Here is a 51,113-nt window from a genome sequence, read left to right on the forward strand (position 1 = left end):
TGTTTCAGCCCTGCTCAGGACAAGTCATTTCTGTGTCTGTTAATTTTAATGAGCTGTCTGACTCCACCCCTGACCACACCCCTTTCAGGAAATTCATGTGGCACTCCTGATGTTACAATGTTACGGACACTTTTATCCAAAGTTAAGGGCCTGACTGGGATTTGAACCATGAATTTCTCAGATGATAGTCAGCAGGGTAACCCACGGAGCTATTAAGCATATCAGATGGCAGTTAAGACGAAGATCAGGAGATGAGGGTGGAACTTTCTTCCAAACGGGGAGGGCCAATCAAACACAGGGGGGCAGTGCTTACTCCCCTCATTAGGTCATGAGGGAAAAATCTGAGAACAGCTTGTTTCAGCACACATTTTCTGAAAGGTGGGGAAACAAAGGGAATAGATTTTTCTGGTACTTGAGGGGATTGTGGACAGGGTTAGGGCACATATTTTTGTTAGAAAAGCCAGAAAAAGGGATTTTTGCATTTGTTCCCCTTTAATGAAACCAAAATTAAGGCTATGCTGCCATCTTGTGATGATTAAAAATACTGCACCACAATTTGGGACAGGGCCAAATTGCACAGAGCAGACAACACATTACAAAGTTTATGTCTATGTTATGTCCATGAATACGAGATAGAATGACAAACTCAGAGGAAATATAAATGCAATAAAGGAAATGATGAAACAAACTTGGGCACATCTCTGTCTATGCATATTATACATTTTTATCTGTTTACATTACACATCTGTAAGCATGGCAAAGCATAATAAGTCATGAATAAGGAGGTTGCTTTTGAAATGCTTAAAAACACAGTTATTTTTGGCATGAATATTGGCAGACATGAGGTCAGCAGAGAAAGGAGTTCAATGCTGCTGCAGATTTGACTGAAATTTTGAAATAACATAACGCAACAATGAAACAGTCTTGATGCAGTTGAAGACAGAAACAAAGAACTGATGTGTATGGTATGGCATAACTCCACACAACATCTCCTCTGTTTCTCAGCTGTAGAAAGCAGGGATCCCAGGATAGGGTGTATAGAATAAACAGTGACTTGGTCACAGATTTAGGCAAAGAGAATAAATGGTTTGACTTAAAGTTTGACCCAAACGTAATCATTTATTATGGACATAACTGGACCAAAATGCTGTTTTCTGTTTAGTGACTAAAACTAGAGGGGAATTAAAAAAGGTTTGAAATGAGTAAACGGGACTAAAACTATTTTTATATAAACCAATCAGTATTAAACCCTTTAACACAAAGACTGTAATCAAAATTAGCTTTCAAAGTTAGCACTATTCTAAATGTTCAGTGGAAGAAATCATAGAAAAAAACTGCTTTTCAGAAAAAAACTGCTTAAGACAATATACTTAATATAAATAAATATGCATAGTTTCTTGGGTTATATTCCAGTTGAAATGTAATCACAATCTACTTGTGTTTTTCTATTTTAATGCTGCTATACTTATCCATTCTAACACTGATAACATGTAAAATTGTAACTTTTAATTTGTGCAGCTACAAATTCAAAGTCTTCCTGATTTAAATGATGTAAGGCACTTCATAGTGATTTCTACAATAGGGTTCAAGCATAAAATTAGTATAGCTGGTTCAGGCACCCCAAAAATCGATCCATTCTTTTAACATTTGACAAACCTGCAAAGCATGGGGGGAAACCCACGACCAAAGTAGAACATTTGTGTCACATGCACTTCTCGGATACATAAGGTAACATTAATTATTAAAGCAAATTAAATCAGATTCCCTCTTTGACAATGTCTTATACCACGAATACATGTTCACTGTGGTCTCAACCATTCGTAATATGAGGTACTCCCTGCATTATGCTCAGCCACTCAACATCCCATTTTCACTGTGTTCTCTCACTTAATGCTGTCGCTAAAAGACATGAGATGATGGCTGTTAGAAAGAAATCACTGCAGCTGGCCCCATTGACCATGCCACAACCTGACATGCGCAACACCTCAAAATGCCCGAAGGTGGGTTAGGGCACGTTCAGTGCTGCTTGCAGCCCTAGTTTACATTTTGAATTGCAAAAAAAAAAAAACCAATAACAATGCATGAAGAATGTTTCTGAAAATCATTGACATTTAACATACTCTGATAACCACAAAAACTATTGACTCGCACGCAGTATATTGAAAACTATTTTATTTTCACTTTTGTTCATCTAGAACACCAGGGTAACATAGAACCTGTTCAATAAAGGGTAAAAAAAAATGTCAAAATTAGTCATTTAAAATTTTATTATAAAAAGAGATGTTACTTGAAGAAAATAACTTTAAAAAAAAGAGCTATTGATCTATAATATTTTTATGGCCGTGTGTATGAATAAGCCATTTTGGCTTAATAGGGACTAATACAGTAGGGGATTTTTTTACATTTAGAATTGCATAAAAAAATAACGATGCATGAACACAAGTGATTCTGAAAATCATTGGCATATACCAGGCTCTGTTAACCAAAATTTTTGTTTTTACTTCGTATGTTGTATATTAAAAATAACCTGGCCAGTAAGGGGTTAAAATTTTCAAAACTTATGAATTTGTGATATTTAATTTTAGGGGGATGGATTGGTTGAAAATTTTTCAAAAAAAGTTTGAAAAAAACATTATTGTATAATATTTTTATAGCCTCATGTATGAAATGAGCCATATTGGTTAAAATGGGCACAAACGGGTGTAAAATTAATGAGATGCATAAAAATAAACAACCAGCTTCCTTTCAAAGGAAACGGAGGGTGTGGCTGTTATAGCCTGTTTCATGGCGATAAGCAGACTGGGGTATTTCCTGTAGGTAGGAGTTTTTACTTCCACTGTCCCCCCTTCATGACACAGCTCTGTTCTCTGCGTTAAACATTTGGTAAGAGACTATTTTCATTGAGTTAAAGGCTTTCAGTTTGATTTATTAAGGTGTAAAGCAGATGTGAGCTTAAAGTTAGCTACCAGGCTCATGAGACTTCCTCCACTCAATAAAGAGAGATCTGCTTGTTTAATATCTGCAGCTAACAGTGCTAATGCTAACAGGACGTATAGTAGAGGAGAGACTTTACCTTAAACATCAAACGTAAGCTTTAACCATTAAACTGACTTTTCAGAGTTAATGAAAAATCTCCAAAATATTAGAACAATAGAAGCAAGTCACACAGTTATCAGTTTAACTTCTTCCTGTAAGCAAATCAACAGATTTCTTTTTGTTAGCAATAACTCCTTAGCTTTGTTAGCACAAACATGTAATGTCTTCCTATTTCACTGCAGCAAAATCCTCCATGTTGTGTCGGTTCAGTAAATTTCCCAAGAGAGGGAAAAGCTGTTAATAATAGCTTCTGGTTTATGCTGTGAGCTATTCATGAATACATTCTGAGACTGTCTGAAGTGTGAACCAGGAGGGATACATTTTAAAGCTTTTCTCTTTTATGAGAAATTCATCCACAAAACCAAAATGTTATTTTACAGTTTAGTAACTACAACTTACGGAGACCAGTTTGAATGAACAAAAGCACTAAGTTTAAAAGATGAAGTAAATACTGGAGGTGAGTGTAGCCTATCAGTGCATCTAGTCACCACCATAGACTGTAGAAAGAATTGGACAAACCCTGTGTGACGTCAGCTGTCTGCTTACAATAGGCGGACTCAAACAGCTCTTGAAGCCAATCCTCAGAGACTTCCATATTGAAATAGCGATCTCAATCGAACAACCCACCCACTAAGCGTAACTTCCTGTCAGCCTGCTAGCTAGCATTCTGGTTGACAGAAAAGTAGCCTCTGCCTGTCAAGCTATCTGTCAATCAAATGAGATGTGCCAATCACCATGAAATGAGGTTTATCCTAATTAATCAAAATGATAGTGGTATTAAAAAATTCACCCCGTGTACAGTGGGAGCGCAATAAGACACTAGCTAATGAGACACGTTGGGGTTTTTTGAACCAGACTGTAAACCAGTTAATTTCTAGTGTAAAAACCAGCTGTTTAACAGGTTTCCAGATGGATCTTCTGGTGTTCCTCTTGCCAGCCTCAAGTGGACACGCGGTAGCTATTGCAATTTCTTGCACTTCCACATTGGCTTCATTTTTGTAGGACCGGAGGTTGCCGCTTGGTCACCACTTGACCTGGAAATGCAAGTGGGGCCACGATCTCATGGGAGGAGGCTGTCAGATTTGCAGAATTGTCAAATATTTAGGATGTATACACAGATTAAAAAAAAAAAAAAGAAACAATGCCCAACAACATCCAAAGGATTTATTCAAACAATCAAAAAGACAAATACAGGAGGTTACTTCAAATGTCCAAGTAAAAATCCACAGGGAAAACTTTATGACACAAGGAATGGCAAGACAGCAATGAACTGACAAAGTGGCAGTTGCACAGAGAATAATGACACTGATCCATCCATTTCTCTCCAAGTCAACCCAGACATCCCTTTCCCCAGCAAAATTTTTTCCAGCTCTTCCTGAGAGATTCCGAGGCCAGATGAGATATATAATCCTTCCAGAAAACTGTCTGCAATACTGCCAATGCTGCATCAATCCACCTGTCAATCTTGTGGTCCATTCTACCCTCATTTGTGAACCAGACTCTAAGATACTTGAACTCTTTCACTTGGGCCAGAGACACCCTCCCCACCTGGAGGGACCAATCCACTGTTTTCTAGCAGAGAGCCATGGCATGTGACTTGGAGGTGTTGACCCACATGCCGACCGCTTCACACTCAGCCACAAACCATTCCAGTGCCTGCTGGAAGTCCCTGGCTGAAGAAGCCTGCAGAACCTCTGTAAAAAGTAGAGACAGAATTCTGAGGTTACCCAACTGAAAACCCTTTTCCCTCTGCTGCACCTCGTTATCCTGTCCATGAAGATTTCAAACAGAAATTTGTTTGCAGCCATGGCGGAGGCCAACATACACTGGAAGAGGATGACTGACCAGAGAGGAAGCAACTTGCTTGAGAGTACTCTTTCAAGTGGGCATCGATGCATACATGGAGTATTTTGAATTTGAGTGTGACAGTGATTGGTTAATGAAGGTGAATCAGCAACATATTCTTTCTGTTTCCTCCACAGCTGAAGACACAAAATCTGTGACTGGACGTGACTTCAGTTGCTGCTGACCTCCATCAGTGCTGCTGTTGTTTTTTGCAGCAGGGGGTGCTCTGCTATGAAACGATGTGAAGACTCAGAGGAGGGTGCCCCTCCCTTTAAAATTTCTCGATGTGAAGAACATGAGGCTCTGGGGTGAGATGATGGTCTCTAACTGTTCATGACTCCTTTGCAGTGGTGGGTAGAGTACACAGTTACAGTACTGGAGTAAAAGTACTGTTACTTAACAATAATAATTTCTCAAAAGAAGTAAAAGTACTCAAAAATAAGTACTTGAGTAAGATTAAAAAAAACAGTACCTTATTAAAAGACAAGTCAAGTAGTGAGTAACTTCTTAAGTAACTTCATTTTGTGCAGTTTATTAAAACATATTGCATTACAACATATTATTCAGGGGTAGTAATGTGTACTGCACAGCCGGACACCAACACAAACACTTACAGGAATCATAGTGTCCATTTCTTTAAATTCCAGCTGTCAATGTAAGATTTTATCTATCTATCTATCTAGGACCGGAGGTTGCCACTTGGTCACCACTTGACCTGGAAATGCAAGTGGGGCCACGATCTCATGGGAGGAGGCTGTCAGATTTGCAGAATTGTCAAATATTTAGGATGCATACACAGGTAAAAAAAAAAAAAAAGAAACAATGCCCAACAACATCCAAAGGATTTATTCAAACAATCAAAAAGACAAATACAGGAGGTTACTTCAAATGTCCAAGCCAACAAAAGTCATTACACAAGAATAAAAAAGAAGCCACAAAGATTACAGAGAAATCCAAGTAAAAATCCACAGGGAAAACTTTATGACACAAGGAATGACAAGACAGCAATGAACTGATAAAGCGGCAGGTGCACAGAGAATAATGTGTTTGCTTTTTTGAACCAGCCTGTCAACCAGCTTATTTCTAGTGTAACAACCGGCTGTTTAACAGGTGTTCAGACAGGACCTCCGGTGTTCCTGCAGCCAGCCTCAAGTGGACACTTGTGGTATAGCAGTTTTTTGCACTTCCGCATTGGCTTAATTTTTCAGGATTCGGAGGTTGCCACTTGGTATTACATCTTCAGCCATTATCTCCAACCGTTGGTAGTTAAGGGGGAGGGGTCACTCCTCTGTTTACTCTGTGGTGTTGAGGATTTTACCTCACGCTGCTGTGAGAACTCAGCTGAGTGTAAAAAAAAAACATTATAGACAAGTAAAAGTAGCGACCAGTACATGTCCAATGTATCGGAGTAAAAGTATAGTTTTTTTTTAATCACAAATGTAACATAGTAGGAGTAAAAAGTACTCCACTCTAAAACTACTCTCAGAAGTAGGATTAAAAAAAAAAAAAAAATACTCAAGTATATGGAAAGGAGTAAATGTAATGCTTTACTACCCACCTCTGCTCCTTTGCATTTATCACATCTCAGCACTTGTACACTGTGACATTTACAGCTTTGCTGCTGAAAATCAGCCGACAGTAATGGTAGCAATTTTTTTTGTTTGTATCAGGAATAATGAGCAGAGATCAGACTCTCCTGGACCCAGCAGTGTCATCATGAACAGTGGCCAGTCTAAGGAACTCTCTGTTGACTTAAAAGATGAATATCCTGCTGATGGAAGGTGAGAATTGACTCATGTTTTGGCCCAGACCTTCACTGATAAATGGAATTGAGTTTGTATACCACTTTTCTAGTCGTCTGAGAACTCATAGTGCTTTCACACCACAGGTCACACTTACCCATTCACATGCTGATGGTGAAGGCTGCTTAGAGTGGCTATCAGTATTCATCTCCTGCACAGGATCACATGCCCTTGGGTGCTGGAGCCACTGTATACAAGTGGGACAAGTTTCATAAACCCATATTAAATTCACAGTATAGCATAAGCAACATTATGAGACACTATAACTGGGACATCTTACCATTAATGAAAAATATTAGCTCATTTTGAATTTTGAGGCAGCGATACATATCAAACAAGTAGAGACAGGGCCATGTTTACCATTGTGCAGCATACCCTCTTCTTTTAACAACAGTCTGTAAACGTCTTGGAAGTGAGTAGACCAGTTGCTAGAGTGTTGGGAGAAGAATGTTGTCCCATTCTTGTCTGATGTAGGATTCTAACTGGTAAACAGTCCTGGGTCTTCTCCGCAGAATTTTTCTTTTTCTGATGCTCCAAATCTTTTCTATTGGTGAAAGGTGTGGACTTCAGGCAGGCCAGTTCAGGACCCGCTCTCTTCTACTGTGAAGCCATGCTGTTGTGATGGATGTGGTTAAGCATCGTCTTGCTGAAATAGTCAAGTACTTCCCCATAGAGATGTTGTCTGGATGGGAGCACCTCTATCTACTTTTCAGCATTGATAGTTCCTTTCCAGATGTGTAAGCTGCCTAGCTATAGGCACTAATGCAACTCCATACCATCAGAGATGCAGGCTTTAGAACTGTGTACTGATAACAAGTTGGATGGTCCCTCTCCTCTTTAGTTCACAGGACACAGCATGGTTCCCAAAAAGAATTTAAAATTTGGATTAATCTGACCACAGAACAGTTTTCCATTTTACGTCTATAATGCTTGTAACCCTCACTTGGATGCTGCTATGCTTCTGAGTACTTTTTAGGATTCATCAGGGAACGCTCACTGAGCAGGGTCAGCACTCTATCACCAACTGAAAGAACTGTAATTAACTCTTATGCAAAACTACATAGCTTGAAATACTCTGCAATTTGCACATGATGTCCCCACTACAAAAAAAAAAAAACCTTGACTGGGGTACTGATGGCCTTGTGGTTATGTCTGCACACACCATGTATAGATGCTGTTGTCCTTGATGCAGGCAGACCCAGTTCAACTGGAGCCGCATGCCCATTCAAGCTACCCAAGATTTTTGAAGACATTAGTTTTTCACCCAAATCTTAGTATTATTTGTTTTTTTGTTTGTTTTGTTTTTTAAATAAATATGAAATATAACAAGTTTTGCATTGTTTTGCACACATTAAATACATTAATTATCCCCATTTTGCTTGGTTTAGCCCTCTGCCTAGCTAGTTGGTAACAGTTTCTTGTTTGATTAAGTGATTTCAGAGCTGAGTGAATCCTTTAGGCTGTCGAATGGCCACAGATAGTTTTCTCAACAATCAGAAAGAAAAGACATATGTGATATTTTCTGGTCAGGATCAGTGAAATATCTTCCTCTGAAAAAACATAAAGAAGCACTGGGTGTAAAGGATGAAAACACAGGAGGAAGGTTATTTTAGTAAGATAAATAAATACATCTTGCTCCCTAAAAACTCATGTTGTCTTACTTGATAAAATTATGGTTTAAATTCCTCTTTATTACTGTATGAGAGCATTTCCACTTGGAGCAAGCCTCAGACCAATCAGAGGTGGATGTGATGGTGACGTCAACAAGGAGGTAAAGGTACTGATCTGAGGAAGGCAGGTAAACATGTAGGCTTAATAAAAATGACAATGTGATGATGATTTTAACAGCAACATCTGTTGAATTAACTAGAACTTGTCAGGCCACTGTGTCAGGTGAAGTCAGTCTGACTTTGGCGTCAGGGGGAGTACAGGGAATTGATCTCAATAATCAAAGCTAGAAAAACCTTAACCATCCTTTCTTAAAACCTAAACCATCCTTAGAATGTCTGTGGAGACACAGAAATATCAGAGGGACATAGAAATAAAATTTCTTTAGAAAATAATACCCCTCATGCTGTTGAGTATATATGTTTCAAATTGCATAAAAAGAGCATAATTCCTTCCTTGTTTTCCAAGGCAGACCCTCTAGACCAGCATTCTAACTTAGTCCCCCAAAAACGTTGGCTTGCATAACACCCCTGCAGTTCAAGTCTGGTTTGTGGCTCCTTTCCCATGTGTCACGCCCCACTCTCTTTTCCCAGCTTCAGATATTATATGATGTCCTATCTCTCAAATAAATGCCCTCAAAATGAAAAAAAGAAAATCAGCTCAGTGCACGATATGCACTCCCACTTCCACATGCAAAAACACCATTAAAACATGCACACGAGTCAGGTGCTGGTTAAGCTCAGTGGGTAGATGCCAATGAAAATGCCACAGTCCTTGAGACACTGATTACAGGATCAAATCCAAGTCTTGGGGCTGTTTTTTTTTTTGCATGTCTTCCCCACTTTCCCACATCTCCTGTCTCCCTGTAGCATTCAAGCGTTTCTGTCCAACATACCTGATTACTAGGAGTGTGATGAGACGCTTATAGAAGAATATAGAAGAAGCTTATAGAAGATTTGGGCCCACAAGACACAAGATGAGACAAGATTTTACACTTTTGTTTTAATTTTTGAAAAAAATACATGGGTGGATAATATGTCCTTTAATGGCTGAAAGTCATAATCGCAAAGCATTCAGGTCTATTCAGGAATCTTTAAACTAAATTCTTTTGTACTTTCTTTTGTACTAAATAGGCTATCAATTGTGTGACTCAAACTTTATTTTTTATGCTCTCCACATTAAGCCTTTCATTTTACCAGTCAACCACATCACTATTTTACAACACTATGCACTCATTGCTACAATTACAATAATATTTAATTATATATATATATATATATATATAATAAAAGCATTTAGATTATTTTAAAAGTAGTCTACTTTAAAAACTGTCTACAACAGAGTGAAATCTAAAGAGCTGCATCAGTAAAATCATACAATTTCTCATCCTCTTTAAGGACATCCATATTTAAAACACTCAAAATAAATCTTTCTGTCAATAACACGTTTGCTGTAATTTAGATAAATAGATTATTTTATCTTTGTGTGGTCTTTTTTCTCATATGAGCTTTGACAGTGTTGGACACGACGCACAGATGAGCATGAATGTTAATGTGTGTGCATTGGTGAGCAAGTGTGTGTCTCTGCTCTGTCTGCTGTCAGACAACCAGAGGTGTCAAGTAACAAAGTACAAATACTTTGTTACCTTAAGTAGATATTTTGGGTGTCTTTACTTTACTGGTGTAATTATTTTTCAGCCGACTTTTTACTTCTGCTCCTTACATTTTAAAAATAGCCTTGTTACTCCTATTTCATTTCAGCTTGATTTCATTCTGGCTTGTCATCGTTCAAAAACCAAACACACACACACACATACACACACATACACAAAAACCTATCCAGATAAATCGCGCCATCTGGATAGAGTGAATCACTAACAAATCACTAACAAAAGTTCGGTTGGCACCATCAGCTGGGGACTGGTGATTTGTTATGGATTTGTTATGGTGCATTGCGGTCCTCCAAGTTTCTTACTTACATTTATGCATGTGTTGTGATAGTGTCTTAATAAAGTAATCAAAAATTTTGGCTAGCCTAGATTAGTTTGAAGCAATCTAGCCTTCGTGTTGAGTAAGACACTATTGGTCAACACCAGCTGTTCCGGGTCTTGAATGTGTGTGGGTGCTTGATGCTTGGACGTACATTTACATTCCAATAAAGGCAATTGATAACATGCCTCTGAAGTTTGCATATTTTTTTTACCATTACAATAGGCTACTTTGAGGCAACTCGTCATCATATCTTCTGCTCCATGAAACACATGTTAATGCTCAGTACTACACATATATGGTTCTTGAATGTATTTGCATTGTACTAAAATGCATTCATTTTTAATGGGCATAAATATGGCTGAAACAGGTGCATCCCAAATCTTTCAACATTAGCATTTTAATATAACATTATATTCATTATGGCCTTTAGAAAAATGTTTTTTTGGGGAGGTGGGGTAGTGCACTATAGGCCCCTGTGGCACGGCCTAAGCTTTTGTCCTTAATGGCATTTTTTCCCCCTTACATTACTTTTACTTTTATACTTTAAGTAGTTTTGAAACCAGTACTTTTGCGCTTTTACTTGAGTAAAAAGCTTGAGTTGATACTTCAATTTCTACAGAAGTCTTTTTAAACCCTAGTATCTATACTTCTACTTGAGTAATGAATGTGAATACTTTTGACACCTCTGCAGAAAACAAACAGGGATTGTTTAACTGGGGCTAGAACTTCGCTTTTTGGATCTAACAATGAACTCTATGGCATTCAGACCAAATTTGTTTCGCTAAGTTTACTGCTGAAGTATACAGCAACCTGTTGCACGTTACACATGTTGAGCTTCTGATTGATGATAGCACAGCTGATGGATGTGTGACTGACAGACTGTGAGATGAGAAGGAGACATGACGAAGCAGTGACTGAATCAAAGTTACAAAGTAACATACCGTCACTATGAGCGAGTCTGCGCACATTTCTGAGCAGCATTTCATTGTTTCGGACCGTTATGATGAACTTATGCATTGGGGGATCATGTGTGGCCCAGAGTAGCGCACGTGGAGGGGGGGGTGGGGGTTGGAGCGTTATCTTAATGGGTCATGGATCAGCTCTGTTTCTTCATTAGCTCTCCCACCAACAATTATAAAGTGTCCAAGGCATCTTTGTGATCTTTTATAGTTTCCAGTTTGGTATTGTTTTTAGTAAGGAGAGCTGCTGCTCCAAGTGTCTGCGCAATATTGATCTCGCGAGATGGATTTTTCTGCGATGAGAAATCTTGTGATGTTTTGACCCCTACAGATTACCTTTTAATTGCCTTCTTCCCTTTTTTTAATCCTTCATCCAGTGACATATGCAAATAGGAAGCCACCTGAAGTCGCACCTTGTCATTTTGCTATCTTGACAAACTAACTTTAGTAAGTTGCATCATAAATTATTGTAAAACTTGATGTTTTCTCCTTAGAGTTCAGCAGGAGGACTCAGAGGTACACATTGACCAGTCAGACAAACAGCGTCAAACAGACCTGGACTCCACATTTAAGGTGTGTAAAACTTTTAAAATCACCTTCCATTATGAATGATTTATCGGTTTGTCATTTTTTTGACTAATTGAGATCCAGACCATCACATGCATCACACAATGTGTTTTGCCAGTTTAAACTTGAATTTTAGTGTGTTACTCTGTTCCAGCCTCTGAAGGAGAACATTTTCACATTTGTGAGGAGCGAGCTGAAGAGACTCCAGAAGGTTCTGAGCCCAAATTACCCACTATTCCTAGAGAGCCACCATGAGAATAAAAAAGTTTTGGCTGGTGAGGATGAAAAGCAGAGGAGATGCAGTAGAGATGCTGTTCTGAAGATCACTCTGCACTTCCTGAGGAGAATGAAGAGGGAGGAGCTAGCTGACCGTCTGCAGAGCAGTAAGAGGAAGTTCATGGATTTAACATGATGATTTGAGGATAATGGGGTGTATATTTCTAATCTTTGTTGTTAATTCATTGCATAAATCTACAGAAGATCGGAAAATGCTTTTTTTCTTTTCTTCTTTTTTTTCTGATAGAAAGGGAAGGAAATATTCTAAAATGACGCTTTATTATGATTTGGTCTGGACTCCTCTTTAAATTGGAAATTGACAAGCAAAGAGTTGATGTAATATGATAGCTATGGCTGATTGAAAGGATAAGCACTCAGTGAACTAGTTAAACCCTCAATATTGGCCCCCAGGAGTCAACTGTGCAGACCAGTGGGACACAAGGAGCCAGCTCGGTGCTGGGTGATGACTGGTAACAGTGCAATAATGTAATAAGTGTGTTGCCTCTTGCACATTACTCTGTGTAATTTGCTGGAGGTAAACATCAGAAGTAGTAACCACAGTAAACCCCCAGACTAAATAACAGTGCCAGCACTATAGCCTGAGGTACTAATGGTTGGAGGAACAAAAGGTTCCAACAATGAAAATTTTTGCCTTCCCCTTCTGTAGAACTGTTCATATTTGCATCCCTTTAAACCTTTAGTGAAGAGAGAAAATGTTTAACCTGCAGTGCTTCCTAGCCAAATCTGATACATAAAAAGAAAAACATTCTGCATGATTCACATATAATGTTCATGTGTTTTTGTATACTCAGGAACTTTTGCTGCGTTGTGCCAACATAGACTGAAATCTAACCTGAAGAAGATGTACCAACGTGTTTTTGAGGGGACCACTAAAGCAGGAAATCAAAATCTTTTAAGTCAGATTTACACAGAGCTCTACATTACTGAGGCAGGGACTGGAGAAGTCAGTGATGGACACGAGGTCAGACGGATCGAAACAACATCCAGGAAACTACACAGACCAGATAAGACAATCAGTTGTGAAGACATCTTTAAAACCTTACCTGGAAGAGATGAACCAATCAGAACAGTGATGACAAAGGGTGAGGCTGGCATTGGGAAAACAGTCTTAACACAGAAGTTCACTCTGGACTGGGCTGAAGATGAAGCCAACCAGGACATCCAGTTCACATTTCCATTCATGTTCAGAGAGCTCAATGTGTTGAAAGAGAATAAGTTTAGCTTGGTGGAACTTGTTCATCGCTTCTTCACTGAAACCAAAGAATCAGGAATCTGCAGGTTTGAAGAGTTCCAGGTTTTGTTCATCTTTGATGGTCTGGATGAGTGTCGACTCCCTCTGGACTTCCACAACAACGAGATCCTGACTGATGTTACCCAGTCAGTACCAGTGGATGTGCTGCTGACAAACCTCATCAGGGGGAAACTGCTTCCATCTGCTCGTCTCTGGATAACCACAAGACCTGCAGCAGCCAATCAGATCCCTCCTGAGTGTGTTGACATGGTGACAGAGGTCAGAGGGTTCACTGACCCACATAAGGTGGAGTACTTCAGGAAGAAATTCACTGATGAGGATCAGGCCGACAGAATCATCTCCCACATCAAAACATCCAGAAGCCTCCTCATCATGTGCCACATCCCGGTCTTCTGCTGGATCACTGCTACAGTTCTGGAGGATGAGTTGAAGACCAGAGAGGGAGGAGAGGTGCCTAGGACCCTGACTGAGATGTACGTCCACTTCCTGATGGTTCAGTCCAAACTGAAGAGCATCAAGTATGATGGAGGGGCTGAGATTGATCCACACTGGAATCCAGAGACCAGGAAGATGATCGAGTCTCTGGGTAAGCTGGCTTTTGAGCAGCTGCAGAAAGGGAACCTGATCTTCTATGAACCAGACCTGATGGAGTGTGGCATTGATATCAGAGCAGCCTCAGTGTACTCAGGAGTGTTCACACAGATCTTTATAGAAGACAGAGGAGTCTACCCAAACAAGGTGTTCAGCTTCATCCATCTGAGTGTTCAGGAGTTTCTGGCTGCTCTTCATGTCCACCTGACCTTCATCAATACTGGAGTCAATCTGATGGCAGAAGAACAAACAACCTCACTGATGTCAAGAAACTCTAGACCTGCAGAGACAAGTCTCTACCAAAACGCTGTGGACAAGGCCTTACAGAGTCCAAACGGACACCTGGACCTGTTCCTCCGCTTCCTCCTTGGTCTTTCACTAGAGACCAGTCAGAATCTCCTACGAGGTCTGCTTTATGATACAGGAAGTTCAGTGCCATCAGAATCAGGAAGCAGCTCACAGACCAAAACAGAAACCGTCCAGTACATCAAGACAAAACTCAGTGAGAATCTGTCTGTAGAGAAAAGCATCAATCTGTTCCACTGTCTGAATGAACTGAAAGATTACTCCATAGTGGAGGACATCCAGTGGTCATTGAGATATGGAAGTATCTCCTCTGATAAACTGTCTCCTGCTCAGTGGTCAGCTCTGGTCTTCATCTTACTGTCATCAGAAAATGACCTGGATGTGTTTGACCTGAAGAAATACTCTGCTTCAGAGGAGGCTCTTCTGAAGCTACTGCCAGTGATCAAAGCTTCCAAGAAAGCTGTGTATGTACACACAAAGCTATCAAGTTTTAAACTTCTCTTCTGTACCCAGAACAAGCAGCTACTATTCATTATTGCTGTTGTCTTTGTACTTCTGTTAATTTTCCAGGCTGAATCATTGTATCCTCACAGAGAAAAGCTGTGAAGCTCTGTCCACAGTCCTCAGCTCTGAGTCCTGTTTTCTGAGGGAACTGGATCTGAGCAACAATGACCTGCAGGATTCAGGAGTGAAATTGCTGTCTATTGGGCTGAAGAGTCAGCACTGCAGACTGGAAACTCTCAGGTTAGTGAGCAGCTGGTTGGAAATATTGACCGTAGATGCATTGCACTGGGGGACTTCTCTCTAAATAAATGAGACATATCCCAATCTTTATATGTCCTTTCCATCTTCCTTTTTTCAATTAATGTTAGTAAGGGGTAACAGACATTTCAGTTTTTTTATGTTCATGGGTAATAGTTATATTTTTGGGTGTTCAAAAGGGTTTGCCACTCTTTGAAGAGTTCTTTCATATTATGTAAAACTTTAAGAATGGTGCTACTGACATGGAATTATTACTATTTCTGCATTGCTCCACTTTTGTCCTCATTAATCACTTTCTGATTGATGTGAAAAACACTTGCATCCAGCTCAACCAGGCCTCATTAAGATATTGGATGAGGTCAGGAACAGGTGGGCTCTTAAGAAAGACTGTTATGGACACTGCCTACTTTCTGATATAAACTGATATTTTTTTAAGCAAACACATACATTTTACACCCACACAAATATTATACACATCCTTGTTGTAAAACAATCCTTGTAGTGGCTATCGTTACATTTTTTGCTTACTCTTATGTTTCTAAAACTTAGCTACTTCTTTCATAACCACTCATGAATGATGACATTGCAATGATTTATGAGTTGCATCAGCAGATGGCTACCCATGGCCACAGTAAAACAACCGTGTAGCTCCGCTGTCACTCGTTTATGGACTTTGACAGCATTTCACCATAAAACACATCACTTCCTGTGGACAGCACATGATTATGGAAGTCTTAAAGCATGACAACAAAGCTTCAAAATAAGATACAGAAATAAACTACAGTAAATATTCAACAATATTCCTCTCATCTCACTGACATGATATTATTTGTGTTCTTTTAGAAAACTGTAATAATGAAGCATTATTTACACAGTTATTACTGGAAAATGGTGCTTCCATTCTGGCCCCTAATTGTTACTGCTAAAGCATAACAATTACATCTCAACATTTTAAGTTGACAATTGACTTCAAACTAGAAAATACATGACTGTCTTGTGAAACACAGCTAATAGTAACCTGTTAATATAAATTAAATGTTTTAAATCCACTTTTGGTAAACCCAAAAATCGTGCATCAGAAACAAATGTTAACCTGTGCATCTAAAGCATATACTTGGTACCTTAAATGCAAACCACACTTACTCATCTATTTCAATCAACAGACACAACTAATCAATTGGTCTTTCTTAAACATTGGTCTTTTTTTTAATAAATGCACATCTGCCAATTCTGGATCAGAAACAATCTTTTCAACTCTTCCCATAAAGCAGGGACCTCTTGGTGTACTCTCATCGACAATAAGAACAACATCTCCTGCTTTCTTGTAGAACCGGCAAATACTCCCTAGACCATCTCTTTCAAATAAAATGTCTGGTATTGTACCTGCTTCCACCTTCCTCTTGCATACTTATCTTCCCTTTAAAACATTCCTCCTGGAAAAACTGGTTGTCTCAAGAGTCAACCAGTTCTTCCAGGAGGAATGGTTGTCTCTTGAGAAGAAGCATATGGTTAGGTGTAAGTGCCTCTAAATCATATGGATCAGAAAAGACTTTTGTTATCAGTCGGCTGTTTAAAATTGCCTCAACTTCACACAATAATGTGTGGAGATGCTCGTCGTCATCAAGGGGTTGCTAATTCTGGATATGGTTTAAGAATCTTCCTCACAGAATGAATCTGCCTCTCCCAGACTCCACAAAAATGCAAACCAGCTGGGGGGTTGAATATTCAGGAAATGCGTTTCTGTATGAGTGTGTCTGAGGTTTTCGAATGATTCCAACTTTTAATTTCTTCATGCATTTCCTTTTCTGCTCCAACCAGGTTAGTACCACTATCTGACCTCAGATACTTGACCTCTCCAAGCTTCTTCAATGTGAATGGCTCTAACAGTAAGGCATTTAAACAAAACACCCTATCTTTTGACTTTACTCCTCCCACATTTAACCTCAAAAGGTCCTAAATGGTCTATACCTACATTTGTGAATGGAGGCATGTCAGGTGTCAGTCAATCTGGAGGCAAACTCGCCATTCTTTGTTTACCAGGTTTTGCTGAGGTTTTTCCACATGTTACACATCTTGACAATAATTTTCTTACTGCAGAGTTTGCTTGTGAAATCCTAAGCCTTTCTCTGAGTTCTGATAGTGCAAGTTAATCCACTGTGTCCTGTTTCTTTGGGAAAATGTGAGGATCATTGTAGAAACAATGATCTTTCAGAGGATTGCTGGATGCTTAACATCTGCTGGCAGTGAAGACTGATGCGACCTTCCTCCAACTCTTAATATCCCATTCTCCAAAAAGGAATCAAGTTTCATGATGTGACTTTTCCTTTTAAGCTTGTCACCTTTCTTAAGAGTCACAAGCTCAACACAGAAGCTCTGACTATGACAAAGTTTGATGATCTCCATTTCTCCATCTGCAACATCTTTAGCAGTGAGGAAAAATCCTTTGACAGCCGATCTGAATTTCTGCTTTGTCGATCAACCATTGTCTTTTCAAGACACAGTTTATCACTTACTTGAGAAGAAGAAACTTGCAATTCATGCTCAGCTTAAGAAGCAACCGCTTGAACTTTATAGCCCAAGATACTGCCTTTTTGAGTCCATGCCAGTCTGAATAATGGCATACGAATTTGTTAAGCAGATTCTCATGCACATCTGTGACATTCACACTTGCTGCTGCTTTGATTTCTGTGTCATCTTTCTGTATTTCTCTCATGTTTGGTGCTACTGGCCTGTAACTTTTGTCTCTTGACAAAAACCCTGGTCCACAAATCCAGTTTTGACACTCTGTGAACTTGTTTGCATTGATGCAAACAAGCATTGATGAGTGACACTGTTTACTACAAACATGAATCTTACATTCTCACTGACAATGTATCTCAACACAGTAGCGCTGTCAGACCAAAATACAGAGTCTTCAAGCTGCATGTGCAGCTCCTTTCTCATGAGCTAGATTTACAGTTTGACAGCGACTGCGGCTGCTGTTAACTCCAGCCTTGGGGTCATTGTTTTTCATGAGCGATAACACTTTTGACTTGCTGATGATGAACGAACAGTGATTGTCTTCCTTCTTGTTTGTTATATGAAGGTAGGTATCAACTCCAAAAGCTTTCCCGCTTGAATCAGCAAAATGATGCAACTGTGCTGATGTAATCACTCCAAACCCAGTCGGTTTCAAACATCGCTCCACTGTGAAGCCATGAAGCCTTGTAAGCTCTGAAATCCACATTTGTGCTCTTTTAGCCAGTTCAAAAGGAATGTCTTCATCCCGGGAAACCACAAAGCTCCTGCAGGATCATTTTAGCTGGAATAATAACAGGTGACAAAAACCCAAAGGGTGATATATGGCACTCACATTGTAAAGACCACTTAGGTCCCTACAGAGCCCAGGGTCACTCAGCAGGGGTGAAACTTATCTGTTGCCATTTTTTTGTGTGTAAACATGGTCCATGTTGTTCTGATATATATTGTTGTTCAATGGACTTATAAACTGTTTTGCGCCATCTCCATTGGTATGGGTATTTAATGGGGATAGGATGCGCAGGGTGCGCGGAGCAGTAGTGACGTCACACGCTGACTTGGACCCATGCCAGTGCTGTCTTTGGGATTATAATGCCTTTTCCATGCGTTTGTGGATTTATACCCTCCGTGGAAGCTACTGGGTACGGGGATCATCTCCAGGCGGACTGAGGTGGTGAATGCGCGGTGTCGTGAGTACAAGCTGCAGTGCACTACAAACTGTTACAAACTGTCGGCTCTCTGCTTGCCACGCTGTGCGTGTAAACTTTGGGAACTCTTGGGAAGGTGTGTGGGGAATTGTTTGTTTTGAAGAGTGACACTTGAGCTGGTTGTATTGTGGTTGGTGTGTGACATGGGGATGCGCTCAAGCGTGGGGTGGTGATAATTATTGGCTTTCATTGTTACCCGGCGCTGTGAGTAAAAAGCCGGTTGTTTGAGGCCAAATGCAACTTTATTGTACTTCATTATTTCACCCTGCTGATGTGAAAGGATCCTCCCGTGACCTGATATTGTGTTGTAGCTTTATCTCCTGTCTTGTCTGTGGTATATGTTTTGCATTTACCCTGATCTTGAAAGCGTTTGTCTCCGTGCACCAGCTGACACCCTGATCAGCAGGCAGAGATCAGTTATTTTAGTTTAGTTAATTTATCATCCTTTCCAGTACAAGTCCATGATATTTTTGCTTCTGGCTTTGAGTCAGTACATGAGGAAGTTAAAAGAACAATGTTTGCTTAAAGGATCTGTGTAAAAAAATTTTTGGCCAAATGTTCTCAAAAGTTAACTTTTCCTCATCATTGGCACTGTTGTAGCTCTGTGACCCACTGACCTGCCAGTGACCCTTTGCTCTCAGAGCAGGATGAGACTTAATGTTGATATTGTGAAGTCATGAAGTAATAAGTGGGGATGCTGAGCATCCACACTATTGATATTTGTGTCAGCAATTTTGGTTTTCTGCTTTGTCCGCTATCTCCTCCTTCATACTTTGTCATATCGACACCGTTTCAACTTAAAAAAATTCAGTTTCTTCTTCATTCAACTGCTATGATTTTTCTCATTTCTAACTTTTATAATTTTTTAAATAGAGGCAGAAATTCCCGAACACACTGCTCTCCTGACGAAAATATTTGGTCCACATTTATAATATAAACAACAAAATGTTTTTTTTTCCCAAAATAACTGCCATGTGGTCGAGTGTATCGATGCGTCGGTCGTGCGTATTTGCACAGACACGTTTGGCTTTATTTCGTTGACACAACGATGTAAACATGAAGGCCACTCACTGACAGACAAACACAAGCTAACGTGTTGGTGGTGTGGACCTGAGGCTTCTTTACACTTTGGAGAAAAGGGATTTAACACAGAACTGAACTTTTCTCCTGCTTTAAAGCTCTTTGGCCTTGGCGCATACGTGCATCAGTGCTGTCTATATGAATACCTGCGCTCTCTCTCTCCCTCTCTCTGTCACTCTCTCTCCTCAGCGAGCTGCAGACTGTTAAAATATCGTTTCATTAACATTCAACTTCTATATTTTATAATGACAATACACCATTAAACATCAATATGAGCTCATTATCAAAACATTTGATTCGTGCCACGTTGCAGGAAATATTATAGATTTAATGTAGTATATTAATAATTAACCGATCAAAAACATCTTAAAATCTCCTAAATCCTGACAACTGATCAGCAGGGCAGAGAGAAACAGGCAGACAGGAGACAGGAATACAAAACTTCTACAGGAATTAAAGGCTTTAGCTGTAGAGAGTAAAGCTGTAAATTTCTGTTTATATCATTTTATTTATTACAGTAATGAAAGTTAAATCAGCTGATTACATCTTTCCCATGTGTTAACTTAATTTAACACATTCAAATAATCTATTATTTACATAAATGATTATCAATGACTTTTAACATTAAATGGATGTCTATTTCTATGTAAATAATCTGCTTTTAAGAATGAAAGCTAGCTAAAATGATCTACACTGAGACCAGGAAAGAGTTGATCTCCTATAATGGATTGATAACTAAAGGATTTAAGCCCTGATGTTTATAACAGTGTGATTTCTCTGTAATGTGCTGTTTGATTGTGCAGGTAGAAGTCCTTTAGGAGAGCTGACTGTGATTAGGTGATAAAACATGAGAACAGAGCATGTGTTTTGTCTCATCCATCATTAAGCTTTCTGCTTTTTTATATGAAACTACAAACTTTGTTAATTTCTGCTTTCGCCTGAGGACAAATGCTTTTAAGTTACAATCACAGTTTACTTTTACATTTCAAAGGACTGTAAATCCTTGAAATGTAAACCTTGATTGTATTAAACAGGATTTCCAGACATCATAATTTCGGCTAGCTAAAAACTGAGAGTGGCTTGTGAATGAGTGAATGGTGAAATTCATGACTTCAGCAGTGATTATTAATCATTATAATCATAGCCACTTGTAATGATATTTGGGGTTGGAGAGGTGATGCCATTGCGCTGCAATGTGGATGTAGCGCATATGTCAGATATCACCCCCAGTTGATGAAGTAGGCGCTCAGGGGAGTAGAATGTCAGCTCAGGAGTTTTGAAAATTGGAGGGAACGTTGATTCTCACCCCTTTTCACCCATTTTTGTTGCTTTTTGAAAATTTTTGCTACCTTTAACTTATTGTTATCTCTACTTCAAGCTGTTTTTGCCTCACCGCTTAGATTGTGGCTCTTGCAAAGGTATTTTTCAACAGTTTTCAGCAGTTTGGCTCTTTGGTTGAGCAGTGTTGAGTAATACTGCTGTGAACAATATCTCCACCATCTTTAGCACAATCTCGAACACCTTCAGCCTTTAGACTCATGAGGCTACTCTATCAATAAGGCAGTGTTCAGTTTTTGTTAACTCAATTCTATATTTTGAGCAATGATTTCACATTCTTCATGTATCAGGTATTGCACTCTTCAGCTGTTATGCTATATTTTCAGCTATTTTTCCACTATTTTCAGCTATTTTCAAGCTATTGTAAGCTATTTCTATGCTTTTTCAGCCATTGAATATCAATTTCATCAATTTATATGCTATTTTAAGCTATTTTTATGCTATTTCCAGCTATCGTAAGGCTACTGTCTGACTCAGAATCAGAGGTAATTTTATTCAACTACCCAAACTCTCAAATTCCTCAAATCCAAAGTTCCCTCGGCCCGCTGTCATCAAATATCACAACCACAGCCAGAAATTTAGGAGTAATCTTTGATGCAAATCTCACCTTTGAAAAACACATTAAAACAGTTGTACAGCCCTGCTTCATCCACATCAGAACAATTGCAAAAATCAAACTCATCCTGCCCCCTGCTGGTCTAGAAAAATCACACACGCCCTAATATTCTACCGACTGCACTACTGTAACTCCCTTCTCTCTGACATCACTAAAAAATCCTTCTCCTGCCTCCAACTGGTCCAGAACACAGCAGCTGGGCTTTTAACTGGTTTTAACAGATGGCATCACATCACACCTATCCTCGCTTCCCTCCACTGGCTTCCTGTCACTTTTAGACTTGATTTTAAGATTTTACTGATCACTTTTAAAGCTCTCAGGGGTTTAGCCCCAGGTTATATCACTGAGATGCTGACCCCTTACAAGCCCTCATGCAGCCTTAGATCCTCGGGCGGGGCGCTCTTGGTCGTTCCAAAGTAGAAACTCAAATCTAAAGGAGACAGGGCTTTTGCTGTCAGGGCCCCTCGACTTTTGAACAGCCTGCCCGAAGAGATAAGGTTAGCAGACTCATTGACATCTTTTAAATCAATTCTTAAAACTCACTTTTACAGAATTGCTTTTATGTGAAACTTCCTTTAACTTATTTTATAATCACTCTTTTATTCACCTTGTTGCTCTTACTGCTTTTAACCTTGACTTTTCCTTCCATTGCCATCCTAATATCATCTGACGTTTATTCTCATTTAATTTTATTTTCCTTTATTTCATTTTAAGTTTCCTTCCTTTCCCTCTCTTTTTACCTGCTATGAATCTTCTTATTTTTGTTTTTTTGCTAATGATGTGATGTTGTCTTCTTTTATGCCATCTCCTCATGTGTCTTCTTATGTGTGTTCATGATTTTACTGTCGTATAATATCACTGTCTTTTCCTAAATATTTTCATCTCTCAGTATTTTAACTGCCTTCATCATCATCTATGTCCTTCCTTTTCCTTTAATTGTGCTAATAGACATCTGTATCTCAGTTTGTTTTGACTTCCTGTTTGATTATCAAGACTTTCTCTGTCTAGTTTATTGCTGATTTGTTCTTTGTTTTTTGTGAATCCCTGAGTTCTTGCTTTTGCTATGTCTGTTAAAGCACTTAGTAAACATTTGTTTTTAAAAATAAAGTTATTATTATTATTATTATTATTATTAAGTAATCTGTCATAACCTAGCAGCAATAAATTTTAGCATGGAATACTCTGAACCTAACATTGTGGAGGCTGTCAGTGGGAAAAAACAGCAGATGTAAACTTCATTTGTTCTGGGAGGCTGCAAAATAAAGTCTCAAATGGAGGCAATAATGGCTCTTAATGTGTGTGTTTGTGTTTGTCTAGTCTTTCAGGCTGTCTGATCACAGAGGAAGGCTGTGTGTCTCTGAGCTCAGCTCTGAGCTCCTCTTGTCTACGAGAGCTGGACTTGAGCTACAATCATCCTGGAGAGCAAGGAGAAAAGCTCCTGTCAGCTCAATTGAAGGATCCTCAATGCAGACTGGAGATACTAAGGTACAGGCATCCTTTTTTGATAGACTGTCTAACCTTCAATCTTCACATACAGCGAATGTGCCGCGAACCGCCGGTGAATCGTACTGCGGAGCACATCGCTCTCTAGTCTATCAGAGCAGTTCCACAGCCGGTGCTCTAGACCGGCAGTTCCGCTTTGTTCGAGTTATGCTGCAGGTCTATTTTCAGCACCGGCTGCTGCCAAACTGCATCAATACCTGTCAATCACAAAGCTCCAGAAGAGGAAGTCACAAGCGTAGAATATTCAGTTCCTTCAAAATACAACAAAATGCACAAACTCCCGATTGTAAATCATCTCTATATCAACATTACATCTCATCCTGCAATGAGACCAAAGGCTCACCGATGGGTCAGTGGGTCACAGAGCTACAGCACCATTGATGACGAAAAGTTAACTTTTGGGGATATTTAGCCAAACATTTTGCATAAAACCACAGTTCTTTTAAGCAAACATTAACCTTTTAACTTCTTAATATACTCACCCAATGCTGGAAGCAATAATATCATGGACTTACACTGGAAAGGATGATAAATTAAGCCCCAAAGGTGAAATAGTTCGCGTGACATACTATTCCTGCATGAACTCGCAGTTCTCCTGTGGTATCTGCCTGGGCTGCACGCCACGGTACAGTGCTCTAGACTCGCTTCCAGTGGGTGAGGTCACTGGCCTTCGGTCGGACCAAACCTGCGGCGCTTCGGTGCACGGCACAGTCGTCCTATGTGGATATTGGAGGTAAGAGCTGAATTCATATTAACACTAAAATATTATCATCAGGAAGACACTCAACAAAAACAACTTTGTGTTATCCTTCAGGTTGGACTATGGTGGACTGCACAGACTGAGACCTGGTCTGAAGAAGTGTGAGCATTTTCAGTTTCTATGGTCAGAACAGTCTTAGACACTCAAAAGGTTCATAGCTTCTTGTACTGCAGTTTCATTAGGTATACTGATTTTCAGTTCAGGTTAGGTATGGGAGCATATGCACTTTGAACCACGTCAACCTTGGTCCTGTTCTGTTTGGCCTCCTGATGGCTATTGTCAAGGGCCTGCACAAGGCCCATGTCCCATCTCTCCTGTTATTTTCCCAGCTGCCCCCTTCACAACCCACACAATCACCCTTGGTGTTTGGACCAGCCCACTGGGTCCTGGGCATTCAGGGTGCTGTGAGCTGGATCAGGCCCAGGACAGCACACCAGGTGCACATAGAGGCACAGTTGCCATTTTTGTATCAAGCAGCTGACCCTTCCCATCCTCACTCTTCTGAGCATGCCTGCATTTTAATCAGGAGAGACCAGCGACTGATTTAAAGATAACATTTTATTTTACATATGTAATAATGAATTATATTTATTAAAGGGATATTTAAGGTTTATCTAAGTGGGTTCATGTCCGGTGCATAGCGGCTGTAGATGGGATCGTTTTATCCACATAGTTTAATAAGTTTTGCGTAAAAATGGGCCAAGAAAATATATTGGCTTACCTGTACGCCGTGTTGAAAACATACAGAGCGATTAAGTTCTCAAAAAAAAAAAAAAACCTTCGTGTCAGGCACTAATTTACGATGCTTTTGCCATTTTGTCTCCTTCCACCACACACTGATATCCTCTGATCAGCTGTGTGTGTCTGTGGGTTTCCACAAGGATAATAACACAACACCAAGCTAAAACAAGGACAATATGAGCGATTTTGACTGTAGTGATGATGATGTGCCATTTACAGTGAATATGAGAGGATATTTGTATGAACTGGATAGGGTGTACGGTATACCGATACTAGAAAAGTAGCGTGATACTACGCCGTTACAAAACAAACGATACCATGTGTTTTCAGTATCGACACTTTCTGACTGGCTGTGTTTTAATTAGAGCGGCTGAAGGCTGCACTTTGTGTGTCTGCAGCCACAGCGGCTCCCCTCTCTCTCTCTCTAGTGGGCAGAGCCTACTCTCGCTCCCAGTGTGTGAGTGAAGTGAGAGGATAGACATGGCTGAGAGAAGTGCTCCCGCGGTCCAGCAGACCAAAATCTTTGATTATGCAACTTTTTCAAACCAATACAATGTTCTTTGGTTGTCTTCTCTAAACGCGAGGCATTTTCACGTCCTCCGTCAGCCGCTGCATGTTTTGCTTATTAAGTGGCGAAAATATGCGACCTCCGCTTAATCAGCAAAAATTGCATAATTTGTTGAATTGTGCAGTCACATAATTGCGTTCTTCTGGAGAGATGGCTTAAACTATATCGTTAGTAGATGAGCTCTGAGTAGAGCACACGCAGCCTCTAGCTACAGAGCTGCATGGAATCATGATGTAGTTTAATAAGGTGACACCTGGTTATCAATATAACAGTGTAAATATGACGTTAACTATGAAATAAGCCACCTGAAGTCAGGAATGCTTTACTTTTTAAAAAGTTCTAATTTATCATCTTAAGAATGTGTCAATTCAATTCAGTGTATAAACAGCATAGGCTAAACAATGGCAGGATTATGAACCTGCTCACTACAGCAGTCACACCAATGACTCAGTACACCTCTGTGTGCTCTACTCAACAAATTTTCTAGTTTTCCATTTAGTCAAATTATACTTAAAAATTATACACAAGCACAGGGCAGGCTCTTTCTAAAGTTGTTGAATCTACATATGAAACCTGAATATTAAATTGCAATAATTTATCCATGTCCACTCCCCCCACAGACAAACAAACAGATGTCAGCAAAATCAACTTCATATTTTTTTTTAAGAGACAACACTGGCTTGTTTAACACTGAAAATATTATTTTAAGTTAATATAAGGAAAAAAAAAACTAAAAATATCAAGTTCCATGTTCTGTCATCAATTATTCCATTAGTTTTACAAAGTTTTAGGTTTTGCCACAGTATCGTTTCAGTATCGGTATCAAGATACTTTATGCAGGTATTGTATCGAGGTCATAATTTTGGTATCGTGACAACACTAGAACTGGAACACACCAAAGAAGAACATACAGATGAGCAGAGAAAGAAGAAAGAGCAGAGAAATGGGAGCTCCCAAGTTACCTGTTGGTGTAGGTGTGGAAAATGCGAACCCATGATTGGGAACTCTCCTGCTCAAAACCTTTCAAATGAAGTTTCTCTGCTCTCCCCTTTAGTCTGCTGACTCTTCATCAGTGGGCTGAATAACCACCGGAGCAACTTTCATAGAAATCACTGGAAGCTATTGCCACTACTATAGTCAAGTACCTCATACGGCCCTACTTCAAAAATCCTGAAATTTCCCTTTAACATAGATGGTACCAAATTATTGTCAGAGTCTCTTTGGCACTTGAACTCCACAAGGACATAGCGTTGTCGAGGGTGTCTGCCCTGAGTGGCAGAAAGAGCTTACCCTAACCCGGACACTGGTGTTGGTGGTGATGGCTGAAGATTTCACCCAAAGCTGGTTCGATGAACATTGATGGACTTGTGGACTCGGTGGTGATGAGGGGGTTTGAACCAAGTCGTGAATGAACTGATGGAGGAGAAAGCCAGATTTAAAAGGAAAAGCAGTGATATGATAGGCTACCTCATGAAAATTCAGGTGTCTTTCCATGTCATAATAGTGGTTGTCCCTCCCAAAAATTCAATTTATTACAATATTGGCCAAATCCTGCTGAAATATGCTCACACAGCTCCCAAAATGTTTACCTTACATATATGTGAAGGCCAAAAGTCTACATGGAAAGGCGTGGTCATGGGAATTTTTTGTTTGCCTTGAAACTAAACATGGTTAATTTTATATGCTTAAAATTCTTGCACAGACATTAAACTTGGAAAATTGTCTATGAGATACTGAAAAGAAAGATATAGCTTAAGCTGGGGCAGTGGTGTGCACGGGGGGGGGGGGTCGCCCCCCTCGTGGCCCAATTGTTGAAAAACGTGCCCTCTTGGGAGGCAAGACGCGTGTTAAAGTGCCCTCTTGGCAGGCAAAACGTGCACTAAAGTGCCCTTTTGGGAGGCAAGACGTGTGTTAAAGTGCCCTCTTGGCAGGCAAAATGCGTGCTAAAGTGCTCTCTTGGGAGCCAGAACACATGCTAAAGTGCCCTCTTTAGAGCCAAAACACACGTTAAAGTGCCCTCTTGGGAACCAAAACGTGTGCTAAAGTGCTCTCCTGGTTGGCAAAATACACTAAACTGCCCTCTTGGGTGGAAAAAACACACTAAACTCCAGAAGACCATTAGGACCAAGAAATACTATGAAACATTACTGTTGCAATGACTTTTATGTTGGGCCCTTTCTTGATCTATATTGAACCAGAACTATATCTCACAGAACCAGTTTGGATTATCTGGCGCTAATATGGTGTTAAAATGCACTAGAATACAGGAAATGGCATCTGCTTAACTGAAAATGTTCTGGGGGGGGGGGGGGGGACCACCAGACCCCCTAGGTATTTATTTATTTATTTCTGTGTGTTCTTCACAGTCTAACATTGAATCTACACAGTTCTTGTGGATGCTGATCCTAACTACAAACTAACTTGCGTAGTCTGTCTAGTTAGTCTACTTTAAGGCTAAATAATGTGCCATTTGTAGAACATATAAACATGTCTAAAGTGTCCTTGAAAACATGCGAAACTTAGTGCCCTCTTCAGTGTCAAGAATGCGCTGTATATGCCCTTTTTTTTTCTTGTCGCCCCTGCCCTTGAAAAAGTCTGTGCACGCCACTGAGCTGAGGTATCTTATGGGGTATCTTATTGGCTCAGTGGCGCCCCTTAGATATATATATATATTTTTAATCTGCCCCTGCACACCGTTTTAGGTAGGATTGTGAAATTTGGTGTGTGTATGTTTCATGTCAGGATCTACAAAAAGCAAATTGGACCCATATTGTAAAAACTACAGGAAGTCCACAATTTAGAATTTTTCTACAGATATTGGTCACAGTAGTCATTGCCAGGGGTCATTTTAGCATTATCTCCTCTGAGGAATTCTTCCTATCTGCTCCATCTTTGACGTAAAACAAGAAGAGCCCTCCAGGATTAAAAGTTGTCAAAATGTTGCACCAACCTCAAGGGTGTGGCCATGGTGGCTCATCAAAATCAGATGTTTCATCATGTCATAAAAGTGGCTGATCTTCCCCAAAAAATATTCATTTATTACAAAGTTGGCTAAATCCTGCTGAAATAAATCAAGGCAGTTCCCAAGACATTTACCTAACACATATTTGAATGTCAAAAACAAAAATTCGAGCACAGTGATATAATTTTTAAAGAGGGGGTATTATACTTTTCCGGTTTTTAAAACATAAATATCAAGTCACAATGTTGGATGTCCATACGTCACGTATGCAAATTTTGAAACGGCAAGATAAACGTATGCGGCAGTAATCTTGGAATTAGTGTATAAACTGATGAAAACTGTTCACTGAAAATCTCTCTGAGATTCTCCCAGTGTTCTCCCGAGACAAGATTTCGATGGAGCAAACTAATGAGGTCATCACAATAGGATCTCCTGACTGGTTCGTGGTTTTTCCGTGCTGCTGGCAAAGCGGAACAGACTGCCCCCACATGGCCTTTTAGCATTTAGCAACACAGTAGTTAAACACTTACCAAACAGATACGTCCTGCTCTATCCTTCGCTGCTGCTGGTTTTATTCCCCCTCTCTCTCCAAACTATCAGGATCAGACTCTGGGTCTAACACATATCAAAATTCGCCATAATTTACTCATTCAGACCAGTTCATTCAAAGTTTACCAGTACTAGCCTTGCAATATAGCCACATAGCCAACTAATAATCCACTTAAGGGTATTTTTATCATTTTTCAGATTGTATGCAGAAGTTGTTTTTTTTTTTTTAGTAATTTATGATTATATTGATTAGACAGAGGTATCATAAAAGTATGTATAAAATATGATACAACAGGCTTTAAGGGGTTAATATGAAATGGATGTTTAAAAGACTCTCAGTAACTGTCAGTAAAGTTGTTTATGAATGAAACAGAAGATAACCTGTGTCTCATTCTCAGATGCCTGTGAGCTAGAAGTGGACACCAACACAATGCACAAAGTCATCTTACTTTACGACAACAACAGGAAGATGAAATTAGTGAACCAGATTCTCCCATATCCAGAACATCCAGACAGGTTTGACTATTGGTGTCAGCTGCTGTGTAGAACTGGTCTTACTGGTCGCTGCTACTGGGAGGTCGAGTGGAGTGGACAGCTCGGTATATCAGTGAGCTACAGAGGAATAAGAAGGAAAGGAAAGGGTAATGAATGTCTGCTTGGGAAGAATGATCATTCCTGGATGCTCATCTACATTCCTGATAAAGGTTACTATGCCTTTTACATGACAGAAAAAAAAATCTCCACACCCCCCTCTGCCTCCCCGTCCTCCGACTCTAACAGAACAGCAGTGTATCTGGACCATCCTGCTGGCACTCTGTCCTTCTACAAAGTATCTTCTGACACTCTAATCCACCTCTACACCTTCAACACCACATTCACTGAACCTGTCTATCCTGGGTTTGGGTTCTGTTCGGACACCTCATTGTCTCTGTGTTCTCTGTAGGTCAGAGACACCACTAAATGAAGATCAGCTGACTCTGTTCACTCCATGAAATGAAAATTTTTCAATAATTTACGTTAAATGTTTTGGCAATGATGTGCTGCAAGCAAGTTTCAGAACTGTTGGCCCAGTCAAGTAAGGCCGCACAAATGTCTGATGAAGCTAGAAGGCTGTGACACGTCAGAGAATACACCCATTATGTCAAACCAAAATCTGATTTATGACTGACAATCAACAACATTAACTAATTTTATTGCCTAAACCTTTTTAATTTTGTATTGATATTTGACATGTGCTGCTGACCTCTGGGCCAGGTTGCCCTTGTAAATGAGATCCTGATCTCAATGGGATTTATCTGGTTAAATAAAGGTTAAAAAACAAACAAACAAAAAAATATCCTCCCTATTTGAATAAACTCAACCTTTTTAGCTCAAATAAGAAATGTGTCTTATCTCTGGGACCCAAACTGACAAACTACACCATGTATTACCATAAAATGTACATATTAAATGTCAAAAAGAATTCCCTATGACTGTTGTGCTATTTTATTCATTAGACTACTGTATCTCTTTTAATCATTTCTGATTTTTGTTCTTTGATCTGTTCTTTACATAGCAATGTATTATCTGCATAATATTATTATCATCAGATTATAGCTTAAAAACTTAACTATTTGTATTGCAGATATTTAACAATTGTAAATTGTCTCTAAATATTGCCTGTTTGTGGAGTTTAAAGTCGTACCAACAGACCTACATCAGTTTAAGTCATTTTCCTTGTTCATTCCGATTCCCTAGACTTTAAAGTTTTAATGGCTGAAGTTTCAGCTGTCAACTACATTTATTTATCAGTATTGGTATTTTAATCAGATAAAATAAGAAAAAAAAACAATGTTTTACATCCTTATTAAGTATTTAGATTGAGAAAATGCTGAAAGAAATGTCTACTTAGTGAGGAAACCCAATCAAATTAGCAGGACAGTGTGGCTGCAGACCGCATAACCCAGGCGCCCCCCTCTTGCAGACCATGTTGTACATGTGTACACGCTAAAATTGTCAAAATAAAATCAGATTAAACTTTAGATTAAAGTTAGGGTAAGGGTACTAGTGTTAGGATGCCAAAAGTAAAAAACCTGACTTGCAAAACTTTTTATAAAGCTGAAAAAACAGTCTACTTACAGGAAAAAAACACCTTGTATTCCATGAAAATTTTAGAGGTCTTTACATGGGGAGTCTTTTATTTTTTGAGTACAAACTTTGGTACATTATCGATTATGTTCCACGGTCAATATCAACATTATACACAGGAAAATCACAAGGTTTTAAGTGAGGTTTTGATGTGAAGGAGAGAGTGAGGTCATGTGGGGGATACTGTGGGAATATGGGTTCCAGGGGCCCCTGAGGCGAGCCATCAGGTCTGACCAAAGAGAGAGCTGTGTCCACATCCTCAGCACAAATTCAGACACATTTCTGGTGTGTGTTGGCCTCTGCCAAGGTTGCCCCTTGTCTCCGATTCTGTTTGTGATTTTCATGGACAGGATCTCAAGGCGAAGCCAGGGTGGAGGAGGGTTTTTGGTTCGGGGACCTCAGCACTCCATGATACATGATAGTAGGCTTTCTCCAAGTCCACAAACACATGTAAACTGGATGAGCAAACCCCAAGCTTCCTCAAGAAGTCCTGCAACGGTAAACAGCTGGTCCACAGTCCCATGGCCAGGCAACTGTTTCTCCTGAATCCGAGGTTCGACAGTCAGCCGGAGCCTCCTTTCCAGCAACCTAGAGTAAACTTTTCCAGGGAGGCTGAGGAGTGTGATACCCTGATAATTAGAGCACACCCTCCGGTTCCCCTCTTTAAAAATTGGGACCACCACCCTGGTCTGCCACTCCACAGGCACTGTCCCCAACCTCCACGCGACATTGAAAAGGTGTGCCAGGCATTACAGCCCAACAATGTCCAGAGCCTTCAGCATCCCAGGGTGAATCTCATCTACACCTGCTGCCTTGCCACCGAGGAGCTTTTTGACCACATCGGTGACCTCTGACAGGAGTAAAAATGAGCCTTACCCCGGCCCTTAGATTCTGCCTTCTCCTCAGAGAACACGTTGGCCAGAGAAAGGAGTTTCTCAAAGTGTTTCTTTTTGTGGTGATTTGCAGTTTTGATTTTATTTTGGTAACTTCCTGCTTGACCACTTCCTGTTCCAAAGTTCTTTGGTTCTCTTCACAGAGATTGGGCGTTTCCTCCTGCACTGGCTTTCACGGCTCCGGCACACCTGCAGCTCATCACCGCAATCACCACCCTGCACTTAAGCTCTGTTCTTCGTCTGCACCAGCGCCAGATGATTCCCACTCTCTCGGTGGTATTGGCCAACTCTCTGAGCCTGGTGTTACTTTGAGTAATTTTCTAGAGATTGATCTCCATGTAACCTACCTGTGATTATTCCTGCCTTCTCCTCCATTCTTTCCAGTGCCTCCACGAGCCGCCAGTACAGCCCAATCTCTGCCACGCTGCTGCACTCTCACTCTGCACCTCCTCACCGCTCTTATGACTGCACTATCGACCTTCTGCCTGGAGCCTCACTCCCCTCTAGTCGCCTCTATAATCAATTACGTCCGAGGGGGAAGCCATGGAGACCTAAATCAAAGACTCTCTAGCCACTGGTCTCATTTGTCCTTCCTCCTCTCCACTGGGTGCGGGGTTTTTCTTTGTGAAAAAAAAAGGACTCCACCTTAAGTCCCTGCATCTACTATCAAGGTCTTAGTTAAATCACATTTAAAAACAAGGCACCGCTCCCCCTCATCAACCCTTCATTCAAGCCCCTCTGTCACGCCCACGTCTTCACTAAGCTGGATCTACGCAACACCTACCACCTGATCCGCATCAGAGAGGGCAACGAGTGGAAAACCGCATTCAACAACCCCTTTGGACACTTCGAGTATCAGGTTATGCCATTCGGACTTACCAACGCCCCTGCAGTATTCCAGACCCTTATGAATGACATTCTTTGAGACCTGCTAAACCGCTTCATCTTTGTTTACCTCAACGACATTCTAATCTTCTCCAGAGACCTCAACTAATATAGTCATCACGTCCGCCTGGTCCTACAGCACCTCCTGGAGAACAGACTCTTTCAAACCAGAGAAATCTGCGTTTCACGCCCCCTCCGTCAGTTTCCTGGGCTACGTCACTGCTCAAGGTCAGCTCCAACCAGACCCCTCAAAGATACAGGCAGTGGCAGAATGGTCCATCCCTACCTCCCGTAAGGAACTCCAATGTTTCCTGGGTTTTGCCAACTTCTATCACCACTTCATCCGAGGGGTTGGGGTTTTGTCCTTTCTGTTGTGTTATTTGCTTGTGTCATGATGCTCTGTCTTAATTTTGATTCTGTTTAAAGTAAAAGCACTTTGTAAACCTCTGTTTTTAAAATGTGCTATACAAATAAAGTTATAATTTTTAATAAAGTTATTATTTTGAGTAGCAGAAATGGGTTAAAGTTGCAAAAATAGGCAAAAAGTGGCAAAAATGAGTCAAGTTGCAAACAAGGGCACAAAATGTGGTAAAAGGGGTTAACAATGGTAATATTGGCCATATAGGTGGTGAAATGAGATTAAAAATAGGGAAAAAAAATTGGTCTAAACTGCCAACAAATGGGTTGACTAAAAGTTGTAGAAATGGGCAAATTAAATAGTGAAGTTTGCATAAAATGAGCAAAAATGAATGATAAATGTGATAATGGGTAAATAGTGGCATAATGGGTCAAAAATGGCAATAGGTGTAAAGTGGCAAGAATTGGTTCAAAGTCACAAAACGGGTAGAGAAATTGGTGTAAAGGGTTAAAAAGTGGCAAAATTGGTTTAAAATAGGAAGACATGGGCCAACAAGGTGGTGAAATGTGATTAAGAAGTAGTAGAAAACAGGTTTAAAGTGGCAAAAGTTGGTGGGAGAGATTGATGAAAACAGAATTAAAATGTGGCAAAATTGGTGTAAAGTCGCAAAAATGGATGCAGATTCCTCCACAATAGATGAAAAGTGGCAAGTAATAGTGGCAAAAATGGGTGGGAATAGTTAAAAGGTGTCAAAAATAAACATTTTCAACATTAGAACCCAATAGTACTAATTTTACACACTTTAAAGCTTCAAAATGTGGAATTTTTAAGCCAGGATGCTAGCACCAATGCTACTGATAAAACACACTTGCTTTGATTCTGTCAATAAATCACAGAAGGCCTGTTCTTTGGGTTTTTTCAGGGGTCCAGCCAACTGTGTGCAGACTTACTTTTTTTCTGCTTCTTTTAAACATTACCTTTATTTCTGCATAAATCTCACCAAATGACCATTTTTTTTAATTTTACATTCAACTCATTTTAATCATATATGATCTTAAAAATGGATAAAATAAACAGTTTGAAATCATTTAAAAATATTCATTTGTTTTATAAGGCATCTAGAGACCCCCTCTCAAGTATGTCCCGAGCCCTACATTGAGAACGACTGGTCTAGACCTTCAAAACACTCACTTCATAAACAGCTGCCTAAACTAAAACAAACAAAAACAGAACAAAACATAATGACCCCTGCATTGATAGCTGATCTGCATATTTATCAAAAATCTTGTTTACATTTAAAGAACTTTGAAGAGACCCCTGATAATCAGAAGGCAACCAAGGGTGCCATGGCACCCCTTTAAGAAAGGCTGACTTAGTTTGTCATGTCTGCAGTGTGGTTATTTTATAAATATAGCTGCTTGACTTTGTAAATAAAGTTGACTTTAAAAAATCTTCTAAAATAGCAAATACATTTGTACAGGCAAAGTAAATTACTTCTGTCCTGACAGAACCAACATCTCGCAGTAGTGAGCAGTGTGCAGGCGGGGGGCGTCTGAGATGTTCTGTAGCCAGACTTTCCTGAAAAATGCAGTATGTGAAATGGAGGGCTAACTACTGAGCAGATGATTTTCTCACAAAACACTTCTTTCTTTTGTAGGTTTGCACTGTCTTGAGATTACTATACTTCTTGTTGGGAAAAAAGTGACTTTAAAGGTGCTGTTGGTAAGATTTTGGCACACAGCCAGCTAGTTTGATGTTTGAAAACAAGCACAGCCCCTCCCGACCTGTTTCGCCCTCAGTTCACTCCACACACTCCTGTTAGCCCCTCCCACAAGCTCGCGCACAATCTAGTTTTAACCAACATGGCGTCGGACAGTTAGGCCGGGAGCCAGGTCCACCCCTCAGGATGTTTTTTGCTCAGTTTTTTTCACTATGATTTCCTGTTTTCATCACGAGTTGATACTGACCACCCCCAACCCGGTGACATTTGGTCTCAAGGACCAAAAAAAAAAAAAAAAAAAAAAACCTTTTTGGGAAAAGCTACTGGTGAAATTATGTAATTGTACATATTAAGGTACTGCAACTGCACAAATGGTCAGAAAACCCTCAAATTTTGCAGGATGTATCCTGACACATAGGGGCAACTACCAGAAAAAGATCCAGGGGTGTCCTGCCTTTCAGTTCTCAAATATCACCTTCAACATACCCCAAAAGACAAAAAAAATGTCTGTCCGCCTGAAAACTTATCAAAAGTGATCAATTTCAAACATTTCATTATTGTTTCACTACTTAAAATGTTTATACATCCTCATTTGTTTCCTCTTCTACCAAGACATCGACAAGGGCTTTGGGGATGACATCACCCTCAAACCATAGTGGCTCAACCTTGCCTGTCTCTATGTTCATATGAAACCTATGTTCGAGAGGGGATGGGATCTCTGGGTACTGCTCATGAGCTCTCTTCCAGACACATACCTGGAAGTTGACTCTTCTCATGTGCTGTAAGAGGACCCTCTTGCAAGGTGGTAAGGTTGAGAGGTCAACAGACATTCCTTTTTCTAGAGCCACTATGGTTTGAGGGTGATGTCATCCCCAAAGCCTTTGTCGATGTCTTGGTTGAAGAGGAAACAAATGAGGATGACTCAGCTGATGAAATCCATACAAACATGTGTGGCAAAGTAGGGTATGGGTTTAAGGGCTATGATAAATTTGCACCAATGCAAGCCAGACAACGCCACCTAGGGACTTTCACCCAAAGAGTTTTACCCAGTTCTAAAAATAAGAGGCAAACACAGGTTCAACTCTACAAGGAAGACAGACGTGGTTCAAAAAGCAACTCAAAAATTTATTTATAAGTTTAAATGCAAAAATATATTAAGGCAACTGGAAGTGTCTGTGGAAAGGAAAGAGTTAGTAATTGGCCATGAATTTCAAGTCAAATTTATGGAAAGGATGTATCACAGTTTTATTACAATTTATTCTTTTAACAATTGGTCTTTAATAAAACACTTCCAGGTGAAGTGGCTAAAACTAACAAAAAGGGAAGGGGGAGTGAGTGGACGCTAGCAAGAGGGAGGCAGTCTACCAAAGGAAGTGTCCCAGGAGTGCACTTACCCACCACACGTGAACTCACTGCAAAACACGGCAAACAGGTGCAGACTACTGTGTCCCAGTGCGCCTATCACTACAACAAAAAGGTGCAGGGAACCAACCAGAGTGCCTAGCCTCCACCGCTAGCCAGCAACCACTGCACTGTAAGGGACAAGAAAGAAAAAGGTTACACAAAAGAAATAGTTAAAACCTATATAAAACCAGTTGGTTCAGCTAAAAAGGCCTGTTTTAATTACAATTCGATAAAATGCTGCCAAACAGAACAAGCAAACCAAAGCAAAACTAAGGCAAAACTAAGGGCAAAACTAAAGGCTAAACATAGGCAAAACAATACAAAACTAAGGACAAAACAGCAGCTGATTGTGTCTGAAATATAAAAACCAAAATCATTACGCTGTCAAAAAGTGTAATTATTTCAGACACTTCCTGTTGACAATTTGCAGCTTCTCATACCTGCCCAGGTAACTACTTTTACGGGATCAGCTGTCCGCTGATCCCGCTTAACACCACTACAAAAGACAGATACAAATGTTAACTTCCATTGAAACAATTAAAATATGTTCAACAATGTTCTAGAAGTTAACAAACCTTGATTCAGTGGACAACAAGATGACCAGCTAAAAGTGTGCAAACAGGAAGGAAACTAAAACAGACACAATTTGACTAATGATTAAAAGGCTTAAACTCAAAGTAAACTACCAACTAAAATTACCAAGGCCACATTACCTACCTCAAGTCTGACCATGTGGCAGCCACCAGGCAAAGACAAAGGAGAAAGAAAGAGGCAGCTAACCTGCCACAGGTGGCTTAAGTAGGCTCTGCCAATCTGGAGGGGGAGGAGTTGACCTACTTTTGAGAGGCTGCAGAGCTCACAGCCTCTGCACCCAGATTCTCTCTGCTACACATGGATGAGGAGGAAGATGATGATTAAAAGCCAGTAACATAGTTTTATCAGCTAATGTATCTCAACGTGTATAATATCATCATCATACAAAGCCCTCCTATAGAACTTTCTACATCACTGCTCAGAGTAGCAGAACCATACTAGAATCCTCAAAAAGTCTAGGTATTTCATGAACACATTGAGGACATATCCTGGTGCAGAGAAATGTTAAAAAGATCACATATCCCAGACAACTGCTGCCACACTAAAAGCATCATGAGCCAGCATGAATAAAACTTGAAAAATGCATCTTCTGGGATATAGTCTACACTAATACAACATACTAAAAACTCCTTGGTGAAAACCAACCCAATTTGGGTTGGTTTTCACCCAACCTCAGGGTAAAAAGTGACTGGCACTTTCCTGGTGTTAATTTAACCAGGAAAAATTTGTTATTCATTTAACCCGGAATAATGGGTTGAATAGTCAACCCAATCGTTGGGTATATTAACTACAGTTCTGGGTTATTTAACACAGAATGTTGGGTTGAAGTATGACGACATGAGTGAGGGGGTCAATGTTGCAGACCACCCTGTCTGTATGTGACTGTATCTGTGGTTCAGAATAAATAATAGCTGCTCATGCTTCCTGTGCGAGAACTTGTCAAACTCATTCAACTTGTCTGGGAGCTTTCCTCATCACTGCTCACCACAATATGAAACTAGAAAAGCATCCAGAAAACACAGTCTTCCACCATTAGCTCTATCTCTCAATAGTGAAGAGTCCTTTAAAAACATTCCTGGATCCAGACAGTGATCCAGATCAGCCAATTACTCCCTCTCTGGTGGGGTGGAAACATGGTGAGGCAAAGCATTGGATTTGCCAAGTGTGGAAGTCATGATGGAAGCATTGCCTGCTGGTGCCAACAGATGCACTGACAGTCTCACCCATGATTTCTTGAAAATTCGGAAATAGCCCCTCCCCTTAAAGAACTAAACATACTAAGTTATCTCAGTTTAACATGATCATTGCATTGCATCTTTCAGCTGGACAGTACAAACAACTCATTTGATTTAGTAGTGTCAACGTTTTTGGACAAAACATAGAATAGGTAATGACTGCTAAAAAGTTTAAGTAGAAAAAAAATTCGGGTTTACAGTGTAGTCTGTACTAAAACCTTGAGCTATAATAACTTCCTTATCTAAGTACTCTACACAAAGGATTTTTTGTTATTTGAACTGAAGTGCAATTGCTCTTTACTTAAAAAGCCTTTTTAAGTACAACGCAAAAATCTCTATTTTACTCTACTAGGGTCATAAAGTTAAAGTTACTTGTTTTTTCAAGGCAATTGGTTTGCATGATTTTTTTTAAGTAAGGTAAACTAATTGGATTTTACAGTGTACCGGTACAAACAGACTTTCCAAAATGCTAGATGTTTACCTTCAATGCATGATTAACGTCCTCTTGGTCCCGGGCTACAAGCGAAGTGCGTGTGTGCAAGATGACATGGAGTGGAAGGAGGGATGCCGCAAGGGACATGAGCGAAGGGATGTTAACCCAGAGTATGGGTTACTCTGATATGTTAACCCAGAAATGTAATTAACTCAAGCAACCCAGAAATTGGAATTACCCTTTCAACCACAAAATGGGTTAATTTCTGAAAATTAACACAGAAATATAACCCAACCCCAGCAACTCAGGAATTGTGTTGATTAAATAACACAGGAGTTTTCAGTGTGAATACACTGATATGACCAGTGGTCAAAGTACAGTAGGAAATATATCGAAGAACCATAGAAATGTGTTCAATTTTTTGTTTGAGCTGTAACTTATTTTCGTTATTTGACAATGCAGAATGTTTATCTATAGTTAAGAAATGTTGACTAGAGTCATTTATTCCTTGTCAGGACTGAGTTCTTTAATAAATCTCATATGATTACCTGGTTTTGTATGATGCTGTTTAATGTTGCACCTTGATACCCTGGTCCATCTGGGGGCATAACATTATTCTCTTTTCATGTAATTCACACTTCATATAATATTTCAAGATGTAACTGAAGTCTCACCTCTTGTTTAAGATTGGGTTTAGATGCCAGAAAATATGCTTAAGCCCATTTGAAATGGTAATACTGGAATTTTCTATTTTTTCCCGATTTGGGGTACAGTGGAGAACTTTGGTCATAGCAGCTGTAATCCTATAGATGGAAAGGTCACCTTAAACTTAAATTGAAGCTTAGAAATGTGGGAAGATTTAATAAACATTTTAGGTAGTGAAACAATAATGAAATGTTTGAAATTGATCACTTTTGATGGTAAGTTTTCAGGCGGACAGACATTTTTTTTGTCTTTTGGGGTATGTTGAAGGTGATATTTGAGAACTTAAAGGCAGGACACCCCTGGATCTTTTTCTGGTAGTTGCCCCTATGTGTCAGGATACATCCTGCAAAATTTGAGGGTTTTCTGACCATTTATGCAGTTGCAGTACCTTAATATGTACAATTACATAATTTCGCCAGGAGCTTTTCCCAAAAAGGGTTTTTTTTTTTTCTTTTTTTTTGGAGCTATGAATATGGCCGTACCTGATTCTAAGGTAAGAAAGCTTGTGATGTCTAAATATAATTCAAATATAAGCTCAGGGATTTACATCCTTCTATTTCACATTTGAATATTTGTCAGAAACGATGCTCAGATAGCTTATGCCAGCCAAACAAGGACGATGCTAGCAGCTAGCTGGCTAGTTGGCAATGAACTAACACAGTATAGGTTTACAAACGCTAGCGAGCATCGAATAAAGAAACACACTTTTATTTTCAGTATGATAAAGACGAAAGTCTCGACTCCAGCGGTGGCTAAAAGTCAGGACCATCCACAGCTGGAAGGCGAGGTGTAGAGGGAGTCAGGCCGGCGTGACGGAAGCTGCGGAGCCGAGGGAGAAGTGGCCGTGGCTGGACGTGGACATGGAGGACCGACAGCCTACGGTCTGATACACAGAGATCTTTACAAGATCAAATAATAGCAGAAGAGTGAGTGTGTCTTTTGAATACATATTTTCCACACTGTAAAACTGATGTAGTTGACCCCTCTAGTATAAATTTGTAATGAGGCTGTTTATTTTACTTTACCAGGTTAGAATTAGAGGCCTCACCCTGGAGCAGCTGCAGAGATGACTGAGATCTTCATCACCATCCAGGGATTCACAGTCATCATCATTCATGTTTGCTTTTAATACACTTATTACTCTGTGGACATTTACATACGTTTCACTTTTTAGGTTCCAGGTTATCATGTTTAATTCGATTTTTTTTTAACTGTACACATTTTATTTTTCAAGTTTAAAATTTGCTTCTGCTTATTACCTTAGTTTTACTTTGAGCGATTTCAACACTTGATATACTTTTACTTTGTTCTTTTAGACTTGTGAACTACTTGTAGATATGCAGTTATAACGTTTTTACTTTAGAGTAAAATTAAATCATAAATGTGCCATGTATACATTTCAAGCCACTCTTCTAATAAATCATCCTCTCTTTTGTAAGAAATCACTGTCACTTTGTTTAATACATCACCAAGTACTATGCTGCATAAAAGATGAGAAAATGTGGTCCAAAAGTATTTTATTAGGTAAAATAAACAGCATTTTTGTGCATAAATAAGATCTGGTTCTCAGCTAGCTGTCTAAGATGGTTGAAATAAACAGTGACTGCTTGTCCTATGAGATCTTCAGTGCAGCAGACTGGGACATGGTCTGGAGGTAGGAGAACAGCTCTAGGAGTTTAGTCTTCATCCATGGTTTCATACAGTTTCACAGCTGGAAGTTCATCCCTCCATTGCTCCTTCTGAAGATCACCACCTGACCTGATTAAACAAAAATGAAAGGCACAAAAGAAATCAGAATACACTGATCCACCGTCCAATGCCTGTAAATTCAACAGCGTGGCTGTAGATTATCTGTGCTGTATTTCAATGGCCTTGCTGTTGTATTGACCACTCTGACATATTTTTTACATAGATGAAGCTGCCCTCTTATCTATTCAGGGTCACAGGTGTTTTCTGATCACTTACTGGGAGTAATAATGTGGGAATGAACTCAATGGATCTGTAATTAAAACAAAGAGGCCTCTAACCTCCAGTGAACGCATGCTATGAAGACAACAGTTTAATCGTTTATGCAAATTAAAATCTATTGTGTCTCTAAAACAATATCTAATACGATGCCATACATTCGTTGTCATTTATTCTATGGCACAAAATCATGATAGGAAAAGGGAAACAACTAAAACCGGCTCCTCTTTCTGGTAAGTGTTGTTTCCACATGACTTTAAACCACGTCTTTGCTAAGCAAAGCTGACTGTAAAACTAAAATATGAGCTGAGTAAATCATCCTACAAATGCAAAACAATTAGAAAATATTAACTAGGAGCTGTAAACTCTACCAGAAGCCTCTCCAGGCAGCACCGCTATGTTTAAATGCAGCCCCCCAGTAATGTTGCCACTTTGCTCGGTGTAATGTGTAAACAATAAGTCCAGGTTTTCACGAAGAAGCGTTCCTGGGCTCTGGAAAAACGCTTCATAACAGGTGTAACGTCTGTCCAGATAGTCCTGAATTTCCCCAATAAATCCCCCTAACTCGGGGTAATGAGACCACAACAGCAGTGACGTTTCCACGGTCAACAAGGCTACGCTACGCTGCGGGCTAGTAGGCCTCAATAAAGCTAAATCATACAGCAGGTGATATTTATACAAATAGTTATATTTCTCGCTGTGAGACAATAAGGCATAATAAAAAAAAAGGCCAGTTACCTGTCCATCGCTCTCTTGAGGTCATGCCACAGCATCTCAGTTGAGTTGAGGTCAGGACTCTGGCTGGGCCACTCCAGAAGGTGTATTTTCTTCTGTTGAAGCCAATCTGTTGATGATTTACTTCTATGCTTTGGGTCGTTGTCCTGTTGCATCACCCACCCTCTGTTGAGCTTCAGTTGGCGGACAGATGGTCTTAAGTTTTCCTGTAAAATGTCTCGATAAAATTGGGAATTAATTTTTCCGTCAATGACAGCAATCCGTCCAGGCCCTGAGGCAGCAAAGCAGCTCCAAACCATGATGGCCCCTCCACCATATTTCACAGTTGGGATGAGGTTTTGATGTTGGTGTGCTGTGCCTTTTTTCCTCCACACATAGTGTTGTGTGTTCCTTCCAAACAACTCAATTTTGGTTTCATCTATGGACAGAGTATTTTGCCAGTAGTGTTGTGGAACAGCAAGGTGCTCTTTTGTAAACTTCAAATGTGCAGCAATGTGTGTTTTTTGGACAGCAGTGGCTTCCTCCGTGGTGTCCTCCCATGAACTCCATTCTTGTTTAATGTTTTACGTATTGTAGATTTGTCACCACAAATGTTAGCATGTGCCAGAGATTTCTGTAAGTCTTTAGCTGACACTCTAGGAGTCTTCTTCACCTCATTGAGCATTCTGCACTGTGCTCTTGCAGTCATCTTTACAGGACGGCCACGCCTAAGGAGAGCAGCAACAGTGCTGAATCTTCTCCATTTGTAGACAGTCTGTCTTACCGTGGACACATGAACATCAAGGCTTTTAGAGATACTTTTGTAACCCTTTCCAGCTTCATGCAAGTCAACAATTCTTGATCGTAGGTCTTCTGAGAGCTCTTTTGTGCCAGGCATGGTTCACATCAGGCAATGCTTCTTGAGAAGAGCAAATTCAAAACTGGTGTGTGCTTTTTATAGGGCAGGGCAGCTTTAACCAACACATCCAATCTCATCACATTGATTGGACTCCAGGTTGGCTGACTCCTGGCTCCAAATAGCTCTTGGAGAAATCATTAGCCTAGGGGTTCACATACTTTTTCCACCCTGCACCGTGAATGTTTACATGTTTTGTTCAATAAAAACATGAAAACATATAATTTTTTGTGCAGTATTAGTTTAAGCAGACTGTGTTTGTCTATTGTTGTGAATTAGATGAAGATCGGAACACATTTGATGACCAATTTATGCAGAAATCCAAGAAATCTCAAAGGGTTCTCATACTTTTTTTAGCGACTGTAATTGCTTTTCGCCTTATTTTGATTGTTACCCAACAGTCTGCAGGCCACAGTGGCATCATGTGACTGCCTATCCTCTTTTCATCAGATGTATGAGTAGAATTTGACACTTTGGTATGAGGAAAGACGACTGTTGACAGTGATTCCTGAATAGTCTTTATTCTCGTAAGTGAACTTTTTGTTCTGCAAGTCTCGACTGAACAAAAGCTTTGAAAATGCCATTGACAGGAATCTTATGTGTTTTTGTTTGGCTGAGATCTTTCACCTGCTGAGACACAGTTGTTTTTCTCCATGTTAAACTTAAGGTAAGTGACTCTCTTGGCTATTGAAAGACTTTCTAATATGCTTTAGAAGTGTAAAAACAGCTGCCAGCTAATCGTTAGCCACGGGGCTAGTTTGCTTGAGAACACACACTGTTGGACATCCTACATGGCTTTATTCTTACATCACAAATGTAATGAACACATTTCTTAAATTTTACATCTATAATGCCTGAAGAGAGATTTTAACCGTAATATTCTGGTGGGTACAAACAGGAAATGATGGCAAGGTTGTTCTCATGTTGACTCAAATTCAAATGTGAAAGAGGAAGTTTGATTGCAGTAGTCTTTCATATCAGGCAGACCATGTAACTGTGACTGCCGTCTTACTGGCAACTTTACTTTCAAGTGAGAAGACACATTTCAGGGAACAGGAGACTCTGTACCCAGTGTAACAATTCACACACTGCGTATTATATGCACATGTGCATAATAATCTTTATCTACTTTCTTATGGTAATGCATTGTTGGCTCCCATTAAAGGCGATTTATAAATCCCAGTTATTATTTTTATTGCAGCTCTCCCCACTCAGGCTGAAAAAAACTCTCTCAGACAGGGAAATGTTTAAGGAGTGCACAGGGAAAGTGCTTACAAATTGGGTAGCAATTGTGCTGTTGGATTTGTGCCCACAGCATGTCTAAATCCTTGCTCGTTCATGTTATTTGTACATGTGCATGTTTTTGATAATCCAATATCATTCATTTACAGTCACAGATTCCAATGCAGTGGGCAAATGGTGTGCAGGAAGTAAAGACCAGCGGTTACAAATCAGTGAGAGCTGGCTTGTGTTTGAGAGCCATTCCCTATCTTCAAATTTTGTTATTTTATCCACCTTTAAAAGGCCAAACTGGTACCAAAATAAGAGCCTTTTAAAAGCCAAAAGATCAGATCTTATTACTGAGATGACCCAAATGATCCAGATCTATAAAAGGAGACAGATTTCCCATTGCTAGTGTAGACATACATCAGCTTTGGAAACACACGACAGATAAGGGTTTAACCGCAAAACTTATTGATCGGTGGAAACATATGTGAGCCTTGTCTGACTCTGCCCCTGTGGACTTTACACAGCGTTCCAAATTATTATGCCTATGATGTTTTTGTTCATTTTTGTCCTTAATAGTCTATTTAACTGGCAGTCAACCGGATTTTTCAATTTTCAACAATTATACTGTTATCGGGATTTTATTCAACAAAATTAATGATGACGACGGAATTTTTTTGCAAAACAACTATAAATGCTGTGTTCCAAATTATTAGGCAAAACAGAGTCTTAAAACATGCAATAGTGTCTAAAGGATTGAAAACAGAAATCTGTGGTATTTTTTGCATTAGGAGGTACGTTTTCTCAGATAAAAGCTATTTTAACCAAAACCATCTTTACAGATCCAGTTCCATATTAACATAGGAGCCCTTCTTTGATATCACCTTAACAACTCTCTCATCCATTCATTTTCTAAGTCCATATAGAGTTTCTGCATGTATTTCCTTTGAGGATGCCAGAATTGCCTCCCAGAGTTTCTGTGTTGGGGTAAACTGCCCTCCGTCCACCCTCAAAGAGCTTCTTTTTAAGAATGCTCCACAGGTTGTCAGTAAGGTTGAGGTCAGGAAATGATGGTCGCCACACCAGGATTTTTTTCCCTTTATGCCCATAACAGCAAAGGCTTCAGTGAGATTTTTTGGGATGGTGCATTGTCTTGCATTAAAATGATTTTACTCCAGAAGGCATGGTTCTTCTTTTTATCCAATTGCAGGTATAAATGGGCAGTTAGCAACTCCAACTATTTTGCTGAGTTCATTCTGACACCTTAAGGCACCTTGATGGAGTTTACCCACACACTTCTTATGATTCCAGCCCAAAACATCACTCAAACACCTCCTTGCTGACGGTGCAGACTTGTTGGGACATGGTGGCCATCCCCCAACCATCCAGAACTCCATCCATCTAGACCATCTAGTGTAGCATGGCATTCCAGAGTGAATAAGACTGTCTGCAAATTAGTCTTTAAATATTTTTGACCCAACTGCAATCATTTCTCCTTGTGAGCACTGGATAAGGGTCACAGCTGCTCTCTTACAAGATCAGAAGCTTTCCTTAATATGCCTTCATCCGAACGCTCTGAATCACATGCAAATCTTTTACAAAGTACGGTGATCTCTCTTCATTCTTCCTGAAACATCCAGTGTTTTCATACCTTTTGTAAGGTCCTGCCCTATTTCACACTCTTCATCTGCAGAAGGATCTTTCTTTTCCTCATATGCCATGAAACCTGTGACTTGCTTAATAATGTGGAACAACCTCCTTAAGTAGTATCCCTTCAATCAGGCTCACCTGGCAAACTAATGACCACAACTGTCTGAGATTTATGTCAGAGATGAAAACTGACAGGAGGAGCAACACAATAGAAAACTTTAATTGAAAAACTAAAAATCAGCTCCTCTTTTGTCTGGGCTTTAAAACCCCTGTTAATACGACAGACTTCTGAAGGTTTTTTTTGGCACTTGGGACTTTCACAGCACAACCATGGCCTTGTGGAAACCCTGCTGTGCTTACTTGCCACATTTACCCTTTTTTTTCCGCTCTAAAGCGTGGACTTTGTTACTTCTTCAAAAGGTTACAACAAAGAAATAATCTTCCAAGTAATAAAGTCCATACTTTCTTTAAGCTTAGATTGGTATGAACACTAACTGATAACTTGTTTTTTCATAAATCCAAATACTTGTTGGGGGTCGCCGCATTGCTGTGTGTGTTGTCTGTGACAGTACCTATATTTTGCATGTTCATGGCTAGGAACAGGGTTTTCCAATTCATGTTGGCATGGAGAGGCTGGGGCTACATCATCAGCTAGATCAATGCTTCTCAACCTGTTTTTTCTGTCAAGGCACCCTTTAAAGAACAGCAAAATCTTAAGTCTCCCCTTTGAAAATGAATTAAGAAAAAAGATGTGCAGAGAGAGTCATGGACCGTAGTCTTATTTTATTTACAAAGTCTTAGTCCTTATTAAGTATTTTAATTATTAAGGAATGCACAGCATTATCTCTATCAACAAGCTATAGCTTAAAAAGTGGATTACTATATGTCAGTTATGAAAGAAATGGACCATAATGTCTCATGCACTGAGCAGACTTTCCTAATGAACCATGATACTTCATCTTAAAGGCAGAATGCATGAATGCACCCTGATATACACAGGAAAGAACAGACAATAGTATCTCTTTCAATAACTTTAATTCATGAATATAAAAAGCAAATTTTCAAAACGTACAGTTTAGCGTTGACACCTTATATTTTGAGCCCTGCAGGACTATGTACAACTCTGACAGCAGAGTCTCTTCATTTATTCATCAGAGCTGCACTTTAATGTATACAGAATCTCAGATAATTATCAGCCTCTACTCTTTAGTATAGCGTTACTTAGAGCATTGTTTGGTTTCCTTCAGTTTCCATGCAGCTGTTAAAGTCAGAAATATCATGGCACATTTCCTTCCTAAAGCCAAACAGTAGACAGACACAGTAAGAGACAAGGAGGATATAGTATGAGATAAAACATGTGTTGCCGTTACAAAAGACATCTGTTAACTCCCAAACAAGATGCTGTGAAGCCCCCTGGTGGCTCAAAGTGCAAAAACAACTATTGCCGCCTTAATCCTCGTGCAGCATGAGTAAATTTTGAAACTGAGAATCAAATGAGAAACCTGAGATCGATGAAAATCAAATCAAAATAAATAAAAATGCTTCAAAACCGTCGTAATGTCAACAGACAAGAGCTCAAAATCTGGATGTACATGAAAATGATGTTACTGGTTCAGCCATGGGAAATAAACTTAGTTCAATATCCCATTGTGCACTTTACAATAAGGTACGGAAAAGTTAGTATAAAAACAATTTCTGCTTGTTAACAGGGTAACAAAAGAGCTGGTAAGTATAAAGTACTGGGTGACTCAGTATTATGCTCCAGTTTATTATAGGGAACAACACTGAAAACAATGCACAGGTAATAAAAAAGTAATGATTCCATTTAACTAGCAGTTAGTCATTTATTTCTTGGTTAACAAGTACTTTCTCATGCAGTCTTTTCCTGGTTAATTTGCAGTGCTTTACTCATTAGTTACTGAGTACTTATCCATTCCCTAGTCAACAAGGAGTTAGTTAATCATTTGGTTAACCAGCAGGTTCAAACCTGAGTATGTCCTGGCCAACTTGCTGCTTGAAACCAGGTCATTTCCTTGTCAATTAGCAGGTTGAAACTCTGTTGTTTCTTGGTCAACTAGCAGGTTGAATCCTGGTCGTTTTTTGGTAACTAGCATTTTAAAACTTGGTCATTTCTTCATCAACTACAATTTGAAACCAAGTTGTTTCCTCATCAACTAGTAGTTTGAAACCTGCTTTACACCTAAAGTATGTTTCAAACTTTCTCATTAGACATGATGTTTTTTCGTGCTGTTCCCTGGCATGATTGCCACCATGGTCATCAACTGAATTTATGTTTCACGTTTGAAATGGAGTCCATTCTGTTACCATGGATGAGTTTTTATAACAAACAAAATCTGAAATCTTTTAATCTGAAACAAAATCTTTATAACTGAACAAAATCCCTCACTCATCATTGTTTTTTGTATGAACATGTGGGTTGGTCTTCTTTGTTTTCACATAGACTTATACACTGGTGTACTCTTATTTATAAAGCAATTCTTGGTCTTCTACTGTCCTATCTTTTGACCTACATCATTCCGAAGACCTCTGGAGCTTATAATCTCCGATCTCAGGATCTTCTCTTAATATCTGTCCCCAGGGTCAGAACTGAGCTGGGTAAAAAGGCCTTTAAATTTGCTGCACCCTTTGCCTGGAATGACTTACAGAAAGACCTAAAACTTAGTGAACTGGTCTCATTGAAAGCTTTTGAGAGGAGGTTAGTTATATGTTTGATCATAGCTGGTTTTAAACAATTACTTGCTGCTTTCTTTTTCAGTGTGCTGTTGTTTGACATTTTACTTGTATGTTTACTCATTTTTTTTGTCTGTAACTTTGACTGTGCTGCTGCTGTCTTGGCCAGGACACTCTTGAAAAAGAGATTTTTAATCTCAATGAGGTTGTTCTCTTGGTTAAATAAAGGTTAAATTAAAAAAAAAAATGCTGCCTCATTTTCCTCTTCGTGAGCTTAAAATGCACAGGGGGGTTCTAAATGTAAATTTAAAAAAGGTATATTAATATATTTTTAACTGTTTTATTTTTTCCTTGTTTCGTCAACTTGTTCTATTAATAAAAAAACCAAATAATCAATGATTTTTATATTTTTTTAACCCTTTAAATGCCATGTTTGTAATGTAAACAAACTACATTTTTTGATTAAATAAACCTCAAATTTTTTTTTTTTTTTTTTTTTTCAAGATACAACATTGAAAGCGGAATACTTATTTTTTGACTATTGCAGCCTGGCATATGTCAGTGATTAGTAGCAACACTGGTTAAAATGCAATATTATTATTTTTTGTCAGGTCAAATATCTTAAAATACTCACGTTAAGCACCCTTGGCGCATAAATGCACACCTCCAAATTATGTTCTGAAATATCCTACATTTATAAATTGTTTAACTGAATTATATTTTTCTCGATTCAGGTCAGCCCTAATCATAAATGTCAAATACTCATTCATTTTACCTTCATAAACGCTTTGAATGCCATGTTTTATTTGACTTCTGTGCTCGTCATGGAATGTCTATAATGAACACCATGTTCAGGCATAAGGGTGTCCATATGTGCACTTGGCACCAGGACACCCTAGGTCATAGTTCGATGATCAACTTTGTAGTCATATCATCGGACTTGCGGCCATGTCCTGGACACTCAGGTAAAGAGAAGGGCGGAGTTGTCAACTGATCACCTGGTTGTGAGTTGGCTCCGCTGGTGGGGGAGGAAGCCGGTCAGACCTGGCAGGCCCAAACGTATGGTGAGGGTCTGCTGGGAACGTCTGGCAGAGTCCCCTGTCAGAAGGCGCTTCAACTCTCACCTCCAACAGAGCTTCAACCACGTTCTGGGGGAGGCAGGGGACATTGAGTTCGAGTGGGCCATGTTCTGTGCCTCTATTGTCGAGGCGGCTGATAGGAGCTGCGGCCCTAAGGTGGTCGGTGCCTGTCGTGGTGGCAACCCCCGAACCCGCTGGTGGACACCGGGGGTGAGGGACGCCGTCAAGCTGAAGAAGGTGTCTTATCGGGCCTTTTTGGCCTGTGGGACTCCAGAGGCAGCTGACAGGTACCGGCAGGCCAAATGGTTTGCGGCTTCAGAGGTTGCCAAGGCAAAAACTCGGACATGGGAGGAGTTCGACGCGGCCATGGAGAATGACTTCCGTACGGCTTCAAGAAGATTCTGGACCACCATCCGGCGTCTCAGGAGGGGGAAGCAGTGCGTTGTCAACACCTTGTATGGTAGAGATGGCACGCTGTTGACCTCGACTCGGGACGTTGTGGGTCGGTGGAAGGAATACTTCGAAGACCTCCTCAATCTCATCGACACGCCTTCCGATGAGGAAGCAGAGTCTGGGGACGCGGATGTGGGCTCTTCTATCTCCGGGGCTGAGGTCGCCAGGGTGGTCAAAAAGCTCCTTGGTGGCAGGGCCCCGGGGGTGGATGAGATCCGCCCTGAGTTCCCCAAGACTCTGGATGTTGTAGGGCTGTCTTGGCTGACACGCCTTTGCAACATCGCATGGACATCAGGGACAGTGCTGCTGGACTGGCAGACTGGGGTGGTGGTTTCCCTCTTTAAGAAGGGGGACCGGAGGGTGTGTTCCAATTATAGAGGGATCACACTCCTCTAGGGCTGACAGCTTTAATTTGATTGGTCGATTAATTGGTCGAAAAGCTTTAGTTCGACCAAGATCACCTTGGTCGGCGAATCGCCCCGCCCCCCCAAGACGTTGGTCTGTGGGCAAAAGCCTGTGAGCAGCTGACAGAGAGAGACGTGCTGCTGCGGACAGGAGCAATACAGCTCTAGGAATTACAGGTAGAGAAGCACACAAAGCTGGCAGAGTGGGATATTTTCTGATATTTTACAGCACAAATGTTTCGAAACAAAACATCAACTCGTCACAAAGTTGCAGGCTGTTTGTATTGAAGTGGCGCTGCTGAGTCTCTCTGCTCTGCCCTCCCTCACTGCATCAACTCCCGCAGTCAGTTTAATTCACCTGTCGGAAAATAGGCTGCGTAGTATCATCTCTTTTGATAACCCCCTTTAAAGAGTTCATGTTAGCATCAGCTTCTCTTACAGTCACACAGAAAGGAGAGGTGACAAAAGGCAATGTCTGCTGGTTTTAAGTCCCGACAAGCAAACTTTTTTCCTCTCACCTATGTAAATAAACGCTGCATGCTGTCTGCTTTATGGTCATAAATGACACAGCGTGAGCTGGATCAAGTGATCCTGTTATTAGTTACCGTGAAATGAAAAACGATGATATGAGGTTGTTTTGTAGGCTGTATGATTTTGAAGAGTTACCGCGCCGGGATCACGG

At 40.0% G+C, this 51,113-nt stretch overlaps 1 protein-coding gene across 5 annotated transcripts; it reads left to right on the top strand.

The window, feature by feature from the left end:
• The first annotated feature begins 2,763 nt into the window (after window positions 1-2,763).
• On the top strand, window positions 2,764-33,329 carry LOC121509452 (NACHT, LRR and PYD domains-containing protein 7-like). 5 transcript variants are annotated; one of them, XM_041786837.1, is made up of 10 exons: window positions 2,764-2,883; window positions 5,079-5,249; window positions 6,612-6,722; window positions 11,856-11,934; window positions 12,083-12,311; window positions 13,017-14,838; window positions 14,945-15,118; window positions 23,213-23,380; window positions 24,213-24,259; window positions 29,377-30,445. In XM_041786837.1, the coding sequence occupies exons 2-10, from the start codon at window positions 5,173-5,175 to the stop codon at window positions 29,919-29,921; spliced, it is 3,252 nt and encodes a 1,083-aa protein (XP_041642771.1). In that variant the 5' UTR covers window positions 2,764-2,883; window positions 5,079-5,172; the 3' UTR covers window positions 29,922-30,445. The 5 variants fall into 5 exon arrangements, with proteins under 5 accessions (XP_041642771.1, XP_041642774.1, XP_041642773.1 ...); XM_041786839.1 differs by lacking the exons at window positions 2,764-2,883; window positions 29,377-30,445 and adding exons at window positions 4,308-4,978; window positions 32,142-33,329; XM_041786836.1 differs by lacking the exon at window positions 2,764-2,883 and adding an exon at window positions 4,313-4,978.
• The last annotated feature ends 17,784 nt before the right edge of the window (window positions 33,330-51,113 follow it).

Source organism: Cheilinus undulatus, linkage group 5 (genome assembly GCF_018320785.1).
Source record: "Cheilinus undulatus linkage group 5, ASM1832078v1, whole genome shotgun sequence".
Taxonomy (NCBI): domain Eukaryota; kingdom Metazoa; phylum Chordata; class Actinopteri; order Labriformes; family Labridae; genus Cheilinus; species Cheilinus undulatus.

Excerpts from the sequence above, each read along its gene's own strand:
- LOC121509452 (XM_041786837.1), top strand. The coding sequence starts at position 5,173 with ATGAAACGATGTGAAGACTCAGAGGAGGGTGCCCCTCCCTTTAAAATT. Across the intron at positions 15,119-23,212 it reads TGCAGACTGGAAACTCTCAG|TCTTTCAGGCTGTCTGATCA; the intron begins GTTAGTGAGCAG and ends GTGTTTGTCTAG. Across the intron at positions 23,381-24,212 it reads TGCAGACTGGAGATACTAAG|GTTGGACTATGGTGGACTGC; the intron begins GTACAGGCATCC and ends GTTATCCTTCAG.